The 71,912-nt window shown below is 45.4% G+C and overlaps 1 protein-coding gene and 7 gene segments (V, D, J or C); all 8 read left to right on the forward strand.

The window, feature by feature from the left end:
- The first annotated feature begins 1,966 nt into the window (after window positions 1–1,966).
- LOC119936571 lies at window positions 1,967–2,482 on the forward strand. The segment is given in 2 exon segments: window positions 1,967–2,071; window positions 2,166–2,482. Coding segments are annotated over 2 exon segments (363 nt in total).
- Window positions 2,483–9,575: 7,093 nt separating this feature from the next.
- Window positions 9,576–10,113, forward strand: LOC119936572. The segment is given in 2 exon segments: window positions 9,576–9,633; window positions 9,713–10,113. Coding segments are annotated over 2 exon segments (447 nt in total).
- Window positions 10,114–13,597: 3,484 nt separating this feature from the next.
- LOC119936574 lies at window positions 13,598–14,177 on the forward strand. The segment is given in 2 exon segments: window positions 13,598–13,672; window positions 13,783–14,177. Coding segments are annotated over 2 exon segments (441 nt in total).
- A 3,070-nt stretch (window positions 14,178–17,247) lies between these two features.
- On the forward strand, window positions 17,248–17,767 carry LOC119936575. The segment is given in 2 exon segments: window positions 17,248–17,342; window positions 17,439–17,767. Coding segments are annotated over 2 exon segments (375 nt in total).
- A 3,199-nt stretch (window positions 17,768–20,966) lies between these two features.
- LOC119936576 lies at window positions 20,967–21,504 on the forward strand. The segment is given in 2 exon segments: window positions 20,967–21,073; window positions 21,173–21,504. Coding segments are annotated over 2 exon segments (378 nt in total).
- Window positions 21,505–28,983: 7,479 nt separating this feature from the next.
- Window positions 28,984–29,487, forward strand: LOC119936577. The segment is given in 2 exon segments: window positions 28,984–29,070; window positions 29,159–29,487. Coding segments are annotated over 2 exon segments (375 nt in total).
- Window positions 29,488–31,209: 1,722 nt separating this feature from the next.
- LOC119936687 lies at window positions 31,210–31,729 on the forward strand. The segment is given in 2 exon segments: window positions 31,210–31,315; window positions 31,398–31,729. Coding segments are annotated over 2 exon segments (378 nt in total).
- A 6,054-nt stretch (window positions 31,730–37,783) lies between these two features.
- On the forward strand, window positions 37,784–45,156 carry LOC119936578 (immunoglobulin gamma-1 heavy chain-like). The gene is made up of 7 exons (XM_038756050.1): window positions 37,784–37,861; window positions 37,948–38,280; window positions 38,920–38,969; window positions 40,778–40,832; window positions 41,685–41,831; window positions 43,479–43,584; window positions 45,138–45,156. Exons 1-7 carry the CDS (start codon window positions 37,813–37,815, stop codon window positions 45,154–45,156), a joined length of 759 nt encoding a protein of 252 aa, XP_038611978.1. The 5' UTR covers window positions 37,784–37,812.
- Window positions 45,157–71,912: the final 26,756 nt, after the last annotated feature.

Genomic DNA, 71,912 nt, shown 5'->3' on the forward strand with positions numbered 1-71,912 from the left:
GTACATTACAACAGAGTTGGTAGTCATATCCCCTGCTCCAAAGAAGCTTACAGTCTAGAGGGGAAGACAGACACTAAAATACACTGCGGATACATACGTAAGTGTTTGGAGTTAAGGGTGTGGTGAGGTTTGAGGGTGTGGTGAATAAAACAAAGCACAAAATTACATGCAAGGGTGATGCTGAAAGGAGGGAGAGTGGGTAAAATGAGGGTTTAGTCAAAGAAGGCCTCAGAGGAGATGTGCTTTCAATAAGGCTTAGAATTTGGGGAGACTGGTGTTCTGTAAGATATGAAGAGGAAGGGAATTCCATAAGATCATTATAGACATGGCATGTGACTGTTAATTCTGTTCTATTACACTCTCCCAATCGTTTAAAATAGTGCTTTGCACTTAGTAAGAGCTCAGTAAATACAACTGATTGATTCATTGATTAGAGAGACGACCTAGGTGAAGAGTTGGCGGCAAAAGATAGACAAGATCAGTGAGTAAGTTGGTGTTAGAGGAGAAGAGTGAACATGTGGGTATGTAGCAAAAATCAGCAAGGTAAGATATGAGGGGTTTAAGTGCCTGAGTGCTTAAAAGCCAATGGTAAGGAGTTTCTGTTTGATTCAAAGGTGGATGGACAAACATTGGAGGATTTAGAGGAGTGGGGAAACATGGACTGAACTTTTATTAGAAAAAAAATCTAAGCAATAGATTTAAGTATGGACTGGAATGGGGAGAGACCAGAAGCAGGGAGGTCAGCAAGGAGGCTGATGCAGTAGTTAAATTGGGGTAAGATAAGTGTTTGGTTTAACATGGTAGCAGTTTGGATGGGGAGGTAAGTGCAGATTTTAGCGATGTCATGAACACAGAACCGATGGAATCTAGTTACAGATTGAATAGCTTGGTTGAATGAGAGAGATGAGTTGAGGATAACACAAAAGTAATTAGCTTGTGAGACAGGGAGAATGGTGGTGCTGTCTATAGTGATGTGACAGTCGGGGAGAGAACTGCCGAATTCTATCTATTGACTGCTATTTTTCACCAGTCTAACAAAATTCATACAGTAGCCTTGTAGAAGTAGCCTGGGAACCATTTTCACCTAGTGGATAGAGCACAAGCCCGGGAGTCAGAAGGCTCTAATCCCAACTCCTCCATTTGTCTGCTGTGTGATTTTGGGCAAGTCACTTTACTTCTCTGTGCCTCAGTTACCTCATCTGTAAAACAGGATTGAGACTGTAAGCCCCATGTAGGACAGGGGCTGTATCCAAACCAATTTGCTTATATCTATCCCTGTGTTTAGTATAGTGCATGGCACATAGTAGGTGCTTAACAGATACCATAATTATTATTATTGTTATTATTAGAATAATATCTTACAAATAATGTATTAAACATTGATGATATCTTGCTGAAGGAGTCTGTCCTAAGGAGAGAGCAGGGGACTGGGAGTCAGTAGACCCAGGTTTTGATCCCAGCTCCACCAGTTAACTGCTGTGGGATCTTGGCAAGTCTTGGGGCCTCACTTTCCTCAACTGAAAATAGGGATTAAATTCCTGTTCTCCTACTTCCTTAAACTGTGAGCCCTACTGTGAATAGACTTAGTCTGTGTTTATTTTTATTCTACTGCAGCATTTAACCCAGTCCTTGTTACATAGTAAGCATTTCCACAGTACCATATTTTTTTTAGATTACTATAACTACATTAGTTTCATCCCACTTACATCCAGAAGAAAGGGACCTCAGAAATATATATCTTTATTACTTAGTGTGTTCAAAATCAGCTGCTTTATGCCTGAGTTAAACCCCATGGCTTTATCTGGGGGATTTGTCTAGTCTTCTATGGGAGACTGAGTGCAGAGACTCTGCCCCTAGGAGGTGGCTGCTGTGCCTTTATAGAGAGAAAGAGATGCAAATGTGGTCCCTCCAGCCCTGATTAAAGCCGGCATAGCCCCTGTCCCTGCAGCTCTGGGAGAGGAACCCTAGCCCCGCTGTCTGTGCTGTTCCCTTCCGGCCACCAGAACAATCCCCAAAGCCCCCACCATGCAGTTTGCCCTCAGTCTGGTTTCTATCCTGATCCTACTCCAAGGTAATTGGGGAAAGATTTGAGAGACATGGGTGGCTAGTGTTTGTGTATGTGTGTCTGACTGTTCTCATGATCCATGCTGTCTCTTCTTTTGCAGATGTCCAGGGTGATGCCCAGCTGGTGGAGTCTGGGGGAGACATGAGACAGCCCGGGGGGTCTCTGCGCCTCTCCTGTAAAGCCTCTGGATTCACCTTCAGCAACTACTGGATGAACTGGGTCCGCCAGGCTCCAGGGAAGGGGCTGGAGTGGGTCGCAGCTATAAATACAGGTGGGAGTAACACATACTATCCAGACTCAGTGAAAGGCCGATTCACCATCTCCAGGGACAACGCCAACAGCCTGGTGAATCTGCAAATGGACAGCCTGAAAACTGAGGACACTGTCCTGTATTACTGTGCCAGAGATACACAGTGAGAGAAACCACATCCTGAGCCTGTCAGAAACCTTGGGCAGATTCCTGAGCTGCTGCTGGCTGGGGAGGAAGGCAGCAAAGACCACAAGCACCAGTCCGAGTCCAGGTCTCCCACCTCCTCACAGACAGTCAATGATTCCAGAAGATTTAGGGATAAAGTCCATCATCCAAATCCCTACCTCAAAGAGGCAGAAAATCTACTTGGAGCAAACCATTGAATTTTGGATTTTATTGAATAATAATGATAATAATAACAATGGTATTTAAGTGCCTACTAGATGCCAAACATTGTTCTAAGCACTGGGGTTAGATTACAAGGTAATCAGGTTGTCTCATGTGGGGCTCATAGTCTTAATCCCCATTTTACATATGAGGGAACTGAGGCATAGAGAATTAAGTGACTTGCCCCATGTCCCTTCCCCACAGCACCTGTATATATGTATATATGTTTGTACATATTTATTACTCTACTTATTTATTTTACTTGTACATATCTGTTCTATTTATTTTATTTTGTTAATATGTTTGGTTTTGTTCTCTGTCTCCCCCTTCTAGACTGTGAGCCCACTGTTGGGTAGGGACTGTCTCTATATGTTGCCAACATGTACTTCCCAAGTGCTTAGTACAGCGCTCTGCACACAGTAAGCACTCAATAAATATGATTGATTGATTGATTGTTTGACCTCTGACTCCAAAGCCTAGGTTCTTTCCACTGAGCCACACTGCTAAAGAGAGTGGAATAGATGAATCAGTAAGGAGTTGGGATCAGAGTGCTGCTGGGTGGGGTCACTGTGTCTCTCCTTGACCCCAGAGGTCCTGTTCCACATGTAGCTGGTGGGAATGGTGAAGACCTCAGAGCCCCTTAGACTCTCCTGTGCCAGCTCTGGCTGCTCCATCTCCAGTGGCTATTTTTTTTTAATGGTATTTGTTATGCACTAACTATGTACCAGGTACTGAACTAAGAACTGAGGTAAATACAAGGTAATCAGGTTGGACAAAGTCCCTGTCTCACAATCTTAATCCCCATTTTACAGATGAGGTAACTGAAAATGAAGTGACATACCAGAGGTCACACAGCAGACGAGTGGCGGAGTCGGGATTAAAACCCAGGTCCTTCTGACTCCCAGGGTGGTGCTTTATCCACCAGACAACCTTGGTGGAACTGGACGCCTCGGTCCCTATGGAGAGGACTGGAAGAGAGAGGTTGCTGTTCTGAGATGACAGGCTAAACTCCAGATCAGAACCACAGTTGACAGGTTCAATAATCAATCAATCGTATTTATTGAGCGCTTACTGTGTGCAGAACACTGTACTAAGCACTTGGGAAGTACAAGTTGGCAACATATAGAGACAGTCCCTACCCAACAGTGGGCTCACAGTCTAAAAGGGCTTTAAGCTATATTCATTCATTAATTCATTCGATCTTATTTATTGAGCGCTTACTGTGTGCAGAACACTGTACTAAGCACTTGGGAAGTACAAGTTGGCAACATATAGAGACAGTCCCTACCCAACAGTGGGCTCACAGTCTAAAAGGGCTTTAAGCTATATTCATTCATTAATTCATTCGATCTTATTTATTGAGCGCTTACTGTGTGCAGAACACTGTACTAAGCGCTTGGGAAGTATATCTGCAGCCTGACAGCCCCACATTACTGTGTTAGAGACTCAGTGTGGGGCAGTGAGTTCGAGCCCAGACACAAACCTTCCTCTGTAGGCTAAGAGGAGGCTGGGCAGCAGGGGGCGCTCAGAACCCAGCGAGCACCAGGAACCCAGTTCCAGGAGAATAATAATAATAATAATAATAATAATAATAATAATGGCATTTATTAAGCACTTACTATGTGCAAAGTACTGTTCTAAGCTCTGGGGAGGTGATCAGGCTGTCCCACTGGGGGCTCACAGTCTTAATCAGTGTGCGGTTTCGTCTCCCTGCCCAGCACAGAGCTTTCCTCCAGTAATAATCTTCTCCCTGAAAAGAAGCTCCTTGCGGACAGGAACTGGCTCCTCAAGTGCTTAGTCCACTGCATGACACTCAGTGAGCACCCAATAATTATCAATGGCACTGTAGCTGTTGCTACAGCAATCACACCTCTCGGTGGACTTCATCATTATTATCATTCATGAGCTCATCATCAGATTCAGGAAAGAGAAATCAAGTATTCATTCATTCCATTGCATTTACTGAGCGCTTACTGTGTGCAGAGCACTGTACTAAGCGCTTGGGAGGTACAAGTTGGCAACAAGCACCATGGCCTCGTGGAAAGAGCATGAGCCTGGGAGTCAGAGGATGTGGGTTCCAATACCAGCCTCGCCACATAATAATAATTATAATAATTATGGTATTTGTTAAGCGCTTACTCTGTGTCAAGCACTGTTCTAAGCACTGGCGTAGATACAAAGTAGTCAGGTGGTCCCACGTGGGGCTCGCAGTCTCAATCCCCATTTTACAGGTGAGGTAACTGAGGCCCCAGAGAAGAAAAGTGACTTGCCCAAGGTCACACAGCAGACAAGCGGTGGTGTCTGCTGGGCGACCTTGAATCAGTCACTTCACTTCTCTGGACCTCTGTTACATATGTAAATGGAGATTAAGACTAAGTCCCATGTGGGAAAAGGTCTATAACCAACCTGCCTATCTTGTATCTATCCCAGTGCTTAGAACAGTGCTTGGAATATAGTAAGCACTTAAAACCATATTTATTATTATTGCTATTAAGTGCCCTAGTGACTTCCCTCCATTTTTGATTAGTGGGATCTTTGCCAAACTGATCCAATAATGAAAATTGGAAAAACAGCTGGGGGTCCTAAATCTCACGCCAGAGCTCCAGTCAGTAATTGCAAGAGTTACAGTGATGGAGACTTACACAGATCCTAAGCTGGGGGACTTGAGAATGCCCAGATATTTTTGCTGGCCTGGGATGTAGAAGCTGAAGAAGACAAAAGCAGTGACTCAGAAATCTTCTATGAAATGCTACAGCTCATGCTAATAGCCTCCAGAGGCAAATCTCATGCAACCAATGAAATAAGCGTTTCTGGATAAGGTCAGTGAAGGGGGAGGAGTCAGACAGCAGCTGTTTCCCTCCCTGAGGAACAGCTTTGGCTCTGCCCTTGATATAGGCTGAGGATTGAGTGCCCTCTCCATCATTCTCAGGACACTGTGAAGGACAGAAATGTCAGGACTCCAGCAGCAGTATGTCCGAATGAGACCTCATTCCACTGGAATGTGGGTCTCCAGCTTTCTGGGCCTTGTCCTACTCTCGCAGCTGTCAGGTCAGTGTGTCTGCTCCCATTCCCAAGGCTCCTGGCTGTTAGAGCCCCAGGGTCTTGATAAACCATCCTCTCTCTCCTCTACAGGGGCCCTGGCCAAGATCACTCTGACTCAGAAACCTGCCGAGATCGCCAAGCCCGGAGCATCGGTAGTCCTGGAGTGTGCAGTGTCAGGCTACAACATCAACGATCACCACCTTCACTGGACCCGTCAGGCCCCGGGAAAAGGCTTGATTTGGATTGCAGCTTTTAAATCTGGAGACACCACGTACATCAGCGACTCTTTCAAAGGGAGAGTGACTCCCTCTACTAGTGGCTCCACTGGCCGATTGCAGATAGACAGACTGACAGCTGCAGACACTGCTGTCTATTACTGTTCTCCAAATGCTCACAGTGTGGGGCAGTGAGTGTGAGTCCAGACACAAACCTTCCCCTGCAGATGGTCAGGGTACCAGGGGGAGCTCAGGACCCGCTAAGCATGAGGAGTCCAGTACCAGGAGCAGGTGGAGAGCGAGGTGGAGAAAGAGTTTCTGATTAGAGTGTGTGGTTTCCTCTCCCTGCCCAGAGCACAGCTTTCCCCCAGGGTCTTCCTGACCCTGTTATTTTAGTGTGTTTCTAAGTTGTAGAGGGTACATTCTAAATAGAAATGTCTCTTGGGAGGGTGGGAGATGGAGCAAGACTAGTAGGCTGCAATCAATCAACATTAGTTATCAAAGATTTACTGCCTGCAGTTGAACAGCCTGACAGTCATGGATATGGCTGCATATTACTGTGCCAGACACACAGTGCAGGGCAGTGAGTGTGAATCCAGACACAAACCTTCCCCTGCAGATGGTCAGGAGGAGGCTGGGCAGCAGGGGCCCTCAGAACCCACAGCACACAAGAAGCCCATTTCCAGGTGCAGCGGGAGGCAGAGAAGAAATTTCTAATGTTACTTTACCCAGCACAGCACACAGGGACAGTCCCTGTTAATCAATCTCATGGCATCAGCCCTGTGGTTAAAAGTTCCTCACTCTGATTCCAGGAGTCTACTTGACGACTATCACCAGCCCTGGCTCTGAACTAATTTCTGATACTGCTTTGGTTTAGTTTGTCATCAGCTTTTTATATGGCATTTGTCACATGGTTACTGTATGTCAAGCACTGCACTAAGCACTGGGATAGATACAAGATAACAAGGTTGAACACTGTTTCTGCCCCATAAGGGGCTCACAGTCTAGGTAGGAGGGAATAGGATTTAATCCCCATTTTGCAGATGAGAGAACTGAGGCACAGAGAAATTACATGACTTGCCCAAGGTCACACAGCAGGTAAATGATGGAGCTGGAATTAGAACTCAGATCCCCTAACTCCCAGACCTGTTTTCTTTCCATTAGGCCATGCTGCTTCCCTGGAACAGGAACCCTGTTCAATTCTATGTCTTAATTTCCCTCATGGAATCTGGAACTGGGTACTCTTCTCAAAGTAGCCACCTTGGGAACAATGAAAATCACGTCACCCTTACCTTCTTCATCATCCTTCTTCACAGTTTCCAGCCCCAGGGACAAACATCGCATCTGAGCCAGCTTTTCTTTCCCTTAAACTATGGAGGGTTCCCCAATGTAAAAGTCCCTTTCCCTGTGCCCTTCACTGCTATAAGAAATGACTGGCTTGAGCAGTTGACGGGGGCATTCCCAACATCCCCCTATCCTGGTGTTGAATCTCAGTGATGTCACTGAATTGACAGTTACTGAAGGAGGGGGTAGATTCTGACGCTGTTGTAAAGTGAGAACCATCAGGATTTGCTGACAGACTGACCCATTGTTGTATCTTATCGCTGGGCTGAGGGCAGAGACTCATCCCCAGGAGGCAGATACTGTGACATTATAGAGAGGAGGAGATGCAAATGGAGCCCCTCCAGCCCCGAGTAAAGCCCACAAGGCCCCTGTCCCTGTAGCTCTGGGAGAGGAGCCCCACTCCTGCTGTCTGTGCTGTTCCCCTCCTGCCCCCAGAACTCCCTCAGTCTGCTTTCTGTTCTCACCCTGCTCCAATGTAATTTGGGAAAGATGTGAGAGACACAGCTAATGCGTGTTTATGTCTGACTGATTATTCTCATGCTCCCTGCTGTCTCTGTGTTTGCAGGTGTCCAGTGTGATGACCAGGTGGTGGAGCCTGGGGGAGATGTGAGACAGCTCAGGAGGTGTCTGTGCCTCTTTTGTGAAGCCTCCAGATTCACCTTCAACAGCTACTGCATGAGCTGGGTCCACCAAACCCTAGGGAAGGGGCTAGAGTGGGTTGCTATGATTAATTATGACGATAGTAACATCTACTATGCAGGCTCTGTGAAAGGCCGATTCACCATCTCCAGGGACAATGCCAATATTCTGCAAATGAAAAGCCTGAAAACTGAGGACACGGCCCTGTATTACTGTGAGAGATACAGACACAGTGAGAGAAACCACTTCCAGAGCCAGTCAGAAACACTTGGAGAATTCCTGAGCTTCCACTGGCTGGGGAAACAGAATAGCAGAGACCACAGACAACAAGCCCCAGGCTCGATTTCCCACATCTCACCTCACTGATTACTAAAAATTCCTGAAAGTTACATGATCTAACATTTAATCAAAAAGTATGATTCTTTGTGAACCTTTTATTCTTTTCCTCTTAAGGATGAGAAATTTCTTAAGAATTTTTCCTCTGTTTAAATTATATTCCCAGTGAAATCAATTAAATGTATTGACTTTTTAATTTTCAACTGAAACAACAAAATATAGCAAACAAAAAATAATGAAAAAGGGGCCAGTGATTCATCATAGTATGGAAGCAGCATGGCTTAGTAGATAGAACACGGGCTTGGTAATCAGAAAGTCATGGGTTCTAATACTGGCTCTGCTTCTTGTCTGCTGTGTGACCTTGGGCAAGTCACTTTATTTCTCTGTGCCTCAGTTAGTGGAGGGGCACCCATTCAAGTGACCCTGGATCTCAGACAGGACCCTGTCATCCACAACAACTCAGTGGCAAAGTGGCACTTTCTCCCCAGAAGTTGTGCTTGTCTCAGTCCTCCTGACCCTGAATTAGATTATACTAATTTTCCAGGTATGAAAGTGAGGCAGTGAGGAGTTTTCAGGGTTAAAGTCAAGTGAAACTGCTGAATGGAAAGTCAGGTCCTATTGGGAAAGAAACACAAACATTTCAGAACCAATGTTGGAAAAGGCTGTTTCTTGGGTGGTACTTGTCTTAGCTTATTCAGATAACATCAACTCATTTCCCATTTCCAGAAGTAGTGGGGTGGGCACTACAGGTCACCCTTTCTATTATGGGATACAGTAGCCTGGCTGGGGGTCTGAGGGCCAGTCTGCATTCATATGCTAGGAGTTCAAGTCCATGTGTGTCTTGTGCAATCTTTTCTGTGGTCCTGAACTGTTCTGTACAGCTCCTAATACTGGACTGATCAAATGGCAGAAACTCATGGAATGGCAGAGGAAGGGCCATCGACTGCTTAGAGCTCTAAGTCCACCTCTATCTCAGGCTGCATCTGCGGCCAGCCTGGGACAGGTTCCCTGCAAACCCTCTTGGGGAATTCCCAGCCACTAGGCTTGGGGGCATCTGAGGGCTCAGGGAGAGAACAATTCTCTTTGGCCCTGACCCAAAGGGCAGACTCCCCCAGGGGAGAAAGACACAGGCACAAGAGCCCTCCCCATCCACTCACCCCTTTATACTCAAAGTGGGACTCCTCCATGCAAATCTGGCCCCCAGGCTCGCAGGTGAAATAGGGGCCCTACGGTGGGGAGGGTCAGTCTCTCTCCTGAGCCCGGGCTGGAGGTCTCTGGGGAAGGCGTGGTTTCCCTGGCCCCAAAGAAGATGAAATCCTGGTGGCTGCTCCTATCTCTGCTGGCAGCTCCCCACTGTGAGTGTCTGTGAGATTTCAGAAAGGGGGAGATCATTCTTTGTTGTGTGGGATTCACTGTTTCTCTCCTTGTTCCCAGGGGTCCTGTCCGAGGTGCAGCTGGTGGAATTCGGCCCAGGAGTGGTGAAGCCCTCAGAGCCCCTCAGACTCTCTTGCGCCGTCTATGGATTTTCCATCACCAACTATGGTGTACACTGGATTCGGCAGCCCATAGGAGAAAGGCTACAGTGGATTGGAGTTATCTGGGGTGGTGGAAGCAGTGACTATAATCCGGCATTGCAGTCTCGAGTCAGCATCACCAGGGACACTTCCAAGAGCCAAGTATTTTTACAACTGAACAGCGCGACACCCACAGACACGGCCATGTATTACTGTGCGAGAAACACAGTGCGGAGTAGTGAGTGTGAGCCCACACAAAAACCTTCCCTTGCAGGTGGTCAGGAGGAGTCTGGGCAGCAGGAGGTGCTCAGGACCCACTGACCGCAAGGAGCCCAGTTCCAGGAGCAGGTGGAAAGTGTGGCAGAGAAAGTGTTTCTGTTCAGAGGTTGTAGTTTCTCCTTCCCAAACACAACAAGAGAAGCAGCATGGCTCAGTGGAAAGAGCCTGGGCTTTGGAGTCAAAGGTAATGGGTTTGAATCACAGCTACACCAATTGTCAGCTGCGTGACTTTGGGCAAGTCACTTAACTTCTCTGTGCCTCAGTTACCTCATCTGTAAAATGGGGATTGACTGTGAGTCCCATGTGGGACAACCTGATCACCTTATAACCTCCCCAGTGCTTAGAACAGTGCTTTGCACATAGTAGTTATAATTAGACGGCTGTTAACTTTGTAGCCCATCAATCAGTGGTATTTGTTGAGCACTAACTGAGAGCTGAGCACTGTACTAAGAGCTTAGGAGAGTGCAGTGTAAGAGTTTGTAGACATGTTCCATGTCCACTAGTTTACAGTTTAGAGGGGGATATGGACATCAATATATATGTATATATAAATACATATTTGTATTTGTAATTTATATATACCTGCTTTGGGGCTGATAAAGGGAGTAAATCTAAATGATGATGATGGCATTTGTTTGCAAATATTGGCATTTGCAAAGCACTGTTCTAAGCGCTGGGGAGGATACAAGGTCATCAGGTTGTCCCATGTGAGGCTCACAGTCTTAACCCCCATTTAACAGATGAGGAAACTGAGGCCCAGAGAAGTGAAGTGACTTGCCCAAAGTCACACAGTTGACAATTGGCAGAACCAGGATTTGAACCCATGACCTCTGACTCCAAAGCCTGGGCTCTTTCCACTGAGCTGCGAAGGGAGAGGGAATAGAGGAACTGAGGGCTTAGTTGGGGAAGGCCTCCTGAAGGAGATGTGATTTTAGTAGGGACTTGAAGGTGAAGAGAGTGATCAACTGTCACATATGAAGGGGAGGGATTTCCAGGCCAGGGGCAGGACTTTGTCAAGTTGTTAGTGGCAAAACAGATGTAATCAAGGTACAGAAAATAGGTTGGCATTAGAGGAGTGAAGTGAGCTTTCTGGGTTTTAATACAAATCAGTGAGGTAAGATGGGAGGGGCAAGGTGATTGAATGCTTTAAAGTCAATGGTCAGGAATTTCTGTTTGTTGCAGAGGTGGACGGGCAATTACTGGATGTTCTTAAGGAGCGGGGAAACATGGACTGGATGGTTTCTTAGAAAAATGATCCGGGCAGCAGAGTGAAGTATGGAGTGAAGTCTTTTAGACTGTGAGCCTGCTGTTGGGTAGGGACTGTCTCTGTGTGTTGCCAACTTGTACTTCCCAAGCGCTTAGTACAGTGATCTGCACACAGTAAGTGCTCAATAAATACAATTGATTGATTGATTGATTGGAGTGGGGACAGACAGGAGGCATGGAGGTCAGCAAGGAGGCCGATATAGTTATCAAGGTGACAGATGGAATGGGTGGGTTGAATAAGAGAGTAGACTCGAGGATAATAATAATAATAGTGCCATTTATTAAGCACTTACTATGTGCAAAGCACTGTTCTAAGTGCTCGGGAGGTTACAAGGTGATCAGGTTGTCCCACGGGGGGCTCACAGTCAATCCCCATTTTACAGATGAGGGAACTGAGGCACAGAGAAATGAAGTCACTTGCCCAAAGTCACACAGCTGACAATTGGTGGAGCTGGGATTTGAACCCATGACCTCTGACTCCAAAGCCCGTGCTCTTTCCACTGAGCCACACTGCTTCCCTAATCCCAAGGTTATGAAAAAAAGGGGGATGATGGTGCTGTCTACAGTGGGAGAAAAAGCAGGACATTCTTGCCCTCAAGGAGATACAAACCATGGCAGAGGGAAGAGGACACATTAGCAGAGGAGTCAGGCTAACTCCCTCAACAGCAGAGCCCTGAGCCTCAGATTCCCCAACTTCCCCCCACAGTGAGAGAGACTGCCCACCCCCACCCCATCTGGACTCCCAGAAGCCCCTTCTCCAGCATGGCAGGAGGAAGACACAGTGGCAACATGAGGCCTTTTCAAGATTTAAAAGCGAGGAACCCTGTGGTTGTGGCTTTTCCTACCATGACCATGGCTACAGAGTTTGCAGGAACGTTGACCAGCCCCACCTGAGCGTGGCAGAACCTGAAACTCTCCTCCCCAGGTCACATTGCCTGGGTGCTCTTATTATATCTGTCCTGTCTGTGTCTTTGATGTTTTACTGGGGTATTTATTACCTCATCTCTCCATATATACTGATTGATGTGGTCCTGTTCCTCAGCTTGTGAGCACCTGGAAGCCAGCAACTATGTTTAATTCTCATTCACTTAGTAATAATGGTATTTGTTAAGCGCTTACTATGTGCCAAGCATTGTTCTAAGACAATGCTATGCATGCTGTATGAATGACAGAATATATGAATGAACAAATGAATGAATGAGGCATCCCAGTGGCAAATTACACTGACCAGTCAACACTCAGCATTTTCCTGTGAACTGCTGGACAGCAGGGACGGAGACAAAAAGTGGAAACCCCCTCCAATGGTTTCCCTTCCATTTCCATCACTAACCCGCGGGATCAAGTCCTCTAGACCCTCCTCTGACTCCCAGTCTGCCCAACTAACTTTTCCTATTCTCTATAGCCTGCTGTGGGACAGGAACTCAGTGAGGCCTAGCCAGCCACCCCTTTCTCCCTGAGGAGCCCTGCTCCCCTCCCAGTCTATTTCTGGCTCACTCCTTTAACCTGTCTCAGTCCAGCAGCAACTGTGCTCTGTTCCCTCCCAGCAGAAAGAACCAGGTTGAGAATCCAAGTCTCCCCAAGCAGAGATGTTTATATTGGAACTAACAGCTTCCCTATAGAATTATGGATCAAAAAAAGGATTTTCCACACTGAAATTTCTTCCAGGAATGTGCCAAACCTGCATGTGTCCAGCCACGGTTTCTGCCTTTCATCTCACATTGTATGAGAAGCAGCGTGGCTCAGTAGGAAAGAGCCCGGGCTTTGGAGTCAGAGGTCATGGGTTCAAATCCCGGCTCCACCAATTGTCAGCTGTGTGACCTTGGGCAAGTCACTTAACTTCTCCGGGCCTCAGTTCCCTCATCTGTAAAATGGGGGTTAAATCTGTGAGCCTCACGAGGGACAACCTGATCACCTTGTAACCTCCCCAGCGCTTAGAACAGTGCTTTGCACATAGTAAGCGCTTAATAAATGCCATCATTATGGCCACCCTTAAATATCACCTATGACACTAACTTCAGATCAATCAACCTCACTCCCACGGGCTGGGCCCCCTGCAGGCTCTCCACACCCAGTGTCTGGCCTTCTACCCAGGGAGGGCTCTGCCCCTCTGGGAGGGTCTGCCCCATATTCATGCTGGGCTCATTCAGCGCTGGGCGGGGCATGCAAATCCCACAGCTCCAGATTCCTCTTTAATCCCTCCCTGGGCCCCACAGATCAGGTCCTGGCCCAGCTCAGGGACTCCCTTTCCAACCCTGACCCCGGACTCCACTCCGCTCTGCTCCCAGCACCATGATCTCCCCAGCCCACGTCTTCCTCCTTCTCACTGGACTCTCCTGTGTGTTCAGGTTTCCACCCTTGCCCACCTGCCCCTTTGCCCACCCCACTCTGGTAATGGGAATATCGATTTCCATGCACCTTAATCCTCTCTTTTTAACTCTCTCCCAGATGTCCAGTCAGAGGTTGTCCTGACACAGTCCTCCTCCGTACTGGCCCAGCCTGGACAGTCTCACAAACTGCAGTGCACCGTCAGTGGATTTGACCTGAGCAGCTACTACATGAATTGGATCCGACAGGAGCCCGGGAAGGGGCTGGAGTGGCTGGTCAGTTACTATACTTCAAGTAGCAATTACTACAACCCAGCCATCAAGGACCGATTCACAGCCTCCAAGGACAGATCCAATCTCTACTTACAAATTGACAGACTCACAGCTGCAGACACGGCCCTGTATTACTGTGCGAGAGACACAGTGTGGTGTAGTGAACGTGAGCCCACACAAAAACCTTCCCCTGCAGGGGGTCAGAAGGAGGCTGGGCAGCAGGAGACATTTAGGACCCACTGAGCACTAGGAACTCCATCCCAGGAACAGGTGGAGAGCAAAGAAGGAGCAGTAAAGGAGTCCGTGGTTTCTTCTACCATCCCAGCAACAGCCACCCCCAGAGCTGGGCTCTTCCTTCCTGACACTGTGACTGTCATTGCACTGGGCAGCACACAGAGAGATTAAATAATTATTTCCCATTCCCTTCTGCCCTACTTCTTTCCAAACCAGCAGGACTGGGAGGTTGAAATCAGGTGGGGTACCCCTAGGCAACGTACATCTGCCCTGAAAGCTCCAACTTTAAGACCAATTGGCATTTTGTGGGGGGCTGGGTGGGGGTGGAGGGGCTTATTTTAAAAATGATTTATATGTGCCAGGCACTATACTAAATACAGGGGTGGATATAAGCTAAGCAGGGTGGTCACAGTCCATGTTCATTCAATTGTATATATTAAGCCCTTACTGTATGCAGAGCACTCTACTAAGCACTTGGGAAAGTACATTACAGCAATAGTGACAATAATAATAATAATGATGTCATTTGTTAAGCGTTTATTATGTGCAAATCACTGTTCTAAGAGCTGGATACAAGGTGATCTGGATGTCCCACGTGGGGCTTACAGTCTTAATCCCCTTTTTACAGATGAGGGAACTGAGGCACAGAGAAGTTAAGTGACTTGCCCAAAGTCACACAGCTGACAAATGGTGGAGCCAGGATTAGAACCCATGACCTCTGACTCCCAAGCCCGTGCTCTTTCCACTGAGCCACACCACTTCTCTATCCCTGCCTACAACGAGCTCACAGTCTGGGGTGTTGTGGGGAAGCAGACATCAATATAAATAAATAAAATTACAGATATAAATGTGCTGTGAGGTAGGGGGAGAGCAAAAGGGAGCAAGTCAGAAAAATGTAGAAGGAGTGGGAGATGAGGAAAAGTGGGGCTTAGGGAAGGCCTTTTTAAGAATTTAACAATTAAGAACAATCATGCAAATAAATCTCATACACATTATAGGTAGATATCTCACATGATTCTACCATAGTCCTCTGGACCAGCAAGTGACAATTCACCATGGATTGTCATTCTTCTGTATTTTCCTCCAAATGGTGGAGTGTAATTTCTGTTAAACTGGTGTGGTCCATCAGGATGGTTTCCAGTTTCCAATTCTGTGATTTTTCCTTAAAACTTTCTTTGGTAAAATTATAGATATTCTGAAAAGAAAGATGACTTTGGGCATCTCTAATGATTGTTTATGAAATAGAGTCATAGCACAACTTTATGGCTTCCTAAAGGGCATATGGAATTTTAAATAATTATATCACTCCTGGGGAGAAATTGTTTCTAAAAGAAAGTTAGCTTAGAGTTGCATTATACATATTCTACTATATTAGTCCTCTCTACCTTAGAAATGGAGCTTATCTTGTTTTTATTGTGGTTTAAACCCACAGAAAGGGTATCATTAACATGAGCAAATCTATACTTGTAAATATTATGGAAAAGCATATGATCTGTACAATGTAGCTCTGTTTTTGCTAACTGCAGTTATGCAAATGAAATTGCTTGATTTATGGTTCATAAAATAAGCTCTGTTAAAATAGCCTGACAAACTGTTAGTTATTCAAAGAGACAAGTCTACTAAATTAGATTGTCTTGACTGGATATTAAACCACTTCATCTAGTTTGATAATTGTTTTCCTAAAATGGTGTGTTATCCATTATTGTTTAACTGATGCAAGGAGAGCTGCAGATGATTCCAAAGTAATCTCTGTTCTCACATGAACTTCATATCTGGGCCCGAAAAATGTGATCATTTTTAGATAGTAGCCAGATACGGAACTATGAAGTTAAGAACCATTACCAGAATTCTAAGTAATGAAGATGACCCAGAGCCCTTGGTTGAGGAACAGGCAGTTTAGTATACAGAAGAGTAAGGGTCCTTATAGGCAGTTCTATCTGTGCAGTAGTACAGTTCACAGATTTAAATTCTAAAGAATTTGCTAGACTGCTAATTCCGTTGTGTTCTCTTCCAATCGTTTAGTACAGTGCCATGCACATAATAAGCGCTCAATACCATTGATTGATTGACATGGATTAGTCCTCTGGAGATGGCCAGAATACTGGGAAGGGGAACCATGACATATCTAGGGTTAGGTGTCTAAAGGGTTTCATTCATTCAATCACATTTATTGAGCACTTACTGTGTGCAGATCACTATACTAAGCACTTGGGAAGTACAAATAGGCAACATATAGAGATGGTCCCTACCCAACAACGGGCTCACTAGTTCCACATCACATGGCCTTCTTACTGAAACCTTGGCAAAGTGTGATCTTAGCCATGCAATGGAAAGACAGGTCTTTGACCTATGAGATAGGGCACCTAGAAAAGTTGACAAAACTTGGAATCCAAATTCCTTCCCAAGCATTAGGAGAACTTCCTTCACTGTCACTATTCTATAGCTCTCACCATCTTCTAAACCTTCCTAGAACGCCAGTTCCTCCAGGAGTCTTTCCCATATTCCCAGGTCATAACTTCCCAAATTCCACTTCTGCAGTCTTGCCCCACCTCAGTACTTAAAAGTCCTTAGCAGGTACCACAGTCCCTGGCATTTCAGTCAGAAGAAAAATCCTTAGGGAAGAGTCATTGTATCTCATTTGCCTCATCAGCAAATTGGAAATTAAATATCTGTTCTCCAGCCTCAGACTATGAACCTCATTGTAAATATCTTGTTTCTACCCTAGCTCTTAACAGATACCATAAGTATTTCATTGCCATTTTCATCATTATCATCATTTAGTCAGATTCCATTTGCATCCAGGAGAGGAAAGTCCTCAGAAGCATATAAGATCCTCATTAATTAGTAGATATAAACTTATCCCCCTTGACCATCATGTCTGGGTCAAACCACAGGGCTTTATCCGGGGACTTTGGCTAGGCCCTTCTGTCTGAGATTGAAGGCAGGGACTCACCCCCAGGAGGCGGCTGTTGTGCCCTTATAGGAAGGAGGAAATGCAAATGTGGCCCTTCCAGCCCTGATTAAAGCCCACACGGCCCCTGTCCCTGCAGCTCTGGGAAAGGAGCCCCAGCCCCACTGTCTGCGCCGTTCCCCTCCTGCCTCCAGAATTGTCCCCACAGACCCCCACCATGCAGTCTGCCCTCGGTCTACTTTCCATCCTGACCCTGATCCAAGGTAATTGGGGAAAGATGAGAGCAACAAGAGTAGCTGGTGCTTGTGTTATGTGTGCCTGACTGTTTTTCTTGATACATGCAGTCTCTTCTTTTGCAGGTGCCCAGGGTGATGTACTGATCGAGTCAGGGGGTGATGTGAAACCGCCTGGAGCATCTCTGCTCCTCTCCTGTAAAACCTCCGGATTCACCTTCAGTAACTATGGCATGCACTGGGTTCGCCAGGCTCCAGGGAAGGGACTGGAGTGGGTCGCAGTTATAAATAGTAAAGGGGACTGGACAAGTTACGCAGGCTCTGTGAAAGGCCGATTCACCATCTCCAGGGACATCGCCAACAGCCAGCTATATCTGCAAATGACCAACCTGAAAACTGAGGACATGGCCCTCTATTATTGTGCAAGAAACACAGTGAGAGAAACCACATCCTGAGCCTGTCAAGAACCCTGGGAGGATTCTTGTGTTGCCACTCCCAGACAGCAAACCTAACTTCTCAGCATAGTGATAGGTTCTGTTATTAATACTATCCATTCCAAAAAAACTCCCCTCCTCCCCCAAACCCAAATCCCTTCAGTAGTCAAAGTTGAATATGAATGTGTTTGTTTTCTTGCATAACCAATTCAAAGCTCAGAAAAAAAATCCCAGGTAGCCCATTGAGGTGGCCATTTAACTCGGTTTAACTACAAACCCAATGGAATCAATTATAAAATATACTACAAAATTCACAAGTTCCAAGCCACTATTTGCAATGAAGTCTGCAGCAAATTAAATTCCCTGTGCTCCATATGGATGGGGCATCCCCACTCCTAACACTAAGACCTCCACATATATTTATACAGTCATCCAGCCCAGATCCACAGAGACTCACACAATCGGGCACTGGAGCAGCCCAGCCAGGAGACACAGATAGGAGGAAGTGAAGGAATGGAGGATGGCGGAGGTCTAGAGAGAGTGTGGACTCATATACTCAAACAAGATTCATCTTTATGAACAACAGCAATAAAATATATTTACTTAGCCCAGAAATCTATTAAGACTCTAAAAGAGCAATTTAAGTGAGGTATGCAGGGAACCAAACATCACAATTGGTTAAAAAGCATAAAGTAAACAATATAAAACACAGACTTTCCCTAATTTTGCCCTTGTCCATAATTTAGCTATGGTTCCCAAATCTACCAGGTACAATAAAAATCCACTTAACTGTTTCCACAGACTCGGGCCAGACACGTGCTTCCAAGATCTAATTCCCTCCTCCTATCACCTGCAACAGCAGACTAAGCACAAGATGCTTTGTCTTCTTGAGCTTTTGAACCTATCTGCCTTCCTCACAGTCCTTGCTACCTTCCCCAAGCCCATCCCTGGCATTGGCTGAGCTCCAGCTGATGTCATCAGGTGGCCAGTCTCTCCCAGGTGATTGGCATTGATGTAAATGAATTTCCCTCAGGCAGGCCTAGGGACCCTGGGTTATCAATTCAGGATGCCCTTCACCTATTCCAGGCCACTTTCTGTCTGGAGGGGCCAGCACACAGAAGTCTCGGGTGTTTTGTGAGTTAGGGGCATATTTGTCATACCTGTAGTGAGAACTCATTTGAGAAGATGGTGTTTCCAGAGGTGGACAACCCATGTGCATGACAGTGGCTGAAAAGGTCCAGGCAGGATGAAAGTAGTTAGTGCTTGCAGGGGTCATCTCTGCCTTTCAGGACTGTTTGACTCTCTATTTCCACACAGCCTCAGTTCAATGAGAGCAAGCTCTTTCCTGACTTCTGTCCTGCCTAATGTCATGGTCTCCATGCCACAGTGCCTTGTTAGAGACAATGCTTTGCACTGTTTTAACATCATGGATTCTCTCTTGTTTGCACACATGTATCTCATTTGGGTTTACCACCCAGCAGATACTCGTGCATTGTAGTAGCATCCATTCTCCTCACATGCACCCCTGGGGTGTAGTGAAATTTCATTTTTTTATGATATTTATTAGGCATGTATTATGTGCCAAGCACTGTACTAAGCCTTGGGGAACGTACAAGCCAATTATGTTGGACACAAATCATCTCCCACACAGAGTTCACAGTCAATCTCCATTTTACACATGAGGTAATTAAGGCACGAAGAAGTTACATGACTTCCCCAAGGTCACACAGCAAAGTGGCGGAGAAATAATTAGAATCCAGGTCCTTCTGACTCCCAGGCCTGTGCTCTATATATTAAGCCACACTGCTTCTCATAGGACATTTGATTCCTTGTTGTCACCATAATCTCCATCAATCACCCTAAACCTGTGCTACTTTTCTTCATTCTGTACTTATTCTATCTCTCCATGCATTGTGGAATAGTGGACTGCCTAAATCACAGATTTCAGAAAGCTTGGTAGTGTGAACAGTTTCCCAGTTGTAGACTGATGCACTACTTCAGTTTCCTTTAGGCTTTGTTGAGTCCCTATTGCTCTGCTGCCACTAAAGTGGCTCATGATAATCTCAGGACTCAGTCATCAGCACACAGCAGCTCCTGGTAGCATATTAAATTGGTTGTGTTTCCCTGGTAGATGGGAAATATTCTGACTCTAGCTTCCATGTCCCTTGTTGCACATTCAACATGGAACATGACATAGATTGAACAACACCGGTAAAACTGCTTAATCCTGCTTTATTCTGATGGGGGGAAGAAAGTCAGCAAGGGCACCTCCCAAAATCCACTTCTATTTGACTTATTTAGAACTTTGACACTTTTTAACTCTCTGTTTTTGCATCTGTGAAATGTTGATGTTCCCACAATCCCTCTCAAGAGGGTCACAGGCAATGAGAGAAATGCTAATGAGTGAGTGGTGACTTCTGAATACCAAAATGCCTTGTGGAACCCCAAGGAGATGGAGGGATTTCACCCTGCGAGTCGTGCAGTTCATTAATACAGCTTACCTTTGTCAATTCATTTTATATTGCCAAAGAATTCTCAGACAATGGAGTCAGGGGTAGAGTTGAAGGCTCAGGCAAAGAAATTTTCTCTCTCTGTCCCTGAGCCACAGGACAGACAACCCTAGAGGAAAGACCCAGGAAAAGAATCTTCCCCATCTGCCCTCCCCTTAACAACCTGTGGAGAGGGCAGAGAACTCTAAGAATAATTTTGGGGGGTCAGTAGATCCAGGTTTTGATCTCAGCTCCTCGACTTGCCTCCTGTGGGTTCTTGGCAAATCCCTGGGCCTCACTTTTCTCATCTATAAAATAGGGATTAAATAATCATTCTCCTACCTCCTTAATCAGTGAGCCCCACTGTGTTTAGACTTAGTCTGTGATTATTTTGGACCTGCCTCGGTGTTTTGTCCAGTCCTTGTCACACAGTAAGCAATTTTAAAGTACCATATTTGTATAAAGATTACTAGAACTATTTTAGGTCCACCCCACTTACATCCAGGAGAAAGGGTCCTCAGAAATATATATCTTTTTTATTTAGTGTGTACAAATTTAGGTAATCTGTGGGATATTTCTGAACCTCTTTCTGAGGCTGAGTGAAGGGACTCACCTCCCAGGAGGCAGCTGCTGTGCTCTTATAAAGAGGAAGAGATGCAAATGGGGCTCCTTCAGTCCTGATTAAAAACTGCAGGCACGGCCCCTGTCCCTGCAGCTCTGGGAGAGGAGCTCCAGCCCTGCTGTCTGTGCCATTCCCCTCCTGACTCCAGAACTGTCCCTACAGCCCCCACCATGCAGTCTGCCCTCAGTCTGCTTTCCATCCTCACCCTGCTCAAAGGTAACTGGGGAAAGATGTGACAAACGTTTAACTAATGTGTGTACATATGTATATGTGTGTATAATGTTCTCATGATCCCTACTTTCTCTGTGTTTGCAGGTGTCCAGGGTGAAGTTCAGTTGGTGGAGTCTGGGGGAGACGTGAGACAGCCTGGCGGGTCTCTGAGCCTCTCCTGTAAAGCCTCCGGATTCACCTTCAGCAACTACTACATGTACTGGGTTCGCCAGGCTCCAGGGAAGGGGCTCGAGTGGGTTGCATACATAAGTAGCAGTGGGGGCAGCACAGGCTACGCAGACTCTGTGAAAGGCCGGTTCACCATCTCAAGGGACAACTCCAACAACCTGCTTCTTCTGCAAATGAGCAGCCTGAAAACAGAGGACACGGCCCTCTATTACTGTGCGAGTGACACAGTGAGAGAAACCACACCCTGAGCCTGTCAGAAACCCAGAGAGGATTCCTGGGCTATCACTGGCCAGAGGACCAGAGTAACTGAGAGTAGACAACAGCCCCAGCCCAGTGCTCCCACCTCCTCACCCACAGTCACTGATTCCTGAACATTTAGGGATAAAGTCCTTATCCCTGCCTGAAAGGTTCAGAAACTCTACCTGGAGCAAGCCATTGAATTTTGAATTTAATTGAATGTCAATATCCGGTTCCCACCTAACACCACTATCCAGAGTCCCCAAATAAAACTTGAACAATGAAACATTCTTCTCAGAGAGGTTCATAAGCAAAAAATTATTCTTAGGTTCAAGAGACATTTGGACAAATTCATAGACCAATGTCTAAAATGATTACCAAAGAAAGCTTAGGGTTGCCGTGGGAAAGATCACGGTTGTTAGATGAGAATCAATGTCTACAATGCGACCATCACAGGGTTCCCCAGTGGGTCCATAAAGGAGCTCTAGATGGAAGATTTGGGGTGTAAAATCACCTGTCCCGAATCTCAAGGAAAGATATCCAGGAGGGTGACAATCCCATGGATTCTCCAAGCTCCTTATTGTCACCATCAGATTCAGGATGAAGGAGCCATTGACTTGAATCACTATTTGACACTGCTCATGTTCAGTTAGTCTTTTGGGCTTCATTTTCTGTGAGCCCACATGTGAGTCAGGGAATGTGTCCAGCCTGATCAACTTGTATCTACTCTATTGCTTAGAATAGAGGTTGAAATATAGTAAGCATTTAATAAATGCCATTATTATGATTGTTGTTGTTATTATTATTATCACGAATATTATTGTACATGTCAAATTTGACATTTCCAAGACTTCAGGTGCTTTTAGGTACTTCTATCAACTGAATGCATCCTAACAGTACTTTGGGTCATCTCAGCCATCTCTCTGGGGCCTGCCGATTGGGTAGCTGGAGGGGCCCAGTCAGGACAATTTTGGTTCTGGTCCCAGCTTGCCATATTTACCTTGTGCACTGTCTTAACCTCTCTGGCCATCAGTTTCCTCATAAATAAGATCAGGACAAGGATCCCAACCTCTCCTTTCTTCACAGGGTTGCTGGGTGGATAAAATAGAATAAGCAATGTGGCCTAGTGGAAAGAACACGAGTCTGTGAGTCAGCTCACCTGCCTTCAAATCCTGGCTCCACCACTTGTCTACTGTGTGACCTCAGGCTAGTCACTTAACTTCTCTGTGCCTCAGTTTCCTCATCTTTAAAGCAGGGGTTCACTACCTGTTCTTCCCCCACCTTAAACTAGGATTCCTAACTTCTCTGTGCCTCAATTACCTCATATGTAAAATGGGGATTAAGACTGTGAGCCCCCTGTGGGACAACCTGATCACCTTGTAACCTCCCCAGCGCTTAGAACAGTGATTTGCACATAGTAAGCGCTTAACAAATGCCATTATTATTATTATTATATACAATCTGATCTTCTTCTATCTACCCCAGCACTTGTTCTGCTCCTCTCAGCCTCTCAAGTAGTGGTTTTGGGGACTAGAATAGAATTCCCATCATTTCAAAACTCCACAGGAGACAAGATCAACTTGTTATCAGCCATATCTCCTACCTCCTCCCACAGGCCGTCACCCGTTCTCACTCCGGGGTGAACCTGCTCTGCTAGTGAGAGCTACAGAAGGGACAGGGCCCCACTAAGACCAAAGATTTGGGGAAATGGGCCAAGGTGAGAGCTTCTATCAGCCAGTTCTATTTATCAAGCACCTGCTGCTTACAGAGGCCAATTCCAGGAGCTTGGAAGTGTACGGTGAAAATAAAGGACATGTCTCCTGTCCTTAATGAGCTTAAAATCTGATGGAGGAGACAAGCAGGCATGCATTACTTTCAAAGAGCAGGAGTTGGAGGAAGGTCAACTGGAAATAGGAAGAGTAAAAAGAATGGACTAGATGAATAAGTAAGGAGTTGGGATCAGACTTCTGCTGTGTGGGGTTCACTGTGTCTCTCCCTGTCCCAAAGGCAGCTGGTAGATTCCAGCTCAGGAGTGGTGAAGCCCTCAGAGACCCTCAAACTCTGCTGTGCTCGCTCTGATTGTTCCATCTCCAGTGGTTATTTTTTTAATGATATTTCTTTAGAGGTTACTATGTGCCAGGCACTGTACTAAGCACAGGGGTAAGATACAAGGTAATCAGGTTGGACAAAGTCCCTGTCCCACAATCTTAATCCTCACTTTAAAGATGAGGTAATTGAGGCCCAGAGAATGAATTGACTTGCCAGAGGTCACACAGCAGACAGGTGGCAGAGCCCAGACCCTTGGAACCCAGACCCTTCTGGCTCCCAGGCCTGTGCTCTATCCACCAGGCAACCTTGGTGAAACTTGATGCCTCGGTCCCTAGGGAAAGGACTGGAAGGGGGAGGATACTGTGTTGGGATCACAGGGTCCAGTCCAAATCACCATTTCAGTTGACAAGTCCCAAAATAAGCCATATCTGTAGCCTGGCAGCCCCGTATTACTGTGTTAAAGAGACAGTGTGGGGCAGTGAGTTCTAGCCTAGACACAAACCTTCCCCGGCAGGCTAAGAGGAGGCTGGGCATCAAGGGGTGCTCAGGACCCAGGGAGTACTGGGAACCCAGTTCCAGGAGCAGGTGCAGAGTGAGGCAGTGTGCCCTTTCCTCTCCTTGACCAGCACAGAAATTCCCACAATAATAATCCTCTCCCCGTAAAGAAGCTCCTTGAGGACAGGAACTGGCACTTCAACTGCTTAGTACAATGCATGACACCCAGTGAGTACTCAATATCAGTAATAATGATGGTATTTGTTGAGCACTTACTATGTGCCAAGCACTGTTTTAAGCACTGGGGGGGATACAAAGTGATCAGGTTGTCCCACGTGAGGCTCACAGTCTTAATCCCCATTTTACAGATGAGGTAACTGAGGCACAGAGAAGTCAAGTGACTTGCCCAAAGTCACACAACTTGGTCAGTGGTGGAGCCGGTATTAGAACCCACAACCTCTGACTCCCAAGCCCGGGCTCTTTCCACTGAGCCACGCTGTTTCTCTACTGTAGCTGTTGCTACAACAATCACACTCCTAGGTGGACTTCATCATCCGTGGGCTCACCAACAAATTCAAGAAAGACAAATCAAGGGAGTACATACAAGCACTGTGGCCTAGTGGAAAGAGCACAGGCTTGGGAGTCAGAGGACATGGGTTCTAATCCCAGCTCCTCACATGTCTGCTGTGTGACCTTGGACAAGTCACTTCACTTCTCTGGGCCTCAGTAACCTCATCTGCAAAATGGGGATTAAGAATGTGAGCCCCATGTGGGATTGGGTCAGTGTTCGACCTGCCTACTTTGTATCTATTCCAGTGTTTAGAACAGTCTCTGCACGTAGCAAGCACTTAAAAAAAAACACCATTATTATTATTATTATTAAGTGCCCTAGTGACTTCACTCATTTTTGATTAGGAGAATCTATGATTGCCAAACTGATCCAAAAATGAACAATGGAAAAACAGCTGGGGGTTCCAAATCTCACACCAGAACTTCAGTCAGTAATAGCAAGGGTTACAAGGATGGAGACTTACACAGATCCTAAATCTGGGGACTTGAGACAGCCCAGAGATGTTTGCTGGCCTGGAATTTGGAAGATGAAGACAAATGCAATGACACAGAAATCTTCTATGAAATGCTGCAGCTCATTCAAATGGACTCCAAAGGCAAATCCCAACCAACCAATGAAATAGGGGTTTCTGGATGAGGTTAGGGGAAGGAGGAGGAGTCAGACAGCAGCTGTTTCCCTCCCTGAGGAACAGCTTTGGCTCTGCCCTTGATATAGGCCAAGGATTGAGGGCACTCTCCATCCTTCTTAGGACACTGTGCGGGACAGAAATGTCAGGACTCCAGCAGCAGTGTGTCCTAATGAGACCTCATTTCACTGTAACGTGCATCTCCGGTATCCTCGGACTTGTACTACTCTCGCAGCTATCAGGTCAGTGTGTCTTCTCCTGATACTGAGGCTCTGGGCTGGCAGGACCCACCCGGTCTCAATAAACCATCCTCTCTCTCCTCTGCAGGAACCCTAGCCAGGATCACTCTGACTCAGAAACCGACTGAGATCGCTAAGCCTGGAGCGTCAGTGGTCCTAGAGTGTACAGTGTCCAGATACAACATCAACGATCACCACCTGTACTGGATCCACCAGGCCGCAGAAAATGGCCTGCTTTGGATCGCAGCTTTCAGATCCGGATACGCCACATACATCGGAGACTCGTTCAAAGGGAGAGTGACTCCCTCTACCAGTGGCTCCACTGGCAGATTGCAGATAGACAGACTGACAGCTGCAGACACTGCTGTCTATTACTGTTCTCCAAATACACAGTGCGGGGCAGCGAGTGTGAGTCCAGACACAAACCTTCCCCTGCAGGTGGTCAGGAGGAGGCTGGGCAGCAGGAGGAGCTCAGTACCCACTGAGCCAAGGGAGCCCAATTCTAGGAGCAGGTGAAGTGCGAAACAGAGAAAGAGTTTCTGATTAGAGTGTATGGTTTCCTCTCCCTGCCCAGCACACAGCTTTCCCCCAGGGACCATGCCCTCTTTCCTGAACCTCTTACTTCAGTGTGTTTCTAAGTTGTAGAGGACACGCTCTAAATAGAACGGTCTTCTGGGACTGAGGGAGATGGAGCAAGACTAGTAGGCTGCAATCAATCAGCATTAGTTACTGAAGATTTACTGTGTGCAGAGCACTGTATCAAGTGTTTTGGAGAGAACATTATAGTTTGTCGACATGATCCCTGCCCTCCAGGAGCTGAGGTGGCTGCACAGAGAAGGCATCTGAGGTTGGGCACCAGGGTCCCCCAAGCACTGAAAAAATTTAGACAGTTAACTCCAGGTCAAGGTTTTGGGAACAGAGATGAATCAGGTGATTTGGGGACAGGAGTCAAGGTGAGGGACAGTGGGCAGGGCTAGTCAGTTAATGGGAAGATAAAGAGGTCTCCTGAGGCCCTTCTCAATCACACCAACCCTGGTGCTGGCTGCAGCTGCTGACCTTGAGACTCCTGTGCCCTGCCTGACCCATCTCCCTGATCGCAAGGAAAATCAACCAAGGGGAGAGGGAGCTCGGTTCTTGGCCTCACACTCTAGAGACTCCCCGGGTCCCTGGTCTTGGGCTTCCTGGGGCAGATCCTAGGACCCTCAGGGTCTCAGCTCCAAATTTCACTTCTAAATTTTCTGCTTAGTTCTATTATCCTTCCCCAGTACATGTTTTTGCCAGAGCCCTCCCCCATCCCCAGTTCTCCTGGGCATGTCAATGTCTCCTCTCACTATCCTGAGACCTCATCAATCTAGGCCCAAGGCAGTCACTCCTGGCCGTTCTTCCCCATTCATCCCTATAGTCAGAGATAGTGGTCACAGGGTGGTACCTGGGGTCTGGCTGCTCCTTTGCCCCAGAGATTCCCATTTCACAGAAAGACAAATCAAAACTGGAGTCTCTGGAGGGGGAAAGGGGAAGAGGGAGGTAAGTAAGAGGGGGTTTGAGCCAAAAGAGAGGGGGGACCAAGATGACCACTGTCTTGTCAGTCCACTGTAGGGATCTCCATTGCCAGAGACCTAGGCTGCAAAAGCATTTATTAAGGAGTATTTCTATTAAACCACCACATTTACACATCATTTATTATTAACTCTATTCACCCAAACCATACTGTTTATGCTTCTCAGTTGGCATGTGTTTCTCTTCCTCCATAGATCTTCATCTACTTGGTGATTGGAGCAACTTTTCTGTTCATTTCTTTGTTCCCCTAACACGCAGTCTGCCCCAATCAATAGTGAGTTGTCATGGCAATCAATCAATCAATCATATTGTATACTGAGCTCACTAGGCACTTGGGAGAGTATGATATAACAGAGTTGGTATACACATTCCCTGCCCACAGTGATCTTACAGTCTAGGGGGGAAAGACAGGCATTATGATGACAGTGATGAAGCCCCAAAGTGTAAACAGGTGATGGTTGTCCTCCTGGGAATCCACGCCTGAGGCTTGGGAGGGAAGTGCAGCTATACCCCACTTAGGGGCCTTACTTGATTCCCTGAAACCAGAGTGTGAAGGAAACCCCTAAATAAAGTGTGGTTTTCCAAAGGAAAAATATAATAATAATAATAATATTTATGCTATTTGTTAAGCACTTACTATGTGCCAAGCACTGTTCTAAGTGCTGGGGTAGATAAATGGTAATCAGGTTGTCGCATGTGGGGCTCACAGTTTTAATCCCCATTTTACAGATGAGGTAACTGAGGCATAGAGAAGTTAAGTGGCTTGCCCAAGGCCACACAGTATACAAGTGGCAGTGCTGGGATTAGAACACATATCCTCTGACTCCCAAGCCCGTGCTCTTTTCATTAAGCCATGCTAAATGGAGGCAATGAGGACCAGTGGAAAGAACTCTGAACTGAGAGTCAGAAGGCCTGGCTTCTAATTCCGGCTCTGTCACTTGCCTGTTGTGGAATCTTGGGCAAGTCACTTCACTTCTCTGTGCCTCACTTTCCTCAGCTGGAAAACTGACTCAAAATATGTGCCCTCTCTCCCTTTTAGACTTTGAGTTCCAGGATATGCTGGGGATAGGACTGATTTTATTTTCTTGTAACCTGCATCATCGCTTAGTGACCTTCATTATTTTGAAAGACTATTCCTACAATCTCAAGATAAAATAACAAGATCTTATGAGAAAACACTAGAGAGATTGGCCACTCTTTATCTGAAGTAGATGTCATTATCTACTGCTTAAATGATTAGCAGAGCAAATGTCTCAGGGTCAGAGATGAGGACCATTCCCTGGGCCTTGTCCTAGGAAACTTTGGGCAGGAGATATATTTCAGATTGTGCGTGCGCACCATGGGCATGGGGATTTTACAAGGAGGAGGGTACAGCTTTGTGGATTTACATGATACGGAGGCCTATGTGTAGATTTATGGGTATTTGGTCATCACTACATGCCTTACAAATTATTCCATTATTAGGGAGCACTGTAATAATAGTAGAGCAATTTACATGTATCTTCTGAATAAGCCATAATTTGATGAGAGATACTCACTTAATGACGGACTAAAGAAGTGGATTATCCATGGCTTAAGTAATATTCAGAATAGGAAGCTTTTCAGTAAGTAACCAGCCCTCATCTTCACCAAGAGTCAGTGACAATACAAGTTTCACTTGATATTAGAAAAAAGTGGGAAAGCTTCCCCCAGAAATTATTGGGTTCCCCCATTAGCAGGCGGAATGAACCTCTCTGTCTTCAACTAACATTGCTCTTCTACAGTCATCTCTCATTCCATCCCCAGAGCTCTGCTGGTTCCTTCTTTCTGTGACTGAAGGCAGGGACTCACCCCAGGAGGAGGTCGCTGTGCCCTTATAGAGAGGAGGGGATGCAAATGGGGTACCTCCGACCCTGATTAAAGCCCATAAGGCCCCAGTTCCTGCAGCTCTGGGAGAGGAGCCCTAGCTGTGTTATTCCTCTCCTTGCTCAGAGAACTGTCTTCATAGCTCCCACCATGCAGTCTGCCTTCAGTCTGGTTTCCATCCTGACTCTGCTCCAAGGTAATCAGGGGAAGACATGAGAGACATGGATAAGTGATGTGTGTATATATGTGACTGTTTTCATATCATGCTTTCTCTGTGTTTGCAGGTGTCCAGGGTGATGTCCAGCTGGTGGAGTCCGGGGGAGACATTAGACAGCCTGGCGGGTCTCTACGCCTCTCCTGTAAAGCCTCCGGATTCACCTTCACTGCCTATAGCATGAACTGGGTCCGCCAGGCTCCAGAGAAGGGGCTGGAATGGGTCGCGCACATAAATAGCGGTGGGGGCACAGCCTATCAAGATTCTGTGAAAGGTCGATTCACCATCTCGAGGGACAACGCCAACAGCCTGGTGCATCTTCAAATGAACAGCTTGAAAACCGAAGATGCAGCCCTGTATTACTGTACCACACACACAGTGAGAGAAACCACATTCTGAGCCTGTCAGAAACCTTGGGAGGATTCCTGAGCTACCACTGGCTGGGAGAGCAAAGCAGCAGGGACCACATACAGCAGCGTGGGTCAGTGGAAAGAGCCCGGGCTTTGGGTCTAGACTGTGAGCCCGTTGTTGGGTAGGGACCGTCTCTATGTGTTCCAACTTGAACTTCCCAAGTGCTTAGTATAGTGCTCTGCACACAGTAAGCAATCAATAAATATGATTGAGTGAATGAAACAATGGAGTCAGAAGTCATGGGTTCAAATCCCAGCTCCTCCAATTGTCAGCTGTGTGACTTTGGGCAAATCACTGAACTTCTCTGGGCCTCAGTTCCCTCATCTGTAAAATGGGGATGAAGACTGTGAGCCCACCCTGTGGGACAACCTCATCACCTTGTAACTCCCCCAGCACTTAGAACAGTGCTTTGCACATAGTAAGCGCTTAATAAATGCTATCATTACTATCATTATTATTATTTATTTTATTAACGATGTGTATATACCTACTTGTTTTGTTTTGTTGTCTGTCTCCCCCTTCTAGACTGTGAGCCCCTTGTTGGGTAGGGACCATCTCTATATGTTGCTGATTTCTACTTTCCAAGCACTTGCACACAGTAAGTGCTCAGTAAATACAAATGAAAGACAAAAGAAAGAAAGATCTGGGGACTGAGCATCAGGAATAAAAGGTTCTAGCATCAACTCTTCCACTGACCTCCCGCATCATCTTGGGCCAAGTCACTTAACATCTCTGGGTCTCAGTTTCTTCATATATAAAATGGGGATAAGAATCTGCTCTTCCTATAATAATAATAATAATGGCATTTATTAAGCACTTACTATGTGCAAAGCACTGTTCTAAGTATTGGGGAGGATACAAAGTGATCAGGTTGGCCCATGGGGGGCTCACAGTCTTCATCCCCATTTTCCAGATGAGGTAACTGAGGCACAGAGAAGTGAAGTGACTTGCCCAAAGTCACACAGCTGACAGTTGGCAGAGCTGGGATTTGAACCCATGACCTCTGACTCCAAAGCCCGGGCTCTTTCCACTGAGCCACACTACTTCCTATCTCTTAGGTTGTAAGCCCCACCCCCACAGAACTTATGTACATATCCTTATTATCTGCCATTTCCCCTCTGTAGAATTTATTTTAATGCCTGCCTTCCCCTCTAAATTTTAGGCCCCTTAGGGGAAGGGATCTTGTCTACTATTGCTATTAAATTGCACTCTCCCAAACACTTGGTAAGTGCTCTGCACACACTAAGCATTCAGTAAATGCCATTAATTGATTAATTGATTATAAGGGACAGGAACCATATCTGATCTGATGATGACTACCCCAGCAATTAGAAGGGTCCTTAATGTGTAAATAAGAGCTTAATAAATGCTATAACAATTATTATGATTAATAATAATTTATGTGTGGAAGTGGTAAGCAGGTCAAAGAAGGAGCAATTCACGAATATTTATAGGGAAGAAAGGGTATCAAGTATCATCCACTAAATTCGTTCATTCAATTGTTAAATGTACCCGGGTCATGATCTTAGTATTTTTAATGCTAAGTAACTCCCCAAAGGATTCACCTTTGCTCTGAGGCTGAGAGCAGGGACTCACATGTAGGAGGCAGCTGGTGTGCCCTTATAGAGAGGAGGAGATGCAAATGGGGCCCCTTCAGCCTTGAATAAAGCCTGCATGGCCCCTGTCCCTGCAGCTCTGGGAGAGGAGCCCCAACCCCACTGTCTGTGCCATACCTCTCCTGCCCCCAGAACTGTCCCCACATCCTCCACCATGCAGTCTGCCCTCAGTCTGCTTTCCATCCTCACCCTGCTCCAAGGTAATCGGGGAAAGATCTGAGTGATATAGATAATTAGAATGTTTGACTGTTCTCATGATATATGCTGTCTTTGTGTTTGCAGGTGTCCAGGGTGAGGTCCAGTTGCTGGAATCTGGGGGAGATGTGAGACAGCCTGGGGGGTCTTTGCGCCTCTCCTGTAAAGCTTCTGGATTCACCTTCAGCAGCTACTGGATGCACTGGGTCCGCCAGGCTCCAGGGAAGGGACTCGAGTGGGTCGCATACATAAATGGTGATGGGAGCACCACAAGCTATCCAGATTCTGTGAAAGGCCGATTCACCATCTCCAGGGACAATGCCAACAGCCTGCTGAATCTGCAAATGAACAACCTGAAAACTGAGGACACGGCCCTGTATTACTGTACGAAAGACACAGTGAGTAAAACCACATCCTGAGCCTGTCAGAAACCCTGGGAAGATTCCTGGCCTGCCACTGGTTGTGGGAGCAGAGCAGCAGTGACCACAGACACAACATCCCAGCCCAGGATTTTCCAACTCCATTGCACAATGTCAGTGATTCCTGAAAATCGAAATAATCAATGACCAATTTTATCTTGTCAACTCTGTTATAATTTACTCTTCTAAGCACTTAGTACAGTCATATGCACTCAATAACTGGTCAGTGAACACGACTGATTGCTTGGTGTATTTAAAATGTTTCCCATTTGGACTCTCTTCTCTACCTCTACAGGACAAGAACCTCTATTTGGCTCGAATTAAGTTGAAACACAACTCCTAATTCAGCCAATACTAGAGTCAGACAGTCAATCATATTTATTGAGCACTTACTGCAAGCAGAGCACTGTACTAAGCATTTGCAAGAGTACAACAGACATATTCCCTGCCCACAATGAGCTTACAGTCTAGTGGGGGATACAGACATTAATATAAATAAAAAAATTACAGAGTAATCCAAAGTCACTTGGATGAGATTTCATTCATAATATGCATTTTTTAAAATTTAAATCATCCTTAAAAACAATGCATCGAGTCCCTCAGCAGAGTCAGGATGCAACATAGGACCCCTAAATGAATCACAAAGGCAGATTCAATCAAAAAGCCCCAGGTGCCTTTCCCTGGATCCGTCCAGATGACCCTGTTCTCTGGGCACCTGCAGGGTCTGTGTGGGAAACTCCTTACCCTTGGCTTTAAGTCAAGATAATAGAGTTATCACTTGCCCCCCAACCCCGCTTCACCTTGTTGCTCTCCTACTACAACCCAGCCTGCATACTTTGCTCCCTTTATGCCAAGCTACTCTCTGTACCTAAGTCTCATCTATCTAGCCACCAACCTTTCACCCATGCCCTACCTTTGGCCTGAAACTCTCTCCTTCATATCCAACAGAGGATCACTCTCCCTACTTTCACATCCTAAGAGGTCTTTCTTGACTAAGCCTTCATGTCCTTTTCTCCCTCTCCCTTCTGTATCTCCCTGGCACTTGGATTTGCATCATTTTTTCACCCCACCCTTAGCCTCACAGATGTGTACATATCTGCAGTATATTTATTTATAATAATGTCTGTTTCCCCCTCTGCAATATATTTATTTATATTAATAGCTGCTTCCCCCTTTAGACCTTAAGCTCGCTGTAAGCCGGAAATGTTTCTGCCAATTCTGCTATATTGTATTCTTCCAAGCGCTTAGTACAGTGCTCTGCACACAGTAAGCGCTCTGTAAATGTAATTGGCTGATTGAGTGGTTCAGGAAGTATCCCAAGAGGACAGACATAAAATTCCTTCCCCACAGAGTCTTGTTCCAAACTTCCAAGGAGTCAGGAAGGGGGATGGGAGCAGGTGTGACTGAAAGGGCATTTAAATGACCTAGGGAAGGAGATATCAGGGTAAAGGAGGGGGCAGGGAGGGAGGGGGTGTGCTATTCATGGAGTGTTCTGGGCAGGGAAATTCTAGGGAAGAGGAGGTTTAGTGAATGTGGAAGACCTGGGCTGGAGATAAGGAACGTAAACCTTCCCTGAGTGTTCCCATGAGGTAGAAATGCAAAATTAATTTCCAAACACATCAAACTTCTATAGTTTGGTTGATTTGTATGATATTGAAGGCTTCTGTGTGGATGGTTTTAGATGATGGATAAGTTGTCATCCTCAACTTAGAATTCATGAACTTCAGATATTTTGTGTGTGTTTTCTGTTGTAGTCTTAGTTGTGAGACTTCCTCTCTGTTTCACAAATTGGGTGTTGTTTTTTTTTCCAGTGGAATTTGTTAAGCACTGACTATGTGTCGGGCACTGTGCTAAGTTCTGGGGCAGATACAAACTGATCAGGTTGGACACAGTCCACGATCCACATGGGGCTCACAGTATTAATTCCCATTTTAAAGATGAGGTAATTGAGACACAGAGACAATAAATGATAATAACTGTGGTATTCATTAAGTGCTTACTTGGCACTGTATTAAGCACGGGGTAGAAGAGGGATTAAAAGTCAGGCCCTTCTGACTCTCAGGCCCGTGATCTATCCACTAGGCCACGTGTGTGTGTGTGTGTGTGTGTGTGTGTGTGTGTGTGTGTGTGTGTGTGTGTGTGTGTGTGTGTGTGTGTTTTGCAGATTGCGTGTCTCTCCAGAGGAAGTGTAGAGATACCTATCCATGGCTAAGTGTCAGTCTGCGATGAAGGCCAATCTAGTGCCTTGGTTGCTCCCCATCGCTCACTGTCACTCAAAACGCAGGTCTCAATGAGAATCCAATGCAGCCACAATGAACTCAGATTGAGGGTGGAGTGCCAGAGACACAAGTGATAACATGTTTGCAGGTTAACTATTTTAACAGAGCTTGCTCCTCCAACCCTTCAATGATTAATGTCCTCTACCTCCTTTACCAATATTCACCCCTTCTGCTGGGTCCTTCTCCCTGAGGCTGATGCGGGGACACACCCCAGGAAGCGGCTGCTCTACCCTTATAGAGAGGAGGAAATGCAAATGGAGACCTTCCAGCCCTGATTAAAGCCCACACGACCCCTGTCCCTGCAGGTCTGGAAAAGGATCCCCAGCCCTGCTGTCTGTGCCATTCCCTCCTTCCCCCAGAACTGTCCCCACAGCCCCCACCACGCAGTCTGACCTAAGTCTGCTTTCCATCCTCTCCCTGCTCCAAGGTAAATAGGAGAAGGCATGAATAATGTGGATAATTGATGTGGGTGTGAGAGATTGTTCTCGTGATCTACTCTGTCTCTGTGTTTGCAGAGGTTCAGGGTGATATAGAGGAGCCAGTGACTGGTGGAGACGTGAGACAGCCCGGCGGGTCTCTGCACCTCTCCCGTAAGCGCTCTGGATTCACCTTCAGCAACTACTGGGTGAACTGGGTCCGCCAGGCTCCAGGGAAGGGGCTAGAGTGGGTTGCAGCAATTAAACCTGATGGTAGTAGCAACTACTATGCTGATTCTTTGAAAGGCTGATTCACCATCTCCAGGGATAATGCCAACAGCCTTCTGCATCTGCAAATGAACAACCTGAAAACCGAAGACACGGCCCTTTATTACTGTGCAAGAGACAAAGTGCAGGACAGTGAGTGTAAGCCCAGGCATAAACCTTCCCTCACAGGAGGTGGCTGGGCAGCAGGGGAAGCCCAGACCCAGGAGCAGGTGGAGAGCGAGGCAGAGAAGGAGTTTCTGAGCAGTATCTGACTAGCCTAAGCTGCCTCCCTGGGACAAAACTCTCCTATCTGTTTCTGTGACCCTGTCATTGCCCTGCAATAAGACACAATGCTGATCCTAGCCTCCTTCCTATTTTAGTGAGTGTCCCTGTCTTAATAATAATAATGATGATAATAATAATAATTAGTGATATTTGTTAAGTGCTATGTATGAGGCACTGTACATAGTAACTGGGTGGATACAAGCAAATAGAGTTGAACACAATTCCTGTCTCACGTGGGGCTCACGGTCTCAATCCCCATTCACAGATGAGGGAACTGAGGCACAGGGAAGGGAAGTGACTTGCCCAAGATCACACAGCAGACAAGTGGCGGAGCTGGGATTAGTACCCATGACCTTCTGACTCCCAAGACCATGCTCTGTCCACTTAATTACAGACCCAAAAGGAAACCACTTCTGTTTCAGTCCAGCAAAGATTTTTACTGAGCAATTTTTCATTCATTCAATTGTATTTATTGAGTGCATACTGTGTGCAGAGAATTGTACTAAGAAATTACTGTCTGCAGAGAACTATACTAAGCGCTTAGGAGGGTTCATTGCAACAGAGTTGGTAGACACGTCCCTTGCCCACAATGAGCTTGTGGTCTGGAGGTGGAGACAGACATTAATATAAAGTCTATGTACATATGTGCTGTGGGGCTTAATGTTATTGTTTGTAGCTGAAGACAACAGATAGAATCCTTGTATTCTCTGACAAAGTGGTTTAACGTAATCGCTTTTAAATTTAGATAAACTAAATGATTTATTAAAAGTAAATTAAGCAGTTACCAAAAAATCTAGAAAGTTCAACTCAAAAAATTATTCAAAAAGTTATCATTAAAATTATATCCTTACTTTCCAGGTAAGAATAGTAGTGAAAAGAAAAATATTATACTACTTCCTCAATTTACAAAAACGATCAATGCATACACATACAGCTTGTATTTGCACGTGGCACTTACTTTTAATCCACCACGTTTCACATCCAAACTTAGAAGCCTTTATCGTGATCAGTGATCCTTCTTACTCTAAAAATCACCCCTGTCACTAACTGCTCATAGGATATGCTTTTTTGCAGTCCATGTTCCTACTGCTAAATTCAGATGTTTTTATTGTGTTGGAACTATATTCTTTAATCTGTTCTCCTTAACTAGATTAGGAATCACTTAGAAACTAAGGTATGTGTTTCATTTTGATTTTCTTCTAAATACCCCAGGGTCTAATAGAATGCCGTACTTATTGTAAACAGTTAATGAATGTTAGTGATGATGCCGGTGACAGGTATAATAATAATGGCAATAATTATAACAATAATAAAGAATTCACTGAGTTTTCTGGCCAGCTCTTGTTCACCCCTCACAGCAGATTGATCACTTGATCAAGAGACCATACTGAACTTCCTAGCCAACTTTTTGCTTTTGATTTAAGAATCTTTGGTCTCTAGAATTTCTTAAAACAGTCTTCACAAACTCCTTTTTGGTTTAAATTAGCACCTGCCCCAACTATATTCATGTCCATTGATTCCATTTCTGCAGAAGCAGTGTGGTGTAGTGGAAAGAGAAGGGACTTGCCTGCTGTGTGACCTTGGATAAATCATTTAACTTTTCTGTGCCTCCATTTCCCATATACAAAATGGGGATTCAGTACCTATTCTCCCATTTACTTAGACTGTGAGCTTCATGTGGGACAGGGAATCTTTTGGACTTGATTATCTCATATCTACCCTAGTACTTAGTACAGTGAATTGTGCATAATAAGCACTTACTAAATAATATTATTAGTAGTATCATTATTATTAATAATAATAGTATAAAAACTCTCCCTCCCATTGTCCCTTCCAAGAGCCATTCAGCGCTTAGAAAAGTGCTTTGCACATGGTAAGCGCTTAACAAATACCATCATTATTTTTGTTATATGTATATTACAATAATTATTGTCCCATGAGCTCCTCAGGCACCCCAAAAAGGGAGTGATTCCAATTCCCAGTTCTGGGTTTATTCTAATTACAGGATCAGGTCCCACTCCTCCCCTATCCTCTCCTGCCTCCTTACTGCCTTGTGAGAAGCAGTGTGGCCTAGTGGAAAAAACATAGGCCTAGAAATCAGGGGAACCCAGGTTCTACTCAATTATATTTATTGAGTGCTTTCTATGTGCCAAGCATTGTTCTAAGTAGTTGGGAGAGTAAAATATAATAGAGTTGGTAGACCTGTTCTCTGCCCACGATGAGCTCTGCCACTTACCGGCTGCAAGACACTGAGCAAGTCACTTGTTTGTATCTCAGTTTCCTCAATTGTAAAATTGGGATTTAGTATGTTCTTCCCCTCCTCCTTAGACTGGGCATCCCATGTTGGACCTGATTATCTTGCATCTGCTCCAGTCAACTAATCAATGATATATAGGCCCCAAACGCTTAGTACAGTGCTTGACATATAGTAAGTACTTAAGAAATGCCACAGTTATTATTATTATCGTTATTACTCACACCAACCCATCCTGGAACAGGGAGAAATGAGACTAATTCTTCCTGAGCCAGGGTCTATAATCCCTCTCTCCAGCAGTGAGACCCAAATGCTCCTGACACCAGGTATCCTGGACCCTCTGAGGGGGTCACCCTCTGGGGAGGAATGATCTGTGCTGACCTGGAGTGCCCATCTCCCCAGGCTGGTCCCTTTGGGTACTTCTCTCAGCCACCCCTGTTCTCCTTTATACACCTGTGGGACACCCACATGCAAATCCCAGCCCTGGTTCCTGTTTAAAACACAGACTCTTCAGCCAGGGAGATTCAGCCAAAGCTTGGGCCTGGAGGCTTCTCCCTGACCAGTCTTCTGTCTTCCTCCGAAATGGTCCCCTCCTTCCTGCTCCTGCTGCCCCTATTGGGTGCCCTGCCAGGTGAGGATTGTTGGGAAAAACTTACGGGAGTACGGTGGGATCCAGGCAGTGAAAGAGACTTTAACATTGTGTTTTGTCTCTGCCAGGGGTCCTGTCCCAGGTGCAGCTTGTGGAGTCCGGCCCTGGAGTGGTGAAGCCCTCAGAGCCCCTCAGACTCTCCTGCATCATTACTGGTGATTCCGTCTCCAGCACCAGTGCTGTCTGGCACTGGATCCGCCAGCCTCCTAGAAAGGAGCTGGAGTGGATGGGACGTGTTTATTATAGGAATTCCAAATGGTACACAAACTACACGCCTTCCCTTCAAAACCGAATCTCCATTTCGGCCGATTCTTCCAAGAACGAGTACTTTCTGCAGTTGACCAGCGTGACAACCGCAGATACATCCATGTATTACTGTGCAAGAGACACAGTGTGGTACAGTGAGTGTGAGCCCAGCCATAAACCTTCCCCTGCAGAGGTCAGGAGGAGGCTGGGCAGCAGAGGGGGCTCAGGACCCACTGAGCACAAGAAGCCCAGTTCCAGGAGCAGATGGAGAGTGAAGCAGAGAAAGAATTTGTGTTCAATGTCTGCGGTTTCTTCTCCCTGTTCAGCATACAGCTTTTCCCCAGGAACAATCCTCCCTACATGATCTGACTTTCTAATGGAGGAAGCATAAAAAGAATATTTACCAAAAGATTATTTGGAATAAATATTTGATGGTGCAGTTTCTTATACAGATGAATAGAAGTACTGAGAATCAGCAACTTTATCTACAGGCATCTGAGAGGAAACTCCTGTACCCATATGACTCATGGAGCTGGGAGTTAATCCAGGAAGGCTTACTGGAGGAGGTGGGATTTTAGGAGGACTCAACATGGGGAGAGCTGTGATCTGTCAGATGTGTGGCAGTAAGAAGTGCCAGGCTGGGAGACCAGAGAAAATGAGGGAACAGAGGTAGGAAGACTGGAGAGGGAGGTACTTATCTCACTCTCTTCTCTCACTACACCACAGCTCTCACTCACTATTCACCTCTAGCTCACCTACTCCTTATGTCTCACTCTTGTTTCCCCTGTCATCAGATTCGATCTACACCAGCCCGGAACTCCTTTCAAAGTTGATGGACCTCTCAGTAGCCCCCATTTTCAAAGCCCTTCTGAAATCACTTCTCTTCCAGGAAGTTTTCCCTGATTAATTTCTAATTTCCCTAATCGGTATCCCCACAGTTGTCATTTCAACACTTTCACACCACCTAAGGTAAATACTCTTAAACTCCCTTATCAATGGCATTTATTGAGTGCTTACTGTGTGCTGAGCACTGTAAAAAGCACATGGGAGAGTACAATAAAAGAGTTGGTAGATACATTCCTTGCCTACAAGGAACTTACAGTTTAGAGGGAGAGATAGACATTAATGTAAGTAAATAAATTATGGCTATGTATCAAAGTGTTCCCCCTCTCAGGGTCACATCGGGTGAGTTTCCAGTACTCTACCAGTCTCGACTATGGGAGAGAGAGTCAAGCAGAGGCCTACCCATTCCATTTCTCGCTTGGGCAGTGGCTAGAGAGTGGAAGACAATCTGCTATAAGTCAAAACTCTTCTGTGCTGGACAGTAGCAGCGTGGGAGAGAGTCGTGGGTGGAGACTCAAGTTGACTGCATGGAAGGAGGCAATGGTAAATCACTTGTGTTTTTACCAAGAAATCTCTATGGATCTGCTACCAGAATGATTGCAGATGGAGGTGGGGCGTTCTGGGAGAGATGTGTCTATGGCATCGCTATGGGTCAGAGACTACTCAGAGGCATTAGACGAGACAAAAGTATTGGGGGGCTGAGGGTGGGGTGAATATCAAATGCTTAAAGAGTACAGATCCAAGTGTAGGCCTGTGGTTTATCCACTAAGCCAAGGAAAGAGCACAGGCCTCGGAGTCAGGGAACCTGGCCTCCCAATCCTGACTCTACCACCTGTCTCCTGCATGACCCTGAGCAAATCACTTCTCTGTGCCTCAGTCACACTCTTCTGTAAAATGGAGATTAAGGCTATGAGCCCCATTTGGGACAGAAACTGTCCAACCCAATTACTTGTATCTACACCAGCACTTAGATCAGTACCTGGCGCATAGTAAATGCTCAGCGAATACCATTTAAAAACAATGATTTTTACCAACAGGATGAACAAAAGATACTGACTTTGAAAGTTTTGTACTGATAGATCAAAAGCGGTGGAGAGCAGGTGATCTGGATGAGTTGGAGGGTGGTGGCTGTTCACAAGGAAACCCCAGGCTGGACCGTGACAAGCTCTGCTTGTAAAAGTCCTTCTCAGCACTCATCCCTTGAAATGAGGAAGTGGTACTGAACACTGCACTGAACACTTAAAAGAGATTATCAGAAGCAAAACCCATATTTCCTGCCCTCAGGGAATTTAGAATTTCATAGAGAAGACAGGCACAATTTATTTATGAACAGTAGAATCAGGAAGGAGAACAAAGATGGAATACGTAGTAAGGCAAACCTTACAGGAAGGAAGTCTCTATCTCACTGTCCTCTTTCTCTATTTTTCTCTCTCATGCACACTTAAGATTTCTGTCTTTCCCTCCCTCTGTATTTCTCTCCCTCTGTTTCTTTTTTCTTTCCTTACCTAAACCTCTACATGTTTCTCCCAAGTGATTCATAAGTCCTCAGACCTCCCTGATGAGCAAGTTGTACTACAGTGAGTGATTTCTGGCCTTGATGGTGGCTCAGGCTTGTAATAAACGAATGCAGAATGTGGGGGAAATGCTTCTGCTCTGACACCAAGCAGTTTAGTCACTTAACCGCACACATCACCACAACACGGGACAGGAGTGTTACAGTATTCACTACACAACAACCAGTGCCAACCTAAATGTGCACCATCTGCAACTGCTGTGTCCTCACCCTCGGCTGCCACATACATCTTACAGGGAAGCAGAAATGAAGGGTCTGAAGCCTTTGATATCTCTGTGTGCCAGCCTTTAGGTGAGTCTGAGTTTGGAGACTTCCCAGGGATGGATGGAAATGAGTGGGGAGAGAGGGGCAGGGAATTTAGAGAGTTGGAGGATTGGTAAATGGGGTTGGGGGAACTGGACCTTTAATCATATCTGAACTCGGGGGGGGGGGCACAATGGTGGGGGATTGTGTTTCTCCCATCCAGAACCCATTCCCTGAGCCCCCTCCCCTTCCCAGGGCTCCTTCCTCAACCAGGACAGACCCTCTCCGAGTGTGCCGGGAGATCCAGTAGGACTCACTGGTCCAGTCAGGGCACCCTTTATCCTGGCTCACAACCCCTGGCCCTGCTCACATCATAATCTGCCCCAGGCCCATTATGGCATAATAATAATTGTGATACTTGTCAAGTGCTTACTTTGTGTCAGGCACTATACTAAGAGCAGGGGTGGGTACCAGCAAATCAGGTTGGACACAGTCCCAGTCCCACATGGGGCTTACAGTCTCAAACCCCATTTAGAGATGAGGTAACAGGCACAGAGAAGTGAAGTGACTTGCTCAAGGTCACTCAGTAGACAAGTGGCACAGCTGGGATTAGAACTCATGACCTACTGGTTCCCAAGCCCATGCTCTATCCACTAGAACATGCTGCTTCTCAAGCATAAGCCAGCCCTGCTCCGGTCCTCAAAGGGCATCAAGGAGAAAAGAGATGAAGAGATGACAGGAGAGACACAGAGGCCTGGAGGAGCTGGGGCAATAGTTTTCTCCTAGAATTTTCAGCCCCTGAGGGTGAAGGGAAACTCCCTGTACCCCAACCCAGCTCTGTTCTCCCTCAGCCTCTCTCACCACTGACCCCTCTCACACATCAAGGCTTTATCTCCACAGTTCCCCACGGGCAGAAACCCAGAAAGCTCCTAGCCCGGGCCCACTGGATCAACTTTCTGCTCCACAGAGACACAGCCCTGGAGTTGGTGATGGCCAGGGCTGGGGTGGTGGCAGGATGGCTCTTGCGGATCAGGCCCTACAACTGGGGTGATCCTTGGTAACTGAGAGGGCTAGGGGATGGTGAGTGGGAACTGAAGTGGTCAGCTGGTTATCACAGTTGGTTGTTATGAGAATTAGGGTAGGGTGGAAGGGTGGGGAATAGGGAGTGATTCTTTTTAGGATTCTTTTTAGGACCCCAGTGCTTAGTATAGTACCTGACATAGTAAGCACATAAATACCATAAAAAGTAGTCAGCACTTACAAATACTAAAACAAAATAGGTTTCTCTCAGCTGCATTTGTATTTTGGCCAGGCTTGCTCTGGGTGGGTTTCTGGACCCTCCACAAGGACCGCTGCTGCCTCGTAGGGAGAACCAGATACCCCAGTATATGCACATTACCCTTAAATCCCATATAGCTTGTCCTCATAAAATGAATTCTTGCTGATTCTGGGCAAATTAACTGGCCCTTTTGTTATCTTTATGGCCATGAGGATGTCAGCAAGTTTCTACACCCAAGCAATTTTGTCCAGTACCTGGCGTATATTAGAAAGATTGAAACTCCCCACAAACATCTCTTTTGCATTCCTATTTCCACCACTGGTGCCAAAGCTTGTACTAGACATTCTGCTTTGGTTCTGCTAACCCCTTATGGTAGGGTGAGGTCCCCATCACTTGACTCTGCCAATGACAAGAAAATGGGTGCATCGTTTCTAGACACACAACTGCCAAATGGGTTTGGCAATATTTCTCTAAAAGCAGAATTTTTATCTACTAAGGAAGATTAAAAAAAAACAGAACACACAACACATTCTTCTTAACCCAATCCCTCAACATGAGAATATGATGTTACAGCAGGCATATGTGTTGATCCATAAACTATAAAAAAGGAGAGGCCTAGTAGCTTCCAGAATAGAGAATCCACTCTCTTTGTCATTGTCAGGTCTTTGTCACATCTTTGTCACTGGTTATCAATCACTCACCTCACCCACTGCAGCTGGGACATAGCCAGTTTTAGGGAAGAATTGGGGAAAGAGTAGAAAGCCTTATAACTCAGAGAGCTAATAATAATAACAATATTAATAATTGTGGCATTTGTTAAGTGCTTACTATGTGCCAGGCACTGGGATAGATACAAGCATACCGGGTTGGACACAGTTCCTGCCCCAATAAGGTTCACAGTCTTAATTCCCATTTTATAGATGAGGTAACAGGCACAGAGAAGCTAAATGACTTTCCCAAGGTCACACAGCAGACAAGTGGCAGGGCCGGGTTTAGAACCCAGGTCCTTCCAACTCCCAGGCCTGTGTTCTGTCCACTAGTCCACGCTGCTTCTCTTGAATTACCACTCTTTCCTGCACCTCTCTCACCACTTCCATGTGCGTACCATACACATACACACTGACATCCATTTAATCCTATAGCTTTAGGGCCATGGGGAATTGGTTGCAGTCCTGTTAGTGTCAAGATATTTAAAAACAATGAGTGGAGGTCTCTGGATTTGATTCCCCCTTTTAAGGTTCACCTGAGTTTGAGCCAGGCCCCACCATCACCCCCACTGAAACCCTTCAGGGTGAAAACAGCAACTTGTCTGCCTGTAATTGAACCTTTTCTCTAGTTGCTTCCTAGATTAATTTCTTGAGCCAATACTGCTTAAGGCACTTGTGATGTCATCCAGGTGTCGGCCCTTCCTGCAGGTGTCTGTCAGATCTTTGTGAAACAAGTAGTGGTTTCTGAGTCAGTGATGTTCGAAATTGCATCTTTTTCTGGGGATCAGCTCCAGCCTAGCGAAAGTCTCAAAAAGTAGAAAAAGCTTACATTTGAGAAAACATTTGCACCAGACCTAAGTTCCAGAGAACATGCACCTCTTTATTTTATATTATACTAATATATCTTATAGAGTTGTACTCCCTCCATCACATCTCCATTCTTACCTTCAATGAGGCCCTCATCCCTTCTTTCATCAAGCAGAATGGATTGCTCCCAGACTAGACACTCTGAGATGAAGCTTCAATCAGTGGTATTTCAGTGCATACTGTGCATTCATTCATTCAGTCGTATTTATTGAGCGCTTACTGTGTGCAGAGCAGTGGACTAAGCGCTTGGGAAGTCCAAGTGGGCCACATATAGAGCCGGTCTTTACAGTGGGCTCGCAGTCTGGAAGGGGGAGACGGATGACAACACATATTAACAAAATAAAATAGAATAGTAAATATGTACAAGGAAAATAAATTCATTCATTCATTCATTCAATCGTCTTTGAGTGCTTACTGTGTGCAGAGCACTGGACTAAGCGCTTGGGAAGTACAAGTGGGCCACATCTAGAGCCGGTCCCTACCCAACAGCGGGTTCACAGTCTAGGTCGGGGAGACGGAGGACAAAACAAAATGTGTATGCGTGGGAGCGTGCAATAAAATAAGTAGATGTGATCACTGCCCTCAAGGAGTGCGCAATCTAAGCAGTGTAGCCTAGTGGCTAGTGCATGGGCCTGGGTGTGAGAGGACCAGCTCCACCACTTGTCTGCTGTGTGACCTTGGGTAAGTCACTTAACTTCTCTGTGCCTCAGTTACCTCATCTGTAACATGGGGATTAAGACTGAGTCCCAAGTGGAACATGGACTGTGTTCAATCTGATTAGCTTGTATCTAACCCAGCACTTAGTACAGTGCCTGAAACATAGTAAGTGCTTAATATCATAAAATAAAAGAAATAACTGCTGCTAGTCTTCATATAGACTCCAAAGAATACTATCCACAAGCTCTTAAGGGCTGGTTTGGACTAACCCCTCTGCATTCATCTTCAAATCCCAGCATCCCAATTCTCCTTTTCCCATTTGGAAACTCATTCTGCATCCAAACCCAGGAAATTCAGTCACCAAAGGCCCCCTCTAAGGATTTCGTAAGGGGCCCTCACAGGGTGTGGATGGTAACTACCCTGACCACAGTGACACACCTGAAAGCAATAACCAATATGATCCCACCATATCTACTTTTCACCCTGCTACATTACTGAAGTGAATGCTTATAATTAAACAGGACTGTTCATCACCTGTTAGAAAAAAATCTTTAATTTTAGTTCATTGCTGGCTTCAGTGAGAACTGGGACAGACCTGAATCTACATTTTCAGTAGCAGCCCATTTGGAACCAATCACATATTAATAGGGTGTGGACAGGGAATGAAGTTCCAATATTTCCTCAGAGACAGTGTTCTGCACACAGTAAGTGTTCAATAAATACTACGGAATGAATGAGATTCTGTCCCCATCACACAGTCCCCAACTAGCTCTCCAGGAAAAGACCAGTTTCAAGCTATCTGCCCCATCGGCCATGGTCTCCGAGATTTTGTCGTCCCCATAGATTTCCACACCAGCAGTGAAAGAAGAGACAAACTGTATATAGCAGCCACCCATCCGTAATGACTTATTACAGGGCAGAATGAATCCATTCCCCAAGACAGAAACCCTGCTCTCACCTTTTCACTGACCTCTCCCATCAACACAATGGGGTCTGCAGAGCTCTGAGGGTCTTGGTGCAAAGAAGATGGCAGGCGGAGTCATATCCCTGTGCTTTTACCATAGCTGTTCCTATTATAGTGATGAGTCTCCAATTAAAATCCATTTCTTTCCCCAAATGCAGCCAACTGTGAAACCCCAATGCCGACAGACTCCTAAATCCCAGATCCATTCTCAAACCCCAGCATCCCAATTTTCCCTTTCCCATTTGGAAATTTATTCTGAATCCAAACCTAGGAATTTTGTCCCCAAAAGCCCCCGGGCAGATTTTGTAAAGGGTTTTTACAGGGTGTACTGGTATGGTAGCTACCACAGTGATAAACCTAACAGCATTAACCAGAATGTGTCTAAAACTAATAGCCCACATCAAGTTTAGACACACTTTGCTTTGCAACTTCATACTTTGACAAAGCAATGAGAGGTTATCATTACACAAGCTCATTTGTTACCTGTAGGTTAGAGTAGATCAACTCAAATTTAGTCCACTGCCGACTGCACTGACTTTAGAACAGGAAATGGTCCTCACACAGGCAATCATCCCACATTGGTTCAACTGCTCTCCACTTTAGTAGTGCTTCATTAGGTCCTGGATTAGGATCAATTAGGAATTCGGTAGGGATAGTGGCACCAACACTGCTACAGGGTGCTGGACAACTACACTCCTCAAATATGGCCTCTAAGACCATCCCCACCACATCTTCCCAACCGCTCTGCAGAAAGACCCTTAGTCTCAGTACAGTCACCTCCAAAGACTGCTTGGACAGAGAATTTGTGTCTGAGCTGGGTAGGTCCACACCCTACAATGAGCCTCAGGACAGAAACCTACCAATGGCAGCTCTCATCTCTTCATTCATGTGCCTGGCCTGGACAATTAAATCTTCAGAGACCTGAGGTCTGTGGAGATTTGGTGCAGGGGTGGAGACTGCGTGTAGATCTGCATCAGCATAATACAACAGTAGCAGTATTTTGTTTTACCATGGTAATTAATCAGATTTACTGTGCTCAGGAATTTTTTTTGCAAAAGCCCTCTGGGGATTTTGTATGAGGCTCCCACAGTGTGTCACTATAGCTACAACAACCACAGTGAATCATCCAACATCAATAACCACAACACACTCTGTTACAGAAGGACAGAACCACTTTTCACCCTCTCAACCTGGACTTTGGTTCTTTACCAAAAGTGAATTACAAAGATTACATCAGTTTACTTGTCGTTGTTAGTTCATTGGTGGCTGCACTGTCTTTATAATGAAAACTGGAATCCACATAGCCATGAATCCCACTTTCATTCACCTTAGCACTACATTAAGTGTCCAGCCCAAATTGGAAGGAATTGGGTATAGATTAAAGTTCCAACTCTATTGCAGGCAACTGGAGAATCGCTAGGATTTTCTGACACCACCACCACCCACTCCCTACCTCTCCCAGTTCCGTAGAAAAAGATTATCTTTAAGGCAGCCACCCTAAAATTAGCCACTCCACACTGAGCCTCAGGACAGATATTAGGAACAGAAGGCCTTCCGTGAGGAGATATGAGCTCTCACCTCTTCCCTCACACACCTGTTCTGGGCAGTGGGATAGGCAAAGGTCTGAGGGCTGTGTGTGGGGCTGTCAGTGTGATTAATCAATGAATGATATTTACTGACTGTTTGCTGTATGCTGAACAGTGTGCTAAGCTCTTGGGAGAGTAAATACAAAAGTGTTGGTAGATATGTCCCTTGCCCACAAGTAACTTACAGTCTGGAGAGGAGCTTCTTAGTGCCTTAGTGGAAAGGGTATAATAACGGTGGCATTTGTTAAGCACTTACTATGTGCAAAGCACAGTTCTAAGCCCTGGGGAGGATACAAGGTGATCAGGTTGTTCCACGTGCGGCTCACCGTCTTAATCCCCATTTTACAGATGAGGTAGCTGAGGCACAGGGAAGTGATTTGCCCAAAGTCAAACAGCTGACAATTGGCAGAGTCAGAATTTGAACCCATGATCTCTGACTCCCAAGCCCTTGCTCTTTCCACTGAGCCATGCTGCTTCTCTATCAATGATTTTGAGTGCTTATGTTGTGCAGAACACTGTATGAAGCACTTGAGAAAGTACAACAGAGTAGATAGACATTCCCTGCTCACAAGCTTACAGTCTTGAGGGACTGCAGTAGTGATAGTTGCTCCTTCCACAGTACCTTTCCTCCATTCATATTCCCTCCCCGATGATGGGACACTAGCACCATTAGAACTGGACCCATCCCCAGACTCATTTTTCAAATCCTCAAGTTAATCCTGAATCCAAATCCAGGAAGTCAGGAACCAAGAGGTCCCTCTGGAGATTTTGGACAGGGCTCTCACAGGTGTGAGTAGCCGCAACTATGACAGCGATGCACCTGATGGCAGTAATCAGGCTGTGCCCATCACAGTCAAACTAGATGCACTTTCAACCCACTGCTAAAAGCCAACAGATGCCATCCGTTTTACCTCTGGGGTGATAGAGGAGATTGACTGGAAAGTCAGATGAAAAGTCTGTGGGAGAAGACTCACCCCAGGTCTCATGAAAGTCTTGAGAGTTTCCAAATATCCCAAATGGCCTTCTTGTCCATTGGCTCTGAAACCAGACCCCACCAAATACCTATCTCCACTTACAGCTTTGCCCCCTTTTCACCCCTCACTTAAAACAAAAAAAAAAGTTGTCTGTCAAAAGCTTGTGTGCCCTGTCTCTGTGGGCAGCAAAGAGGACTTGCCAAATAATCAATTATATTTGAGTGCTTACTGTGTGGAGACCACTGTACTGTTCGGGAGAGTATAATACAACAGGGTTGGGAAGCAACTTAGGCTAAGGAAAAGAGATCAGTCTTGGGAGTCAGAGTACCTTGGTTCTAATCCCAGCTCTGCTGCTTGTCTGCTGTGTGACCATGGATAAACCACTTAACTTCTCTGTGCCTCAGTTATTTAATCTGTAAAATGGGAATTAAATCTCTGTCCCTCTGATTGAGAATGAGTGTCCCATGTGGGGCTCATGACTTAATAAAGATCCCAAAGGAAGCAAGAGGGGTTCTACAGTCCTGATTTATGAAGCAACTTGGCCTTGTGGGTAGAGCACAGAGCCAGGAGTCAGTGTTATAATTCCGGCTCCACCACTTGTCTGCAAGGTGACCTTGGCCTAGTCGCTTCACTGTGGCTCATTTCCCTCATCTGTAAAATGGGGATTGAGACTGAGCCCTATTTGGGACAGGGATGTTGTTCAACTTAAGGTTGTTTCTACCCTCATGCTTAGTACAGTGTCTGGCACTTAGTAAGTGCTTAAATACCGGAAAAAACTGAAATAAGGTCCTGAGCCATCCTCAGACCACATGGACAGCCTTAAACGAAGCTGTCCTTGAGATTTCAGGCTCTACCTTGGCCCTCACCCCAACCCATTTCCCAGCCAGGTGGTTCCAGACTTCACAAGCTGCATCTCTGATCATGAGGACTTAGTCCTGCCTGGATTCAACTCAGAGTCTGGTGTCCCTGAAGGTCCTCGGCCGACACAAGCACATACGGTGTTCTGCACATAGTAAGTGCTCAATAAATACCACTGATTAACTGATTGATTGATTCAAACAAGTACCTCATCCTACCCCAACTGGATTATTGCATCAGCATCTTTTCTGATCTTCCAACCTCCTGTCTCTCCACACTTCAGTCTATACTTCACTCTGCTGTCTGGATTATCTTTCTACACAAACATTTTGGGCACGTCACTCCCCCTTCTCAAAAATCTCCAGTGGTTGCTTATCAACCTCCATATCAAGCAAAAACTCCTCACTATCGGCTTCAAAGCTCTCCATCACCTTGCCCCTTCCAACCTCACCTCCCTGCTCTCCTTCTACACCCCAGTACCACACTCTGCTCCTCTGGTGCCTCTAACCTTCTCACTGGGCCTTGTTCTCACCTGTTTCACCATCAACCCCTAGCCCACATCCTACCTCTGGCCTGGAATGCCCTCCCTCCTCAAATGCACTTCTTCCCTTAGAGAAGAAGCAGCATGGCTCAGTGGAAAGAGCACGGGCTTAGGAGTCAGAGGACGTGGGTTCTAATCCCAACTCTGCCACTTGTCTGCTGTTTGACCTTGGGCAAGTCACTTAAGTTCTCCGTTCCTGAGTTACCTCATCTGTAAAATGGGGATTAAGACTGTGAGCCCCATGTGGGACAACCTGATTATTTTCTATCTACCCCAGAGCTTAGAACAGTGCTTGGCACATAGTAAGTGTTTAACAAATACCATTATTATCATTATTATTCACCAATCACACTTTCCCCTTTCAAAACCCTACTGAAGGCTCCCCTCCTCCAGGAAGCCTTCCCAGACTAAGTCCTCCTTTTCCTCAGCCCCACCTCGCCCCAACTTGCTCCCTTTGCTTTACCCCCCAGCTCCGCAGCACATGTGTATATGTACATATCTATAATTCTATTTATTTATACTAATGCCTGTTTTACTTGTTCTGATGTGTGCGTATACACACACACACACATAATTCTACTTATTCATATTGATGTCTGTTTACTTGTTTCGATGTCTGTCCCCCCCACCCCACCCCCGAGACTGTGAGCCCATTTTGGGCAGGGATTGTCTCTCTTTGTTGCTGAATTGTACTTTCCAAGTGCTTAGTACAGTGCTTTGCACACAATAAGTGCTCAATAAATACAATTGAATGAAGTACCTAGTTTCAGCATCCAGCTCCAGTCAGGGCAAAAGGAGAACCATAAGCAGCATGGCTCAGTGAAAAGAGCACAGGCTTGGGACTCAGAGGTCACAGGTTCTAATCCTGGCTCCGCCATTTGTCAGCTGTATGACTTTGGGCAAGTCACTTCATTTCTCTGTGCCTCAGTTACCTCATCTGTAACATGGGCATGACTGTGAGCCCCACATGGGACAACCTGATGACCTTGTATCCACCCCGGCATTTAGAACAGTGCTTGGCATGTAGTAAGTGCTTAAGAAATACCATTATTATTACTCATTATTATTATTATTATTATTATTATTATTACTACTACTATAAGAGGGCCCATCCTCCTTGGAAACATCCTCCCTGGCCCTGGATTGTGTTCCATTCTACTGCAGGTCACCCCAAGGGCTGGTGGGGCTCGTGTTTAGGGAGTCCAACTTTCCCATCTTTCCCAGCAGTATCTCAAGAGGAGATGACCTGTCTTCTCTTAAAATCCACCCCCTGCACCTGCACATCTGACCCCATCCCTCCACATCAAAGCACTTGCCCCATCTCCTCTTCCCTCCCTGATCACCATCTCCAGCTGTTCACTCTTCAATGGCTTCTTCCTCACTGCTTTCAAATATGCCCATGCCTCCCCATCCTAAAAAAAACCTCTCCCTTGACCCCACAGCTCCCTCCAGTAATCGTCCCACCTCCCTCCTACTATTCCTTTCCAAACTCCTTGAGCCATTTGTCTACAACCCTTGTCTCAAGTTCCTCTTCTCCAATTCTCTCCTTTACCCTCTCCAATATGGCTTCCATTCCCTTCTCTCCACAGAAACCACCCTCTCAAAGGTCACAAATGATCTTCTTGCCAAATCCAATGATCTCTACTCCATTTTAATCCTCCTCGGCCTCTCATCTGCCTTTGATGCTGTCAACCAACCTCTTCTCCTAGAAACATTATCCAACCTCGGCTTCACTGACACTATCCTTTTCTGGTTCTCCTCATCTCTCTGGCCACTCATTCTCAGTCTCTTTTGTAGGCTCCTCCTCTGCCTTTCACACCCTAATGGTGGGAACATCTCAAGATTCAGTTCTGGGTTGCCTCCTATTCTCCATCTACACCTATTCCTTGGAGAACCCATTTACTTCCATGGCTTCAACTACCATCTCTATGTGTATCCCCAAATCTACATATCCAGCCTTGATCTCTCTCCCTCTTTGCAGTCTCACATTTCCTCCTACCTTGAAGACATCTGTACTTTGATGTCCTGTCATGACCTCAAACTCGACCTGCCCAAAACAAAATTCCTTATCTTCCCACCCTGATTTTCCTATCTCTGTAGACAGCATCACCACCCTTCTTGTCTCACAAGCCCATAAACTTTCCATTATCCTTGACGCATCCCTCTCATTCAAACCACATATTTCAATCTATCACTAAATCCTATTGGCTCGACCATCACAACATCGCTAAAATTGGCCCTTTCCTCTCCATCCAAACTGATACCATGTTAATTCAAGCACTTATCCTATCCCATCTCCCTGCCTGCCTCTCCCCTCCTCCAGTCCATATTTCACTCTGCTGACCGGATAATTTTTCTACATTAATGTTCAGTCCATATTTCCCCACTCCTCAAGAATGTCCAGTGGTTGCACATCCAACCTTGGCATCAAACTCCTTAACATTGGCTTGAAAACACTCAATCACCATGCCCCCCTTACCTCACCTTGCTGATTTCCTATTACCATGCAGCCTGTACACTTCACTCTTCTAATGCCAACTATTAGAAGAGTACTTTGATCTAGTCTACCCCACTGCTGATTTCTTGCCCACATCCTGCCTCCACCCTGGAATGCCTTCCCTCTTTTTATCTGACAGACAATTACTCTCCCCTGCTTCACAGCCTTACTAAAAGCACAACTCCAGGAGACTTCCCCTGACTAAACCTTCATTTCTTATTCTCCCACTCTCCTTCTGTGTCACCCTAATTTGCTCCCTTCATTCACCCCTCCCTCAGCCGCAAAGTACTTATTTACACATCTGTAATTTAATCATTTATAGTAATGTCTGTCTTCCCCTCTAGACTGTGAGCTCATTATGGGCAAGGAATGTGTCTACCCACTCTGTTATTTTGTACTCTCAAATGCTTAGTACAGTTCTCTGCACACAGAAACTACTCAATAAGTACAGTTGATGGAGTCCAGGAGAAAAAACTCTGCAGGAATAATAATAATAGTATTTGTTAAGTGCTTACTATGCACAAAGCACTGTACTAAGCGCTGGGGAGGTTACAACATGATCAGGTTGTCCCACGGGGGGCTCACAGTCTTAATCCCCATTTTACAGATGAAATGAGGTAACAGGCACAGAGAAGTGACTTGCCCAAAGTCACAAAGCTGACAACTGGAGGAGCCGGAATTTGAACCCATGACCTCTGACTCCAAAGCCCGTACTCTTTCCACTGAGCCATGCTGAAAATATTATGCGGGCATGACAAAACCTCAGTCTCCTCACTGCAGCCCCTGGTCCCAAAATAGTTCCAAATGAGGAATATTCTGGGGCAACAGAGGGGATGAGGCCCATGCCCAGCCCCTAGCTCAGTGCTCTGCCACAGGAGGGCCTCAAGCAATGCTACTGATCCAATTCCAAACCCAGCATCCCAGCTCCATGCTGCTATTTACTCTCAAACCCCCTTTTTAGTATTTGTTAAGTGCTTACTATGTGCCAGGCACTGAACTAAACCCTGGGGCAGGTATAAGCTAATCAGGTTGGACACAGTCCATGTCCCATGTGGGTCTCAGTCTTAATCCCCATTTTACAGATGAATTAACAGGCACAGAAAAGTCAAGTGACTTCCTTAAAATCACACAGTAGACAAGTGGAGGAGCTGGGATTAGAACCCAGGTGCTTCTGACTCCCAGGCTTGGGCTCTATCCACTAGGCCACACTGCTTCTCTAAGGCCTTACCTTAAAGTAAACCTGGTCCACTCTGTCTTTCCCTTCACATACAATCAGCTGCTGCCAAACGTCTTCTTCAAAATCATGTTTAATCTTCCATTCCTCACTGTCCATTCTGAAAAGTGACTTGTCCAGGATTTAGTCTTTGAGGAAGAACTCCACCTCAAACTTCCCACTTACGTATCTTCCAGGTTCAGTCTATCCAAAGGACTCAACATTCTGTGGCCAAAACTATCTTCCACACCAAGATGATCCGCTACTTACTGCCAACTAGGAACTTCACCTTCCCTCTTTTAAACCCCTGTTACTGTCCCTCCTCCAGGAAGTATTTCTGAAATCAACTCCACCCACTCTCCAGCCAGGAAACACCATCTGTGACCCATAGCTCATTCTGGGGTGACTGTGCTTTGTCTACATGGCGTAACTTCCAACCCAGGACTCAGCAAACACCCACTGGCTGAGTCTTGACAGACTGAAAATACACCCACTCCTAACTGAAGATTCAGGGATTTAACTCAAGTGTGTGAAGTAATAACCTTTGCATTTCATTACTGTATTCAGAGACTACAAGGAGACAGAAGATAAATCTACATTTTGGCTCAGTAAATTTTAGAACAACCACAACCGTAATTGACAGGGAAATCGATTATAGGTCAGTTCATATTGCCCATCTCAACTCAATATAGGATGGGTTCAATAACAATCAATAATAATAATAATAATGGCATTTGTTAAGCAATTACTATGTGCCAAGCACTGTTCTAAGCACTGAGGTATATACAAGGTAAGCAGGTTGTCCCATGTGAGGCTCACAGTCTTTATCCCCATTTAACAGATGAGGTAACAGACACAGAGAAGTTAAGTGGCTTGCCCAAGGTTACACAGCAGACAAGTGGTGGAGGCGGGATTGGAACCCACTTTCTGACTCCCAAGCCCGTGCTCTTTCCACTAAGCACACTGCTTCTCAATAGCACGTGTGGGGTTGAAAAAAAAAGTCAGTATAGATAAGGTTAGGGATTCAGTCACTGGAAAAACTGAACACTATTACTCATTTTTACAATTCTGTCACCACTGGACACTCCCCATGAAGGTCCACAGGCAGAGATACCATTTTCATAATAGCAGCAGCCATCAGACAACACCCTGTGGCAAAGAATTCTATCAGGGCAAAGTCATTCATACACTTTCCTGCACCTCAGAAGCAGATCAGGGGAACAAACACATCCCTGAGAAGCTAGCTCTCATCTCCTCACTAAAATTTTCAATCACAACAAATGAGATAGATCTACCAGAGCTCAGAGGAGCTGAGGGGACTTGACCTAAGAAGCATTATGTTCAGGGCTGTGTCGCTGTGCTACTACTGTGATGATTGAAGCTGATACTCCCCCGGTGATTTGTCTTTAATTACAATCCCCTTTCTTCCCCAGGATACAACCAACTCTGTGACCCCATTGCCAGAAGACTCTTGAGTCCTGGATCTCGCTCCAAAGCCCAGCACACCAGTTGTTTTTTCCATCTGGAAACACATTGTGAATCTGAACTCAGGAAATTCCATCCCCAGAAGCCCCTCTGAGGATTTTTGTATGGGGCTCCCACACAGTGTAAGTATAGTGGGAGTAGCTATCACAGTGATAAACTCAACAGCAATAACTAGGATGTATTTGGCATCTTCAGATCAGGTCCACTCCTCATCCACTGCCTCACAATCAATTGTAATTGAGTGCTCACCACGTATACTAAGCTCTAGGGAGAGTACAATATAAACAGAGTTAGTAGACATGTTCCCTGTTTACAAGAAATGAGAAGAAGGGAGACATTAATATAAATAAGTTACAGATATGTACTTAAGCGATGTGGGACAAAGAAAGGGTGCAAATCCAAAGTGCAAGTAAACTACCAAGTGCACCTTGGTAATTCACTGAAGTAGCAAATGATTACAGTGAGAATGTGAGATCATTCATCACCTGGTTAAAGACCCATTCTAGATTAGTTCATTGGTGGCTACACAGACATTAATGACATATTTGTTCACCTTAGACTGCTTTCAAGTTGCCCCTTATTAGGGATAGGAACTGGGGACTATTAGGTTATTCAAGTCTAATCTCCAGGATTCTCACACCACATCCTCCCCACACAGCCCTGCAGGGAGAGAAACCAGCCTCAAAGTAACCACCTCAAAATGATCCTTAGGCACAGGATTTGTTGGGCAAGGCAGTTAACTTTTCTTTGCCTCAGTTTCCCGATATGTAAAATAGAGATTCAATATCTGTTCTCCCTCTTTAGACTTTTAACACCATTAGGACACAGAGTGTCAGACATGATTATCTTGTGTCTACTCCAGCACTAAATATAATGCTGTACCTCATCAACACCACTACTGTCCATTACCATTGATTTAGGGAAGATCAATTCTAAATTTAGTTTATTTCTGGCTACATAGATTTTTCAACAAGAAGTGATACCCACAGGCACCAATCCCATGTTTATTCATTTTATCCTTGCTTCAGTAATGCCTCATTAGGTCCTGGATTAGGATGGGCAAGAATTGGGTAGGGATTGCAGGAAGAACAATGCATCTCAAGGCAGTCACATCACAAAGATGTCTTGATCTCTTGCCCATGTCCTGCAAAGCCCTCCCTCTTCATATCTGACAAATGATTACTCTCCTCACTTTCAAAGCCTTATTGATGCACATCTCCTCCAAGAGGTCTTCCCTAAGCCCTCTTTTCCTTCTCTCCAACTCCCTTCTGAATCACCTTGAATTGCTCTCTTTATTCATTCCCTCCCCCTCCTCCCAAGCCCACAGCACTCATGTACATGTGTAATTTTATTTATATTATTATCTGCCTCCCCCTCCACACTGTAAGATCATTGTGGGCAGAGAATGTGACTATTCCATTGTAATAATAATAATGGTATTTGTTAAGCGCTTACTATTGCAAAGCACTGTTCTAAGTGCTGGGGGGATACAAGATGATCAGGTTGTCCCACGTGGGGCGCTCAGTCTTAATCCCCATTTTACAGATGAGGTAAGAGGCACAGAGAGGTTAAGTGGCTTGCCCAAGGTCACACAGCTGACAAGTGACGGAAGCAGAATTTGAACCCACCACCTCTGAATCCCAAGCCCACACTCTTTTGACTGAGCCACACTGCTTCTCTACTCCCAAGGTATTTAGTACAGTACTCTGTACACAGTAAGCACTCAAATATTGACTGTCTAGACTGTAAGTTTGTTATGGGCAGAAAATATGTCATTGTTGGGTTGTACTCTTTGAAGGATTTCCTACGGATTGTAAACTCCGTAGGCCGACTATGTTAACTCTATTGTTCTTTCCCAAGTGCTGAGTGCAGTACTCCGCCCACAGTAAATGTTCAATAAATACCATTCAATTGATGGGCTCCTAGCATCTGGTTAGTTTGCAAGGAGGGCGAAATTGGTAAGGATTTGATTAAAGATACCGACACCTGTTTAGGACTACTATTATTACCATCATTATTTAATGCCCCTCTCCTGCTGCGTGACAGCCTCCTGGTCTACATAATTCTGTCAACACTGGACACTCCCCACCCAGCTCCAGGGTTAGAGATCATCTTCATGGCAGCTGCCTGACAAACCCCACAGTCCCAGTGAATTCTATCAAAGCAGAATCACACACCCCCTTCCCTAAACCCCAGAAACACATCCCACCTCTCACCTCTTCACCTGCATTCCCAACTGTGGTAAATGGGACCCACCAGAGAGGTTGAGGAGGCTTGACTGAAGGACCATTATCAATCAGTTGTAATTACTGAGTGCTTACTGTGTGCAAAGTACTGTGCTAAGTGCTTGGGAGAGTACAAAACAACGGAGTTTCTAGGCACATTTCCTGACAATAATGAGTTTACAGTCCAGAGGGGGAGACAGATATTAATGTAAAAATAAGAGATGCGAGGCAAATACCAGATTCCCAAAGGATTATGTGCAGGGCTGTGTCACTGTGACATAGCTGTGCTTATGCTGCAGATATTTTTGAATATACCTGTTACTCCCACAGTGATATGTAGCCAAATTCTTCCCCTTCTCCAAGATAGAGATACACAAATGTCATCACACTCCTGGATTTAATAATAATAATAATAATAATGGCATTTAAGCGCTTACTATGTGCAAGGCACTTTTCTAAGAGCTAGGGAGGTTACAAGGTGATCAGGTTGTCCCACGTGGGGCTCACAGTCTTAATTCCCATTTTACAGATGAGATAACTGAGACCCAGAGAAGTTAAGTGCCTTTCCCAAGGTCACACAGCTGACAATTGGCAGAGCCGGGATTTGAAACCATGATCTCTGACTCCAAAGCCCTGGCTCTTCCCACTAAGCCATGCTGCTTCTCTAATGAAGCAGCATGCTTATGACCCAAGCCCAGTATCCTAGTTATTTTTATACCTGTAAACTCCAAACCCAAGAAATTCTGACTCCCAAGACCTTCCTCTAGGGATTGTGTGGGGCTCTCACAAGGTGTGGTTGTAATGACTACCACAGTGACCCAGCCAAAAGCAATAACCAGAACATCAGACCAGATCCTACTGAGAGCTACCTCCTCCAAGAGGCCTTCCCAGACTGAGCCCCCTTTTTCCTCTCCTCCTCCCCATCTCCCCCTGCCCTACCTCCTTCCCCTCCACAAAGCACCTGTATATGTTTGTACAGATGTATCACTATTTTACTTGTACATATTTACTATTCTATTTATTTTGTTAATGGTGTGCATTTAGCTTTAGTTCTATTTGCTCTGACAACTTGACACCTGTCTACATGTTTTGTTGCCTGTCTTCCCCTTCTAGACGGTGAGCCATTGTTGGGTAGGGACCGTCTCTATATGTTGCCAACTTGTACTTCCCAAGCACTTAGTAAAGGGCTCTGCACACAGTAAGCACTCAGTAAATCTGATTGAATGAATGAATCCACTCATATTTGCACTGAAGTGATTATGACAATTACATCACCCTGGTTAGAGAAGACAGATCTCAGTTCAGTTCATTGCTGCCTGCAAAGACTTCACAATAGGAATTGGGAATCATAAATATCAGTCACACATATTTAGTCATCTTATCGCTGATTAAGCATTATTGGTACTTATTGAAAACTTACGGGGAGTAGAACATAGCATTCAGTGCTTGGGAGGATACAACATTGTTGGTAGACATGTTCCCTGCCTACAGTGAGCCTGAGCCCCTCGTGTGACAACCTGATTACCTTGTATCTACCCCAGTGCTTAGAACAGTGCTTGGCACATAGTAAGTGCTTAACAAATATCATTATTATTGCTGTTATTACAATCTAGAAGGGGAGACAGACCCAGATTCATCAATGTGAATAGGGATTGAAACACGAATAAATCCAGCACAGTTTCAGTGGTCTCAACTTTTGTGCCCATCAAATACTCTCTCCAGGAAAAGACCCACCTCATAACAGCCACCCTCCTGAGATGATCAGAGGCAGGTCAGGGTTTTGAGGCATCAATTTACACCCCTCACTGGGGCTCAAACAAAATCAAGGCATGGAGAAATCAACACTGTGGAGAAGTCAGCTTTCACCTTTTTACTCCCATCCTTGGTTTGGGCAATGAGTTCTGCAGTGGTCTAGGGGTTGTGGGGCTGAGGAGATTGTGTGCTGCTCTGTGTCACTGTGTATGACTGTAGTGATAGAGGGTGTAGCTACTACCACAGTGATCTGTCTCTATTCAATAACTCCTCCTCCAGTAACATCAAACTCAAGAGATCTGAGTCCTGGTAGGTATGCAAGATGGATGAAGCTGAGTGATATAGATTTGATAAGGATACTGACACCGCTGCTGAGGACTATATCACCATCATTAAGTAATGTTCCTCCCCAACCCAAGCTGGTCTACAGAATTCTGTCACCACTGGACACTCCCCACCCAGCTCCATGTACAGAGACCTTCTTCATGGCAGCCACTCGACAAACCCCACAGTCAATGTGAATTCTATGAAAACAGAATCATTCACATCCTTCCCTCCACCCCAGAAACACATCCTACCTCTCACCTTTACACCTGTATCCCCAACTGTGGCAAATGGGACCCGACAGAGAGGCTGAGGAGACTTGGTCCAAGGACCAATATCAATCAATTGTATTTGAGTGCTTACTGTGGGCAGAGTATTGTACAGACTGCTTAGGAAAGTACAAAACAGAGTTGGTAGACATGTTTCCTGCCCATAATGAGCTTACAGTCTAGAGGAAGAGATAAACATTAATGTAAAGATATGTATATAAGTGATGTGGATCAAGGACCAGATGCCCAAAGGATTATGTGCAGGGCATGTGTCACTGTACTGGTAGAAGCACTTGTTACTCCCACAGTGATTTGTCCCCAAATTCTTCTCCTTCTCCAGGATGGAGGAAGCTTTGATACATAAATGTCAGACTCCTGACACCTGGATTTATGGCCAAACCCCAGTATCCCAATTATTTTTATACCTGGAAACTCATTTTAAATTCAAACCCAAGAAATTCTGATTCTCAAGGCTCACCTTGAGGGATTTTGTATAGGGCTCTCACAAGGTGTGGTTATTACAGCTACCACAGAGACACAGCCAAAAGCATAAACTAACACTGTCAGACAAGATCCACTCTCACTTGCACTGAAGAAGTAATTATGACAATTCGATCACCCCAGCTAGAGAAAAGGCAGGTCTTAATTTAGTTAATTGCTGGCTGCATAGATTTGAGAATCATACATTTGGGCATCGTATGACTGTTTTAGTATTAATTGATCAGTGGCACATATTAAATACTTTCTGGGTGCAAAGAACAGCATTGAATGCCTGGGAGGATACAAGAGTTGGTAAACATGTTCCCTGCCCACAGTGAATTTACAGTCTAGAGGGGTAGACAGACCCAGACTCATTGGCATGAATAAGGATTGAAACATGCATGAATCCGGTACAGATTCAGTGAACTGGACCATCTGGTCCCTCAACTCTGGTCTCTGAGATTTTGTCACCATCACACACTCTCTCCAGGAAGATACCCACCTCACAGCAGCCACCCCACTGAGAAGATTGGAGGCAGGGCAGAGTTTGGGGGCATCAATTTACACCCCTCACTGGGACTCAAACACAATCAGGGTATAGAAGGTTAACACCATGGAGAAGCCAACTTTCACCATTTTACTCCCATCCTTGGTCTGGGCAATGGGTTCTGAAGAGATCTAAGAGTCATGGGGCTGAGGAGATTGTGTGCGGGTCTGTGTCACGGTGTATGATTGTGCTGGTAGTTGTTACTACCACAGTGATCTGTCTCTATTCAGTAACACCTTTTCCCTCTAGGGTGCAATTAAGCTGAGACTCTAGCCACATCAAACTCAAGAGATCTGAGTCCTGGATCCATTCCCAAACCCCATCCTCAAATCTGGAAATACTCATACTGAATCCACAGCCAGAACATTTTAACACCAGTGTCATCCCTGGGAATTTTACATTGGACATGATTTGACTATGTTGGTAACAGCAATACAGCAACAACTTAGAACAGTGCTTTGCACATAGTAAGCGCTTAATAAATGCCATCAAAAAAAAAACAAAAAAAAAACCAAGCGACTATGTTGGTACAAACAACAACAGTAGCCAGTATGGTCAGACCACATCCACTTTTCACTCTGCACCTCGATAGTTTCCTGAAGTGAATGACCATGATTATTGTACAAGATCATAAGCCACCCATATGTTACCCATTCTAATTTTTCATCACTGCTGATGTCAGACTAATGAAAATTGGGACTGATCAATACAAATCTGTCATTTGGTTATCAATGGTGTTTATTGAGCATTTGCTGTGTGCAGAGAACTATACTATGCACTTAGGAAAGTTCATCCTATCCCTGCTTCAGTAGCACCTCAACAGGGGATCAGACTTGGATTGGTGAGGCCCCAAGCCTCATCAAGGCCCCCCTCCTCGCTGGCCTCATGGATCCGGTGACACCACCGGACATTCTCCACTCACTTCTGGGGGAACAGGCTGACTCTAAGGCAGACATCCTAACAAGATGAGATGAGACAGTCCAGAGCATTTTGTTGGTTGGCACAATGTCACAATGTTGCCAACTTGTACTTCAAGTGCTTAGTACAGTGCTCTGCTCACAGTAAGTGCTCAATAAATATGACTGACTGAATTAATGAATGTCACTCCACACTCAGGTGCTCCCCATCTCCATCAATAAGTATAAGCCTGCTTTCACCTTTTCAGTCCCATTGGCATTCTAGACAAATGGGAATTACCAGAGTTTAGTAGGGTTGGGAAGATTTGATCCAAGGAATATTATGTCACAGATGTGTCACTGTGCTACTTCTGTGATAGAAGAAGCTGCTGTTAGCAAAAGGATTGTTCTCAATATCAAAATCCCATTCCTGTCCCAGGATGAAGCCAACTGTAAAAACTCTGATGATGATGATGATAATAATAATAATAGTATTGTTAAGTGCTTACTATGTGCCAAGCATTGTTTTCAGCACTGGGGGAGATACAAGGTAATTAGATTGTCCCACGTGGGGCTCACAGTCTTAATCCTCATTTTGCAGATGAGGTAACTGAGGCCCAAAGAAAAGTTAAGTGACTTGTCCAAGATCACACAGAAGACGTGTGGCAGAGCTGGAATTAGAACCCATGACCAGAGAAGCAGTGTGGTTTAGTGGAAAGAGCCTGGGCTTGGGAGTCAGAGGTCGTAGATTCTAATCCCAGCTCCACCACTTGTCAGCTGTGTGACTTTGGGCAAGTCACTTAACTTCTCTGGGCCTCAGTTCCCTCATCTGTAAAATGGAGTTGAAGACTGTGAGCCCCCCATGGGACAACCTGATCACCTTGTAGCCTTCCCAGCGCTTAGAACAGTGCTTTGCAAATATTCAGTGCTTAATAAATGCCATCGTTATTATTACCACCTCTGACTCCCAAGCCCGTGCTCTTTCCACTATGCCTTAATGACATTAATGACATCAGACACTTGAGTCCCAGACCCAAGCTCAAAACCCAGCATTTTAAATACCCCTTTTAACATCTTGAAGCCAATCCAAAGACATTTTCCCCAATGTCATGTCTGGAGATTTTGTATGGTGTCCTCACAATGTGGTAATACTGGTGGTTATGACCACAGTGATACAGTCAACAGCAATAACCAGGACACATGAAGCATGAACAGAACAAGAGAAGCAGCATGGCTCAGTGGAAAGAGCCCGGGTTTTGGAGTCAGACATCATGGGTTCGAATCCCAGCTCTGCCAATTGTCAGCTGTATGACTTTGGACAAGTCATGACTTCTCTGTGCCTCAGTTCCCTCATCTGCACAATGGGGGTGAAGACTGTGAGCCCCCTGTGGGACAACCTGATTGCCTTGTAACCTCCCCAGTGCTTAGAACAGTGCTTTGCACATAGTGCTTAATAAATACCATTAAAACAAACAAAAAAAGAGAACGGATTCCCACCCACTGAGTCTTCACTGAAATGATCATAACATTTATACAAAATCATCACCTGTTGGTTAGAGAAGACTGATTCTAATAGTGGCTCCACACAAGGCCGTGGGGTAGATTGTAGAGAGAAGCCAGATTTCACCTATTTACTTACATCCCCACTCTGGGCAATTCATTCATTCATTCATTCAATCGTATTTATTGAGTGCTTACTGTGTGCAGAGCACTGTACTAAGCGCTTGGGAAGTACAAGTTGGCAACATATAGAGACGGTCCCTACCCAACAGTGGGCTCACAGCCTAGAAGGGGGAGACAGAGAACAAAACAAAACATATTAACAAAATAACTAGAATAAATATGTACAAGTACAATAAATAGAGTAATAAATACATACAAACATATATACATATATACAGGTGCTGTGGGGAAGGGAAGGAGGTAAGGCAGGGGGATGGAGAGGGGGAGGAGAGAGGAAGGAGGAGGCTCAGTCTGGGAAGGCTGGGTAATTATTTTGTTTTGAAGTTGTGATGTAATTTTTAGAGAATTCAGGAGTTCAAATGATAAGGTTAAAGACATGAAACTTTCAAAGGGACACCAAATGAAGACAGAGGGGACATACTTCACATGATGTTGTCTCTAACCTTTTCAGGATTTAGAAAACTGTAGCATTTATGAAAGGAACTCCTGGAAATTTTGACTCCCAAGTCCTGGTATCAATCGATCAATGAAGTATTTATTGAGCACTTCCTGCACGCAGAGCACTATACTAAGTACATCTGGAGTCTCCGAGTAGACTCAGTTCAGGAGTGGAGATTGTGTTTGGGTCTGTGTCACCTGATACAATTGCAGTAATGCTTGGTGTAGCTATTATCATCATGATTAATCCCTCCCAGTTGACACCAGTGCCATCAGTCTCTTTGGAACCGAGCCCTGAATTCATCTCCAAACCTTTGCATCTCAATCCTCTTACCTCTGGCAACTCAGACTCCATACCCAGGAAATCCTGACTCCAAAAGAGTACGTCAGGATTTTTGCATGAGTCTCTCAAAGGGGGCTACTTCCACTGCCCCTATTGCAAGTGATGCACACAAAAGCAATAAACCGGGGCATGTGACAGTCAGGCCAGAAGCCTCTTGGGATTTTGTACTAAGCTCTTACGCCGTGTAACTACTAGCTACGGCTACCACAGTGATACACCCAACAGCAATAACCAGGACGGTCAGACAAGATCCACTTTTCACCTCCTGTCTTACTTGCACTATTATGTACATATTTGTATTTTCATTTATATTAATTTCTGCCTCCCACCTCTAGACTGTAAGCTCACTATGGTCAGGGAATGTGCTTATTTAGTCTATTATTGTAATGTATGTAGATAAAGCGTGTGTCTAGGAAAACTATAGAGTACTTAACATACATATATTAGCTGGATAATACTTTGACTGAAAAGTCACCAACATGTAGCTACAGAATGCTTTGAATTTAATTCAAGTGTGTGATGTAGAGTACTTTGGCTTTACTATTGTATTCAGAGGCCACTGAGAAGACAGGCCCAAAAAATATTAGCTTGAGGGGCTTTTCAACAAGAACTATAACTGACAGATATGAATGTCAATTTAGGTGTTCATCACTACTTAACGTAGGATTTCCTATAGACTGTAAGCTCCTTTTAGGCAGAGATCACATCTAACTCTAATGAAGTGTGCTTTCCTAAGTGCTGAGTACAGTGTTCCACCCATTGATGGGCTCTTAGCAACTGATGGGTTTTCGAAAAGGGTGAGGCTGATCGATTAAGATTTAATTAAGGATACCGTTACCTCTGCTGAGGACTATTATTACTACCACCGTCATTAAATGCCCCTCTCCCTCCTTCCAGCTAACCAAACCAGTCAACAGAATTCTGTCATGATTGGTTACTCCCTGCCCAGCTCCATTGTCAGAGAACACCTTGTTTGGAGCCACCTGAAAAACCCACAGTCCCACTAAATTCTATCAAAGCAGAATCATTCACACCCTTCCCTCCACCCCAGACACACATCCTGCCTCTTTACCTGTGTCCCTAGTTTTTGCAAATGGGACCCTCCAAAGGGTGTGAAGGGGCTTGGTCCAAGGACCATTATCAGTTGTATTTTCTGAGTGTTTATTGAGTGCAGAGCAGTGTACTACTTGGGAGGGTATGAAACAGAGCTGGTAGACAAGTTCCCTGTTCTTAATGTGTTTACAGTCTACAGAGGCGGGGCAGAAATTAATAAAACAATATGTACATAACTGATGTGGGGACAGTACCATATGCCCGAAGGATTATGTGTAGGGCTGTGTCACTGTGATACACTGAGGTAGATGAAGATGGTGACTACATCTATTTCTCACAGTGATTCGTTTCCGATCAAATTCTTCCCCTTTACTAGGACTGAGGTAACTTTGATACACAAGTGTCATCTGACTCCAGAATTTATGGCCAAATTCCCAGTATCCCAATCGCAATTCTTTTTACATTTGGAAACTCATTTTGAGCTCAAATCCAAGATTTTGTACTGGGCTCTCACAAGGTATGATTATAATGCCTACCATAGTGACACAGCTAAAAAATCACTAACCAACATTGTCAGACCAGAGCCACTCTCACTTGCACTAAAGTGATTACAACTATTATGTCACCCTAGCTAAATATAGATTTTAATTTAGTTCATTGCTGATTGTATAGAATTCACAATAAGAATTGGGAATCATACAAATATCACACATATTTGGTCTTTTTTAAAATCTCTGTTTCAGTATCAATTGATCAGTAGTATTTATTGAACACTTACTGTGTACAGATCACTGCATTAAATGCTTGGAAAAATACAACAGTTCATCAGAGTTTTAACAACAATTGATCAGTGCTATTTATTGAACACTCACTATGTGCAGAGCACTGTGTTAAGTGCCTGGGAGGACATGACAGAGTGATCTTAGAGTCTAGATGAGTAGACAGACCCAAATTAATCAGAGTGAATAGGGATGGAAACACCAATAAATCCAGCAAAGTTTCAGTGAACTGGACCATCTGGTCCCTGAATTCTGGTCTCTGAGATTTTGTCCCCATTACACACACTCTCCAGGAAGAGACCCAGCACACAGCAGCCACCCAACTAAGAAGATTGGAGGCAGGGCAGAGTTTGGGGGCATCAATTTACACCCCTCTCTGGGGCTCAGACACAATCAGGGCATGGAAAGTTAACACCACGGAGAAGCCAACTTTCACCACTTTACTCCCATCCTTGGTCTGGGCAGTGGGTTCTGAAGAGATCTAAGAGTCGTGGGGCTGAGGTGATTGTGTGCGGGTCTGTGTCACAGTGTATGATTGTGGTAGTAATTGTTACTACCACAGTGATTTGTCTCTATGCAATATCTCTTTTTCACTCCAGGGTGTAGTCAACTGAGACCTCGGCAAAATCAAATGCAAGAGGTCTGAGTCCTGAATCTATCCTCAAATCCTGAAATACTCATACTGAACCCACAGCCAGGACATTTTAACACCAGTGTCTTCTCTGGAAATTTTTCATGGGGCTCACAGGATGTGACAATGTTGGTAACAGCTATCACAGGGATACAGACAACAGCGGTAGTCAGTATGGTCACACAACATCCCCTATTCACCCTGCTGCTCTGCACCTTGAAACTTTCCTAAAGTGAATGATCATGATCATTGCACGAGATCACAAGCCACATGTTACCCATTCTAATTTGTGATCACTGCCAGTGTCAGACTTTACAATGGTAACTGGGAACTGAGCAAAACAAATCTGCCATTTGGTCATCAAGGGTATTTATTAAGCATTTTCAGTGTGCAGAGCACTGTACTAAACACTGGGGAAAGTTCATCTTATTGCTGCTTCAGTAGCACCTCAATAGGAGGTCGGGCTTCGACTGGTTAGGATTGGGGCACCAAACGAAGCCCCCTCATTCCTGGCCTCAGAGATTCTGGGAAACCACCAGACATTCTCCACCCAGCTCTGGAGGACCAGGCTGGCACTAAGGCTAACATCCTAACAAGATGAGATGAGACCATCTAGTGCTTTTTGTTGGTTGGCACAATGTCACTCCACACTTTGGTGCCATCTGAAAGATATCCATCAGTACAAATCAGCTTTCACCTTTTCACTCACATCCTCATACTAGGCAAATGAGATCAGCCAGAGTTTAAAAGGATTGGGAGGATTTGATCCAAGGATGATTATGTTACGATATGTCACTGTGCTATGAGTAGCTGCAACTACCACAGGGATTGGTCATCTTTCAAAATCCCACTCTTTTCCCAGGATGCAGCCAACTGTAAAACCCTAATGATATTAGACTCTTGAATACCAGATCCAGTCTCAAATCCCAGCATTTTAATTCTCCATTTCACATCCTGAATCCAAGCCCAAAATATTTTCTCCAGCGACTCGTCTGTATGGATTTTGTATGGAGCCCTCTCACTGTGGCTATGGCAGTGGCTACTACCACAGTGATACAGTCAACAGCAATAACCAGAACACATGCAGCATGAACAGAAGGGATTCCTACCCCATCTGAAGTGAGTGATCATGACATTTATACAATATCACGACCTGTTTAGAAAAGACACAGCTCTGCAGGGAAAGAGACAAAAGGATGACAAGACACAGGGATTAGTGTCTGGGCAAGAGTGGTACCACACCCCATAATAATAAATAATTGTGGTATTTGTTAACTGCTTACTATGTGCCAAGCACTGTTCTAAGCGCTGGGGTGGGTACAGGATAATTAGGTTGTTCCACGGGGGGCTCACACTTTTAATCCCCATTTTCCAGATGAGGGAACTGAGGCCCAGAGAAGTTAAGTGACTTGCCCAAGGTCACACAGCAGACAAATGGAGGAGCCGAGATTAGAATCCAGGTCCTCTGACTCCCAAACCCAGTCTCTTTTCACTAAGCCATGCTGCTTCTCTAATACCAGGCCCTGGGGCACACTGTGGGAAGAAACCAGATTGCAGCTATTCACTCACATCCCCAATCTGGGCAATGCGATTTTCAGTGCTCTGAGTGGACTTGGTGCAGGGGAGGAGATTGTGTGTGGGACTGTATCACCCTGATAAGATTGCGGCAGTAGTGGTTGGTGTAGCTACTATCATGATGTTTTGTTTCCATTTAATCCCTCCCAGGGTGTGACCAGTTGACAACACCTGTGCCATCAGCCTCATTGGAACTGAGAAATGAATCCATCTCCAAACCTTGGCATCTCAATCCTCTAACTTCTGGAAACTCAGACCCCATACCCAGGAAATCCTGACCCCAAAAGGGTACCTCCGAAGATTTTGCATGAATCTCACAAAGTGGGCAACTACAGAAGCCCCTACTGCAAGTGATATACCCAAGAGCAATAAACCCAAGTATAGGGCATGATCGGGCCAGACGCTTCTGGGGATTTTGTACCAGGCTTTTATGATGTGTAACCCTAATAGCTATAGCTTCCACAGTGATACCTAACAGCAATAACCAGGATGGTGAGACAAGAAGCAGTGTGTGGCTCAGTGGAAAGAGCACGGGCTTTGGAATCAGAGGTCATGGGTTCATATTCTGGCTCCGCCACTTGTCAGCTGTGTGACTTTGGGCAAGTCACAACTTCTCTGTGCCTCAGCTACCTCATCTGTAAAATAGGGATTAAGACTGTGAGCCCCCCATGGGACAACCTGATCACCTTGTAACCTCCCCAGTGCTTAGGACAGTGCTTTGCACATAGTAAGTGCTTAATAAATGCCACCATTATTATTATTAAGATCCACTTTTCACCTTCTGTCTTACTTGCACCATGATATATCACCAGTGTGAATGATTATCATGACTAGACAAGTCCTATTTTCTGGTAGACCTATCTTCTAGACTGTGAGCCCACTGTTGGGTAGGGACTGTCTCTATACGTTGCCAACTTGTACTTCCCAAGCGCTTGGTACAGTGCTCTGCACACAGTAAGCGCTCAATAAATATGATTGATTGATAAAACCACCAAGTCTGATTGGCTTTATAGACTTTCCAATGAGAACTGAGATTCACACAGTAATGAATCCCACAGTATCACCACTTCAATCATACCCCATTAGGTCCCAGACAGATTAGAAGAGAGTGGGGACAGACTGATGCTCCAAGCTGAACTGGACAGTCTGTTTCCTTGGCCCTAGTCTGTCACACATTCCCCATCCAGATCTTAAGAGATGCTGCTTCACTGAAGTAGCTCATCACAGAGCAGTGTTGAGTCACTGTCACTTTCCACCCCTCGCCATGACCCAGACAACTCAGAGAACAAAACCCGCAACAGACCAGAAGTGAGTGATGAGGAGAGAGCTAGCTTCTCTGGGGAATGGACTCCCCCAAGCTCTCAAGGCTATGGGCATCTGTTCCAGCAGAGTAGAAATTGTTTGGGTCTGTGTCACTGTGAAATGGTTGCAGTAGTTTGTGTGACTATCACAGTGGTTTGTGTGTCTGTCACAGTGGTTTGTGTGACTTCCACAGTGGTTCGTCTCCACTCAAAATCCCCCCCAGAAAGTAGCTGACACGGAAGCTCCAGCAGTCTCAGTGGAATGAAGTCCCAGATGCACCATGAAGCCCCAAAATAGCAATCCCTCAGCTCAAACTGGGAAATTTTCTGCATCCAAACCCAAGAAGTTCCATCCCCCAAAACCTTTCCCGGGTTTCTGTATGAGACCTTCCCACTGTGACTACAGGAGAGACCCTTTATGGTGTTTCACTCAGTTGCAATAACCAAGATACGTTCTGCTCGATCCCAACATATCTGCTTTTCACCCCCAGCCTGCACTTTACAGAGTGCTGAAGGGAATGATTATGGTAATTACACAAGATCTTTCATTACCCAGTTAGAGAAAACTAATTCTAATTCATTTAATCTCTGGCTGTACAAACTTTTTAATGGAAATTAGAACTTTTACTGAAATAAAATCCTACACTTGGCTACTTCATCTCTTCTTCAGTAGCCCTTTTTGAGATCCCAGATGAGGGGTGTAAGGATTGGGTTGGGATTGAGGCAGTGTAAATTCTATGGGTAAACTGGACTTCGGGACCCTTGGATCTGATCTTCACCCACCTCTTCATGGAAAGAAAGACTTTGTCTTTCAAAGAAAGAAAGCCCAAAGACTGTCACTTTGTAAAGGGTGATTGGACACAGGGATTTGTTTCTAAACATAGTTCCTCCACACCCTTGCCTAGGCCCCAAGACAGAAACCCATCACAAAGGAGAAACCAGCTCTGACCTTTTCACTCACTTTCCTGGTCCAAGCCCAGGGATCTGCAGAATCCTCAGGGCTAATGGAGTGGGGTTAGGGAGGAAAAAAAAAATTGGTGCAAGGGAGAACACTGGTTGAAGCAGCAATTACTGCTGCAGCTATGTCAGTTATACGGATACACACACATTAATTTTCCGTGGAGTGTTGCCAAACACAACAGAACGGTCAAACCTCAAGATGAGTGTGGGATCCATCCCCCAAATCCAGAACTTCAATCCTTTTTCATAAGCTAAATAATAATAATGGCATTTGTTAAATGCTTACTAAGTGATTTGCCCAAAGTCACACAGCTGATGAGTGGCAGAGCTGGGATTAGAACTCACGACCTCTGACTCCCAAGTCCGTGCTCTTTCTACTACGCCATGCTGCTTTGAATCCAAACTCAGGAATTCCATCCCCGCAGGCTCCTTTAGGGATTTTGTACAGGGCTCTCAGATGTCTCACACAGGCTGTGACCAGCAAAGTTACGCTAAATTCTTTTTCAGTCTATTAGTTCAAATTCCTAGACACCACAGTTTCCAAAGATCCCGAATGATGGCTCATTTGCCTAAATGAAGTCAGTTTCTATGAGTTCCCCTCTCCCCTTAGATCTTTGCCCACTTTCCATCCTACACTCAAAGTCCAGTTTTGTCCCCATTCACTTTCCCACAGAGCGTTACCAACTCCAAGACACCAGTACTGTCAGACTTCTTTTTAAGACATTTGTTAAGCTCTCACTATGTGCCAGGCATTGCACTTAGCTAACCAAGGTGGACACAGGCCATGCTCCATATGGGGCTCACAGTGTTAATCCCCATATTACAGATGAGGTAACTGAGGCAAAGAGAAATGAAATGACTTGCCCAAGCAGCAGGCAAGTGGCTGAGCTGGGATTAGAACCCAGATATTTAATCTACCCACTGGGCAATGTTCTGTCTTGGACTTGGAGATGAGTCTTGTTCCCATCCCCAAACTCCAAAATTTCGATCCTTTTTTTCCCCACAAGCTAAAGTTCACTCAGAGTGATCTATCCAAAATCCCTATTTGCACTTGTCAGTTGCACTCCAAACACTTATGGGTCCTATATTTTCTGGGCAATATAATGAATTTTACCTGTTCCCCAAATCACATGATTCCAGGTTCTGATGTCACCTTTCATTCTCTACATGCCATCATTTGCTAAATCCAGTCTCTTTCCACTTCCAGACCTTTCTTAAATCCCCCTTTGGATCACTATCATCATATCCACTGTTCAGGGTCTGGCCGACTCACCCCTCAACTACTGCAATCTCCCTCCTAATCCCCCAGGATCTGGCCTCTCCCTACTCTACCATTCATCCCTTCCTCTCCTTCTTCTGAGCCCTTGCTCTCTAGAGAAAGAGACTCACTTTCCTGAAGTGTGAGCCTTCCTAAACTTGTCAAACCACACCCTTCTCAATGTTCCATTCCAATCACAGCATAAGGCCACCTCCTCCATGTCTAAAGAGTTCCAATTACCAGCAGTTGATGGGCTGGTAGCCTCTGGTTCATTAGCAAGAAGGGTAAAGCTGATTGGCAAACATGTGATTAAGGATACTGACACCTCTGCTGAGGACTATTATTATTACAACATTCGTTAGGTAATGCTCCTACCCCTCTACCGACCCCCACCCTAGAGCAGCGTGGCTTAGTGGAAAGAGCCTGGGTTTGGGGGTCAGAGGTTGTGGGTTCTAATCCCACTTCTGCCACTTCTCACCTGTGTGACTCTGGGTAAGTCACTTAACTTCTCTGGGTCTCAGTTCCCTCATCTGTAAAATGGGGATGAAGTCTGTGAGCCCTGCTTGGGACACCCTGATTACCTTGTATCTAACCCAGCACTTAGGACAGTGCTTTGCACATAGTAAGCGCTTAATAAATGCCATCATTATTATTACAGGATTCTGTGAACACTGGACACTCATACAGCTCCACTGGCAGAGACCATATTCAGGGCAGCTGTCTGACAAACTCCAAAGTCCCCTTGAATTCTGTCAAAGCAGAATCATTCACATCTTTCCCTTCACCTCAGACATACATCCCAGCTCTCCCCTTTTCATCTATATCACCAGCTGTGGCAAATGGGGCCTGCCAGAGGGGCTGAGGAGGCTTGGTCCAAGGACAGGTATCATATTTGAGTGCTCACTGTGTGCAGAGTACTGTACTAAGTGCTTGCAAGAGTACAAAACAGAGTTGATAGACATATTCCCTGCTCATAATGAGCTGTG

This window comes from Tachyglossus aculeatus, chromosome 14 (assembly GCF_015852505.1).
Source record: "Tachyglossus aculeatus isolate mTacAcu1 chromosome 14, mTacAcu1.pri, whole genome shotgun sequence".
NCBI lineage: Eukaryota > Metazoa > Chordata > Mammalia > Monotremata > Tachyglossidae > Tachyglossus > Tachyglossus aculeatus.

Coding starts and splice junctions, on each gene's coding strand:
- LOC119936578 (XM_038756050.1), top strand. CDS start 37,813: ATGGTCCCCTCCTTCCTGCTCCTGCTGCCCCTATTGGGTGCCCTGCCA. Junction 40,833..41,684: donor CTCTGTGTGCCAGCCTTTAG/GTGAGTCTGAGT, acceptor TTATCTCCACAG/TTCCCCACGGGCAGAAACCC. Junction 41,832..43,478: donor GATCAGGCCCTACAACTGGG/GTGATCCTTGGT, acceptor CCCTTCCTGCAG/GTGTCTGTCAGATCTTTGTG.